Here is a 72,089-nt window from a genome sequence, read left to right on the forward strand (position 1 = left end):
TGATGAAGATGATGATGACAGAGCGTCTTCATCGGCATCGGACGACTCGGGATCATCGTTTAAATCCACTCGCAGCTCAGCGGATCGGGACACCGGCTCTGAGGATCGACACCGGTCTGACGTCTATATCCTAGGGTGAGGAATAACACACAGCTGGAGGAAAGTGCATTATTAAAACATAGTCAAACCAGACACCAGATATCATTTTTTATATTTTATTTACTAGTGTGTGCAGGACACTATAGTTAATTTATGTAAGTGAGGAGAGCAAAATAAAGTCAAATGTGACACATTATACCCAAATATTCCTCATACAGAGACTACCAGTGAAAAATTTGGGAGCAGAAATGATTGGGACACTTTGAGCTGATCATGTTTTGCTGAAGTGTGTTTTCTTTAATTGCTAATGCTCTTTTTACACACAGACTGAACACAATGAAGCATTGCTTGGTGATTGGTTGAGCTAAACTGGTATTATCTAATTGTGTAGTTAAATTTAACAGCTGACAGATATTCAACATAATTCATGTGTGAGACAGTCTAACAGAAGGATGGACAAAACCAGTCAAATATCAACTGAGTTCTGCTCATATTTTATTACCATTTTGAATAAACTGATAATGTGAGAAATGTTGAAGGTGTCTGAATAAATGTTGGTTTGACTGTAGCTCTTTATTAATTCTTTTGCCTTTATTTTGTCTAGTGATTCTCCTACTAAACTGGACAGTGAGGTTCTGCTGGCGCTGAGAGACGTGGAGATCGACCCGCTCGCGCTCCCCAACGTCACCAGATGGAGGAACCGGGTTCTGTCCTATTCTTCATCGGAAACACAGAGGTAGTGATTATCCTGGCACACGGGCTTCTCAAACTGGGGAGAAAAACTGTGTGAAAAATGTCAAAATAAATAACTTATTAGAAAGTAAGATTAAAATAAAGAAAAGAAAATAATCCATAAAAATGGATTTAAATGAAAAATAAATATTTAACTAAATTAGCAAAAATATTGGATTTAAAAATAAAAAAAACATGATTTAAGTAAATAAAATTGATTAAAATAATAGAATAATTGTAATTAAATAGTGAATAATACTAAAACAATCATAAATGATAATAAATAATACATCCAGCTGAACAGTACGATGCTGTGAAATAATGTAAATGAAACTACATAGAAATGGATTAAAATAAAAATAATTATTTTCAATAAATAATGCATATGATTAAAATAAATTAAACATGATTTAAGTAAATAAATTTGATTAGAATAAATAAATTAAAATAAATAAAATTGGATTTACATCAATTATTTCTAACAGTACAGTATGATGGCAAGTAGAAAAGAATGCAATTAATTAACCTTACAGAAACTAAATAAATAAAATGAATGAATTAATTAATTTCAATAAATAATAATAATAATAATAATAGGCTCAGATAAATTAGCAAATTTTATTAAAATAAATTGATAGGAAAAAATATAATTTGATGACACTAGATAAATGCCTAAATAAACAAAAGCATTTAATTTAAAATTAATAAATGAAACTTGATGTAAATAAATTATACATTAACAGTACAGTACAACAGAGAGGAGCAAATAATACAACAACATTGTAATAGAAACTTATTAAATAAAAACATGATATAAATAAATACATTTGAATAAAATTAAAAATGTATTAAATAAATGAAAATGTATTTCAGCAAATAAATAATAAATTAATACATTTAATAGATAAAAGAAATAGATATAAAACATAAATAGATAAAAATAAATAAAACATTATTTAAATCTGTACATGATTAAAAATAGAAGAAAAAAATAGAAAATTCAAATGAATGAATTAATCAAATTTGGTGTGAATTAACAAAAGCATATACATAAATAAATAAAACAATTAAAAATATATTTAAACGAATAAGTAGATTAAATATAAATAAAATAATTTTAAATTAATAAGCATTACAGTACTATAGTGAGTAGAAAATAATGCAATGATGTAATGTAATAGAAAATATATATTTTCCAAACAGTATTTTATACATATTTATAATATAAAATGTTCACAGTATTAACTGGCCCTTTATACTTAAAACATGTCGTGGCCTTTTAAATATGAGGATCATATTTGAGGGTCTAAAAGATTTTTCAACAACTTTAACTTTTCTCAAATATTCGTACTTTTATCCATCGTATTTTACGGACGTTAAGTCGCACCTGACTATTAGTGGCACCGGGTCAAAATTGCATTGAAACGTTTACAAAATCATAAACAGGTATTTTAGTTTAGTTCTGGAAATGATCTGCACAAATAAACTGGGCTTTCGCTCACCTCATCCGGCACGGATCTGAACGTTTGCATGTTTCGCATGCTTGATGTTTAATTGCATTACAGTTGCAGCAAGTTTCATATGATGAAAACACGACTTGTATTCTGTAAAATGCATTGAAATGAAATCTTGTGTGTGATTTCCAGCTGGCCGTCAGCTTCCCCGAGCAGAGGCGCTGAGAGTCGCAGTCCATCGGCCTTCACACTGAACCGGTCACCCGTCTCGCCGAAGCTCAGGAGCGCCGGTCACTTTCACCCGGGACAGTTCATGTTCAGTCCACCCAGCAGATCCTGCACTCGCCTTTAACCAGAGGTGCACTGAGGTCTTCTGGCACTCTACAAGCTCTTATATTCACATTTTATAACAGCTGAGGTTTACTACTTCCTAAACACTAATGCAAGTTAAAGAACATGTTTCTATGTTTGCACAGCAGTTGTGTTGCCTTTATCATGCTGGAGTTATTAATGTTTGCATCTGAAGTATGATGCATATTTAATTTATAATTATAATGTAATGAAATGTGTTTGTTTGTTACATAAAGACTTGTTAAGAAAACAGTTGGGCTGGTATGTTTTCTGAGTCCAGAATGACGAGATCGTATGCCTGTGAGTGTTGCAGGATTAATGGTGTTTATTCCTCTCCACCAGCAGGGGGCGCCACACCATACAGCTTCTGTAAACAGCTTCTATTATCAATTACTAGATCAGAGATCACTTAACATGACTTCTCAAATTAATTTGTGTTTTATAAATGTTTAAAAATGTAAAAATAAATAAAATACCAAATTTATTAAAAATAAGTGAATAAAAATGCATTTAAATTAATATATTTTATTAAAATAAATGTCTTAAAATAAATACAATTTAATGTAAATACACAATTAAATAAACAAAAACATGATTTAAATAAATACAATTTTATGTAAATACATAATTAAATAAACACACCCACTGACCCTCATGCCCCGCCCTCCACAAGCCACACCCACTGACATTATGCTCCGCCCACTCATCAACCCCTGTTCTTCCCTCTGTAAGCCACACCCACTGACCATCAAGCCCCGCCCTCTGTAAGCCACACCCACTGCTAGTATGCTCCGCCCACTCATCAACCCCTGTTCTTCCCTCTGTAGGCCACACCCACTGACCATCAAGCCCCGCCCTCTCAGCATCCCCAGTATAAATACACTGAACTGACAGGAGAAAGACACTGATGATTTAAACACTGATGCTGATGATGATGATGATGTTGGTGTGTGTCTGATGTGATGAGTGTGTGATTGTTGGGCTGATTGATGGATGTTGCAGATGAACGATGCGCAGGAGCAGCGCTTATATCCCAGTGTCCACCGCTGCCGCCCTGCTGGTCTCTTCATCCACACTCTTCTTCGTCTTCACGTAAGTCATACACACACACACACACACCCAGCACACAATAGTCATCATTTCAGCATCTAGATTAACTATAGACCCGATATAGTCCGGCTGTGAGTCACACACTTCCATCCAAAATAACCTTGAATTTGGTTACATGTCGTTTTTGCCAAAATAACTTGAGATTTATGATATTCCATCATGTCAGTCAGCAGTGATCACAGCGTGTGTGGTTTCATTTCTTTGACATGTTCTCTAACTGATGATAGTCTATTCTCAGGCGATGGTTTAGTCGTCTATTAAATCTCCACTGACAGCCCAAACGCTGCCTTGTTCTAGTCTACACGTCTGGCTGCTTTTGGACGCTATTAGACGTCTTTTAAACGCAGAACTGCATGCTGGGAATCCTCCTCCTCCATTCACGTAAACAGTTTTTATTTTTCTTTACCTTTAACTTTTACAGACACAAGGACTCCTGATATTCTTTCATGACACTCTTTTTCATTCACAGCGTTCATGTTGATTAAAGAGACTAGTTAGTTTTTATAGTTTCTGAAATCGTGTTTTATCAGGTAAGCAGCAGCACAATCACAAGCTATTTCTTAATTAGTGTATAATTTAGTATTGTGTTTATTTTAACCATTTTAACCAAAAGAGACTCAAAATACTCTGTTGACTTTGATCTTGCATACAAGTTTCATACATCATTCGATCCTGTTAAGTGTTGTTGTTTTTTTGTGAATACTCACAATAAAAACAAAGTGTTGTGAGTCTGCATCGCAAATTAATCAGCAATTGAGAAATTCAGGTTTAAATTGCTTTATCGGCATGGTAAAAAAAAGGCTTTAAATTGCCAAAGTTGAATCAGGCAGTGACTGACAGCACTCTGGTCCTATGGCATCGGTCATTGACTGATACAGTACAGAGACTGTACAGGGGTGCGTTCTCCGAAACTACCTTAACGCTACGTCGTTCTTAAGTTGTACCTTAAGAAGTACCTTATCGTTAATACGTGGTTTCCGAAACCTTCTTAGTGAAGTATACCTTCTGTAAGTCATACGTTCGTAAGGTTGGTCTGGAGCGCTCTTAGCTATACCTTATCGCTGCTGACGGTTCATACCGCTAGTGGCCACCACTACGCAAAAAGCTTTTTTACATCGCAGTTTAATTACACATAGAAAATTTTATATGAACATTTAATATAAAATCTGATTTAGTATTAAAATTACATTTTTACTTTACTTTAAAATTTTACACATAAAATACTTAAGTTATAGCACACCCAGTGTATGGAAGTGTTTTCATTAATAAAGTTTCCATACACTAATGGTTGTTAGCTTTTTTAATTACTATCCTAAGGCACATCAGCTGGCGAACCATTTGACAGAAAAGGCTTAGGAGTCTATATAAAGAAAGATGCGTTTACACAAACTTTATAGTTTTAAATCAAAGATGGCGCCGTCCGCGGAGCCAGTTAGTGTATGTCAACTACATGGCTGGTGGATAATCAGCATACGTTGTGGAGAACATTAACACACTTATGGCCGTAAGGGTTTGGGATTGCACACTTGCTTAATTATAAACACATACTCATATTTATTTCTGCATGTACATATTTCAATGAGCCCCGATAAATGCAGTTTGTACTATTTCTAAAACGCTTCTTTATAAAGAACATTGTTTTCTCAATACTTTACTTTAATACTTTACTTTACTTTACTTTAATACTTTAATAACCAATATTTACAATTATTGTATTAAAAATACAAAACAAAAAGACACACAAAAAAATAAGAACAAATACATACTCCACCAATTGTATTTGTAAAAGACGTACAGGTAAAAGTAGTCAAAAAAAGAGTGAATCTTCACCAGCTAAATGTACACGTCTCACTTGACATCACATATCGAACAGAGTAAGGGGTGGGAGGGGTGTCTGGAGCTGAGAATATTGCTGAGCTGTGGAGACAACACTATTCCGCCTTATTTAACTGTGTTAAAAGTGATCCCTATAGAGTGACAAATATTGCTAACAGTAGTCCAGTGATAATCACCTCCAGTGAAGTCTGCCAGGCAGTAGCACAGCTATCTGACAAGAAAGCAAGTGGGTTAGACCACATTACAGCAGAACACCTTAAGTTTGCTAGTCCAAGGTGGCAGTATTGCTTGCCATTTGCTTTTCTGGATTCATGACCCATGGTCTGCTACCTGAATCTATGTTGTCTGTTACCCTTGTGCCAGTGATTAAGGACAAGGCAGGCAAGGTTGGGAGTTTGGATAATTATAGGCCAATAGCCCTAGCCAGTGTGATATCCAAAGTACTGGAAAGGATTTTGCTTGATCGTTTAGGTCCCTTTATTGGTACCACTGATAATCAATTTGGCTTTAAAGCTAAGTTTGGTACTGATTTGTGTATTTATGCTCTGAAGGAGGCAACTCATAAGTACATAAGACAGAACTCATCCATGATAATTGGGTTTATTGATGCTTCTAAGGCCTTTGACAGAGTCAATCACCATAAGCTATTTGAAAAACTGAGACAAAGGGGTGCCCCTGATAGCATTATAAGAATCCTGGCTTACTGGTATGCCAACCAGAGTATGCAGGTTAAATGGGGTAATATAGAATCTGCCACTTTTGGGGTAAATAATGGGGTACGTCAGGGGGGGCTACTTTCACCAGCCCTCTTCAACTTTTACATGGATGAGTTATCCCATCAATTATCAAGTTGCAAAACAGGGTGTATGATTGGTAGCACCTTGGTTAATCATTTTATGTATGCTGATGATTTGGCCATTTTCTCTCCCAGCAGTGCTGGTTTTCAGCAGCTACTGAATATCTGCTCCGAATATGGGGTGAAATATGATGTGTTGTACAATCCCAAAAAGAGTGCTGTATTGATATGTAGGACAAAAGGGGACAGAGATCTTTGTTTTCCAGACTTTTATCTGTCAGGACAAGTGATGAGTGTCTGTAATAAAATTAAATATCTGGGTCATTACATTACAGATCAGTTATCTGATGATGAGGATTTGTACAGGCAGCGTCGCATATTATATGCCCAAGCTAACATGTTGGTAAGAAAATTCAACATGTGCACGGATGATGTCAAAATTAGCCTGTTTAAAGCATATTGCACTCCTTTGTATACTGCTCCTTTATGGACTAAGTTTAAAAAGGCAAGTATGCAGAAGCTTAAGGTTGCTTATAATGACTGTATGAGGATACTGCTCAACAAACCCAGGAGCTCCAGTGCAAGTGAACTGTTTTGTAATGCAGGGGTCAGTACCTTTCAGGCATTATTAAGGAGACTCATTTACAAATTTATTTGTCGCTTGAATGCCTCCAAGAACAGCATTGTTATGCGGTTGGTAAATCCTGGGTTTAGTACCATACGATATCAATCTTCACTGTGGAAACACTGGTATAACTGTCTTTTATAGAAATGTTTTAGTGTTGTTTCTCCTGTTTTTACCTCTGTGTATATGTTTATCTTTTTCTTTTTCATGTATGTTGTATGTCATGTCTCTGCCTTCTGAATGGACCATGAGTCTGGAATAAAAGTTGATGATGATTTACCTATACCGCTGTGAAGGAAAGAGCGCACAATCGATCATCGAGGCATCGATATCAACCTATTCAGCGCCTCCACCATGGACAGCACCTGCTAAGGTCGAACTTAAGAAGGTTTACCTTAAGCAACATCCTAAGGTATAGTTCGGAGAACACACGTAGGAAAGGTATACCTGTAGTTAAGGTGTACCTTTTGAGTATTCGTAGCGCGCTAAGAGACAACGTTATCGGAGAACGCACCCCAGGTACTTTAGCCCAATGTTGTTTGGGGTGGCTGGGGGGAAATATGATCTAATCGAAGACTGTAACCGAATGTAGATAAAGTCATGTAATGATTGGGCTAAGTTAAATCAAGACAACACTGCTGTATAATGTTATGGACTCTCACTGAGCTCTAAAATGCCACTCCACTCCACCTGAAAAAAGCCAGTACTGTATTATAAATAGTATTAGTATAGTGTTAATAAAATAAAAAAAATCGGACTTACCACGAGTAGGCTATCCAGTATCCTGATAGCAACGATGGCTAATGATAAATATCATTCGTCTGTAGGCTACTATTCCTTCTATAAGAAATCATCTCAACAATATAGTGTAGCAGCAAAAAAATACAGATATAAACTTAATATCACTAAAATGAAATAGAAAGCTGCGATTACAGACGCTCACATCCACACATAAACACACCACTGACGTCTTCACTTCCAGGTGAAGAAGCTGTCAGTCAAAACCTCAGTAGCCAATGAGAACACACTGCCACTAGCCCCGCCCCCACGAGAGAAATGTGTCAGAACAGCAAACGAAAACTTCAGAAGCGTAAATGAAAACTCTGGAAGCGCATTTGTAAGTTCAGATCAGCGAAAGAAATATGAGACATAGTTAGCAAAACATGCAGTGTATTAAAAACGAAGTCACAAAAAATTGCCTGCGATTTATTCTTTTTCAGTTTCAAAGATATTTTATTCAGTTTCAATTTATATTTTCATTAGTTTCTTGAAAAGTTACGTTCATTATTATTGGAAAAAAATTAATTCCATAAGCGAGTAGCCTGTCTTAAAGTTGAAAGTCTTCTGGGGTGCGTTCTCCGAAACTACCTTAACGCTACGTCGTTCTTAAGTTGTACCTTAAGAAGTACCTTATCGTTAATACGTGGTTTCCGAAACCTTCTTAGTGAAGTATACCTTCTGTAAGTCATACGTTCGTAAGGTTGGTCTGGAGCGCTCTTAGCTATACCTTATCGCTGCTGACGGTTCATACCGCTAGTGGCCACCACTACGCAAAAAGCTTTTTTACATCGCGGTTTAATTACACATAGAAAATTTTATATGAACATTTAATATAAAATCTGATTTAGTATTAAAATTACATTTTTACTTTACTTTAAAATTTTACACATAAAATACTTAAGTTGTTAATAGCCTACACCCAGTGTAAGTGTTTTCATTATTAAAGTTTCCATACACTAATGGTTGTTAGCTTTTTTAATTACTATCCTTAGGCACATCAGCTGGCGAACCATTTGACAGAAAAGGCTTAGGAGTCTATATAAAGAAAGATGAGTTTACACAAACTTTATAGTTTTAAATCAAAGACGGTGCCGTCCGCGGAGCCAGTTAGTGTATGTCAACTACATGGCTGGTGGATAATCAGCATACGTTGTGGAGAACATTAACACACTTATGGCCGTAAGGGTTTGGGATTGCACACTTGCTAAATTATAAACACATACTCATATTTATTTCTGCATGTACATATTTCAATGAGCCCCGATAAATGCAGTTTGTACTATTTCTTTATAAAGAACATTGTTTTCTCAATACTTTACCTATAGCCTACCGCTGTGAAGGAAAGAGCGCACAATCGATCATCGAGGCATCGATATCAACCTATTCAGCGCCTCCACCATGGACAGCACCTGCTAAGGTCGAACTTAAGAAGGTTTACCTTAAGCAACATCCTAAGGTATAGTTCGGAGAACACACGTAGGAAAGGTATACCTGTAGTTAAGGTGTACCTTTTGAGTCTTCGTAGCGCGCTAAGAGACAACGTTATCGGAGAACGCACCCCAGGTAGCGGTGGCAAGAGAAATCCAGATGTCATATGAATTCACCGAAGTATTTCCAATCCATCAAAACTTTTCAGTGGTTCATGTAGGTTATCTACAAACCGGAAGGTTGGTGGTTCAATCCCCGGTTCCACCAGACCAAGTGTCGAGGAGTCCATGAGCAAGACACCTAACCCCAGCTGATGGCGCCTTGCATGGCTGACACCGCCGTCGGTGTATGTATGAGTGAGTGAATGGGTGAATGTGAGGCTATACTTATACTTATACAATACTTATTCAAAGATTCAGAAGTCTTCAACGAGGAAGAAGGAGCAGATGTAATTTTAAGGATTTTTAAACCAGAAACAGGACTAAACTATTTGAGATGCTATCATTCTAAGCAACAGATATGAGATTATTTTATGTCTTAAACATGTAACATGCAGGAGAGCATCATGACATCACTCTAAAGCAAAACACAGATCAAATACACATGTAGATTACAAGATGAGAGTAAATACGTTAAAATATTACAATGGAAGTTTTATCAACACTTTATTTTTCCTTAGTTACTATATGTTAAATTAAAAGATTATAATTATTATTATTTTTAAAGATTATTTATGGTAATCTGATATATCATCATATGAAAGAAACACGTGAAATAAGGCCATTTAAATAAATAAAACGAAAGAAAAAACTGCGTGCAGTAGGCTGTAGGCTATGCTGCTGAGTTTTGGTTAATTTCAGTTCATTTTTGACGGAAAGGAAACCGAGACGGCAAATTGTTTGTTTTCTTTATTTTACAAAAGCACAATGTTGTGTTTTATTGCGAGTGTAAGCTACACAAATAGTAAATACTTTGCAGTTTCGAAGGATGTCCTGTATATGAACAAAATAATGGAGTAGGCCTATAGCCTATATTTTTATGATTCCATCGTGCCGGCGCCTCACACAATATTCCTTCGCAATATTGACATCGCAGCCTGTTCATTATCAAAATAAATAGTCAACTTTGTGTTAGCTGGGAGCTGTTTAAATAATCAGTAGGCTAGCAGATTCAGCGTAAGCACCGCTTTAAACAACTCTGATGTTTCCAAGCACATTTTTGCGCATGTGAAGAGGGTGATTTTATATTGGAATGTGAGTGAAGAAGCTACAGTGCCTATAATAATTAGCCTAATAGTTTAGAATCCAAATACATCGCGAATATGGACATCTTTTTTATTCGAATGGGAGTTACGTGAGGCCAACGCCGCTTACTTTTACTTTTGCTTTAAATGATTTCGTTTTGGCTTAGTGATTATTTTCATTCTTGTTCTGTTCTGAATATCATTAAATTTAAAGGATTTGTTGTGGAATATGTGTAGTGTATTTTTTAAGCATATAGGCTGTTTAAGCATCTATCCTTGCATAGCTAATCTAAAGAGTGCAGAATCAACTTTGCGTTGCGATCGCGTCACGGATCAGCCAGTGCACATTCATCATCAGAAGCGGTTAAGAAAAGTGCTGAGCTGAATTTGTGCCAGCTGTGCACCACAGTGTTTTTTAAATCAGAGTCAAATGCGCCTTTAGCCCCATTGTATTCTGTATACTTGGCTGAAGAATGGGTTAGGGTCGCGACTCGCGTCAATAAAAATAAAAAAGGGTCGCTCTTAAAAAAAATTGAAAACCACTATCCCTATGGGGTTATTATTGTTGCAATATTCCAAAAAAATAGATTAATATTCACAAATAAATGTAAAGAGATTCACAAAAATTTATCGAATTCACAAATATTTATAAATGCACAGAAAGCGGTTCACAAATAAATGCCAGGCAGAGTTGTGTTTGTAAAATAATAAAGCATTTGTAAATATTTTATTTATTTGCAAATCTCATTTTATTTGTGAATTTTATCATTTTTTGTGAAACTCTTTACATTTATTTGTGGATCTTAATCTATTTATTTGGAATATTGCAACAGTAATAACCCCATATATCCCTTATCAACACCACATATCTACACTAACCTTCTGCTGACCGCAGAGTGAATGAACCACGTTCATGGATTAGAGAGTTGAGATTGTTCTGGATATTTAAAAAATAACTCTTTAAACCATTGATTGGTTCATACTTTGAGTAAACATGATTCATTAAAGCCTTCATAACTTCTGGACCACTACAAAAATGACTAATATCTCTTGTACTACACTTGTCAATTTCACTATTTCTCAAATAACTGTATATTATTGGAATGTCGAAGCCGATTAGGATGTTTTTAATTATAAACATATCTGAATCGATCATGTAGGTCTTGTATTTCTCCAGCAAAGGATCCAGGAACCGTAAATACACATCTATTGCAGCTTCGACTTCATGAACACAGTCTGATGCAGGTTTACCAGCCTGAATATCCAGTCGAGCCTCATGGATCAGCATCTGGACGTGGAAGGCGGCTCCGTTGACCCACATCTTGAGCCCACGGCTGCTCATCTGTCCGTCATGCAGCAGGGAGTTACTGAGGATGGTGAGATGGTTACTCAGCTGCTGTTCCAGTCTCCTTATTTCCTCCCCTAATCGTTGGTTATTGTTCATGTACACTTCATGGCGTTTCAGATACTCTGACATTGTGTCTCGGACACTCGAAGCTTTCTCTTCCCCAAACACTCGTCGTAACAGGCTGCATGTGTCATCACTTGTCTGAGTGCCGGCCTTGATGGCGATCTCTATGAGCAAGGAAATCACCAAAGCTCCAAGTCCAACCGCATTCGGGACTGAATCCAGTGCACCAAAGGCAGATCCAAAACTGCTGATGTAACCCGGCACCGTGTTGAGCATCTCCTTAGAGTAAGCCTGCAGCACAGCGTTAGAGTCGGAACCAGAATATTTCAGCAGAGACTCATCTATGCCTACATCTGGTAAGAGGTGTGGCTCATGCTGTAAAATTGCATAAAGATCTAGAGCAGTCCTCTCATGGTTTTCTTGTGAGCACGTGTTGCCCATGATTAGTTCAGATGTCCCCCGACCAACAGACTGAACACCACATAATCAGAATACTGAGATAAAACCCAGCCAGCTCCCTATGAAGGTAAAAGAGTTGCACAACTCGAGAGAATGCTGTGTCACTACTCAGTGCCTACCCGGAAACACGATCTGTACTGCGCATGGGGAGGGAGGGAGAGAGAGGGAGAGAGGGAGGGAGGGATGGATGGATGGAGGGACGGAGAGAGAGGGAGGGAGGGAGAGATGGAGAAATGGAGGGAGAGATGGATGGAGGGAGAGATGGAGGGAGAGATGGAGGGAGGGAGTGAGGGAGCGAGAGATGGATGGAGGGAGAGATGGAGGGAGGGAGTGAGGGAGCGAGAGATGGATGGAGGGAGGGAGAGATGGATGGAGGGAGGGAGAGATGGATGGAGGGAGGGGGAGATGGATGGAGGGAGGGGGAGATGGATGGAGGGAGGGGGAGATGGATGGAGGGAGGGGGAGATGGATGGAGGGAGGGGGAGAGAGAGAGGGAGGGAGAAAGAGAGGGAGGGAGAGAGAGGGAGAGAGAGAGGGGGAGGGAGGGATGGATGGAGGGACGGAGAGAGGGATGAAGGGAGAGAGGGAGAGATGGATGGAGGGAGAGATGGAGGGAGGGAGGGAGGGAGTGAGAGATGGATGGAGGGGGAGAGAGAGAGGGAGGGAGGGAGAGAGGGAGGGAGGGAAAAAGAGAAAAGAGATGGTATTCATCCCTCCTGGGATGGTGCTGCTCTTCTCTCTAGAGAAGACACACATACACATATGCACACAGACACGCACACACGTGCACACACACACACACACACACACACACACACACACACACACATACACATATGCATACAGACACACACAAACACACATGCACAAATACACACATGCACATAAGCACACACACACATACATATATACACACATGCACACAGTTTTACTTTAGTTCCTCTATTGTCCACAAGTGGAAATTTGTCTTTGGCTTCACTATACACCACACACAAGAACAGCAACACAACATAACAATATACATTTTGTTACAAAAAATTACAAAAAATATAAACCAATAACATTCCCGTATGTACATATACAGTCTGTGCATACATATCCAGCCCTACTCATATCTTCTCAACATTTAACTTTCAATAAATAGATCTCCTTCTGTCATATGAATTCACCGAAGTTTTTCCAATCCATCAGAACTTTTCAGTGGTTCATGTAGGTTATCTACAAACCAGAAGGTTGGTGGTTCAATCCCCGGTTCCACCAGACCAAGTGTCGAGGAGTCCATGAGCAAGACACCTAACCCCAGCTGATGGCGCCTTGCATGGCTGACACCGCCGTCGGTGTATGAGTGAGTGAGTGAATGTGAGGCAATACTTATACTTATACAATACTTATTCAAAGATTCAGAAGTCTTTAACGAGGAAGAAGGAGCAGATGTAATTTTAAGGTTCTCTTACGAGAGATTCTCTCGTACTGCGTAGAATACGCTAGGGGAAAATCCTTTTCCACGAGAATACTGAAGCCTAAAATTATCCTTAATTTTGTATTAATGTAAAACGCGTTGCGGCAGCATACAGACATAGGCGAGGCAGCTTGCGCGCCTATTGGCTGGTCTGCTGGCAACTGCTTAAGCCTATCGAGCGAGACCTAGAGTGACGTCAGACCCAATAAGGGCGCTTCGCGCCTTCTGCGTCACGTCCCGCCGAAACGGGCGTGGCTTAGGTCTATAAATACCGCTCGCAGGCTTTATATCTCTGATTTTTCATCCTTCAGCGAAGCAACTCACATCGCTGGATCCGAGAAGAAGCCGCGCTGTTGAAGAAGCACTTCAGCGGGACGAGTCGAGAAGCTGCTGGCCGCGCCGCCTTCATCGCCTTCCTGCTGCGTTATCCGGTGTTATATCCTTTCTCTTCTACTGTGCCTTGTGTGTGCTCGCCGCCTCGACACACACTCTCATTGCACTAAAAGAGCCGGGCGTCTTTTTCAAGACGCCCCTTTCCTGAGGATCACGCAGTTCTCGCGCTCGCTGACGGCGACTGCCCTCACTGCGAGCTAGTTACTGCCTATGGTGACTCTGAGGACTCACCTGGCATCCTTCTCCGAGACTGCTCCTCCGCCCTTCCAAGCCGCAAAGCTCGCCGGTTCGCCCGCTTGCCTTGCCTGCTTGGGGGATGATACCTGCTCGCCCTCTGTTCGAGCCGCGCAACCGCGCCGTTCACAGGAGATGTCTGGAGCGGACCGTCACGGGGCTGGCTTTCTCTCTCCCTCTGTTCGAGCCGCGCAAACTGCGCTGCTCACAAGGGAGGCTGGAAGCGGATGGTCGGGGTTAGTTTTTCTTTACGTTACAAGAAAGCTACCCTGCCCCTGCGCCCCATTCAAGCGTCACTCACCGGCGAAAGGAGAAAAGTGTTTACAGTCCCGTCGAGACCGGACTGACCTCATTTCTCACACATGTCTCAGTTCCCTGATCAGGCGACTGGAAATGTTTATACTGCAGCAAACGTGCCTGTTTTTTAATACACGCACGCCTGCAAGCAAACGCCGAAGAAAACATGTTGACGCTCTTTTATATGCTCGTGCATCTGAAAGCCTTTGTGTTTCCCCCCTGTGGCTCAGTGGCGGAATCCTAGGTTTTTTCACACGGGAGACCGGTGTTCGAATCCCGGTCTAACGGCAGATAAATTATGCCGCCAATGCTTCGTTCTGTCAGATCCCTGGAAGGCGACTGCAGACGTGCATTTTGCAGCCGACGAGCGCGTTGTACAACCCGCTCGCCTGCACCCAGACACCGTTTCTATGGTTCCCGTGCGTCACTGGCGAAAGGAGAAAAGAGTGTTTTAGTCCCGCTGCGGCCGGGCTGATCTCAATTTCTCACACATTTCTCATTCCCCTCTGAAATTCAGGTGACTGGAAATGTCTTTATTGCAGTGAGCGAGCCTGTTGTTACACGCACGCCTGCAAACAAACGCCAGCATGTTGACGCTCTCTGATAATACTCGCGCTGACTGAAATCCTATGTGTCTTCCCCTGTGGGCCAGTGGCAGATTCACAGATTTTCGCACGAGAGACACGTGTTCGATCCCGGGTCTACCGGCAAATAAAATTATGCCGTCAATGTTCGCTCTGTCAGTTCCCTGAAGAGGCGACTGCAGATGTGTATTTTGCAGCCAACGAGTGCGTTGTACAACCCCCTCGCCTGCACCCAAACCTTGCCGCTCGTCCAGTTCCAGGAAATGTGACTGGTCCAGCGTATTTAGCAGCCAACAAGCCGGTTCCATTGCCCGCTTGCCTGCACAAAAAAGCCGGTTTTACGGCTACCCAGATAAATCCCTTAAAGAGTGTATTTTCTGGTGTCCCGGCCACGGCCGACGGTGTTTCATGTGTAGAAAAAATGCCCACTACTCAGTGCCCATTCCTACACACAAGCACAGCCCTTCACACAGGGCTCGCGCACATAAAATCGACTCAGATCGATTGCGCTTTAAATGTAGCAAACGTGCCCACTACCCAGTGCCCACAAACGCTACTTCCCACATGTCCCACGGTCTCTGTAAATACAGGACTAGTATGCAAACACTCTGCTCACGCGAGCAATGCTGTAAAAGTGGTGTATGTGCCCGCTGCTCTGCGCCCACGCCCACACACAGACATGAAACTAGCCCAGCCCTCCCCCTCTCAGTTAGACACTGCAGAGGAGTCGAGCGCGGGCATTCTGCCCGCTGTTATCAGCGCGCCCCCTGCCTCAGATGTCATGAGCGCGACGCTTATGTCACAGCACACAAAAGCCGCTGTATCGCGAGCCGATCAGAGCGTGCTTCGCATCCAGCCCCTAGCTACTCGCGCACTTGCGTGGGAAAAGCTTCCCGGGGTTTCGAGATGGGTGCTGAACATCATAAAAGAAGGCTATTCGCTGCAGTTTCGCCGGCGCCCTCGCCGCTTCATGGCGCGCGTCGAGACCACGGTAGAATCGAAAGTAGCTCATCTACTTCGAGCCGAGATTCTGAAACTGTTGAGCAAAGGGGCTATAGAACCCCTATCTCAAGCTCAAAGCGAAGGGGGGCTTTACAGCAGATACTTCCTGGTGCCCAAGAAAGACGGGGGTCTCAGACCCATACTAGATCTGCGGCAGCTGAACAGAGCGCTTCTGAAGCGCCAGTTCAGGATGCTCGCGACCAGAAAAATCCTTGCGCATGTCCGCCGAGGGGACTGGTTTGTGTCAATAGATCTAAAGGACGCGTATTTTCAAATACAGATAGCGTCACGTCACAGGCAATTTTTGAGATTCGCCTTCGAGGGCCAGGCATATCAGTACACATCCCTGCCTTTCGGCTTGTCCCTGGCACCCCGTACATTTACGAAGTGCATGGACGCAGCGCTCGCACCCCTCAGATTACGGGGTATACGAGTGCTGAACTATCTGGACGACTGGCTGATTCTAGCCCAATCTCACTCGGAGCTCGTAGAGCACAGGACCATTTTACTCGATCACCTCGAGAATCTCGGTCTCGCAGTGAACTGGGAAAAGAGCTCGCTATTCCCCAGACAGATTATATCTTTTCTGGGAATAGAGCTGAACTCGCTGCTAATGACAGCACGCCTGTCATCTCAGCGCACACTGGACATTCGGCACGCAGCCGGCTCGTTCCGCTGCGGCGTGATAGTCCCTCTCAAAACATTTCAAAGGATGCTCGGTCTGATGGCCTCAGCATCTTCAGTTCTCCAGTTGGGCCTTCTGCGCATGCGCCCACTGCAGTTCTGGCTCAGAAAGAGAGTACCACGCACAGCGTGGGCCTCCGGTCGGCTTCGCTTCAAGGTCAATCAAGCGTGCATTGCAGCTTTGAAACCTTGGGAGGCAAAAGACTGGTACCAATCAGGTGTAAGCCTGGGGACTTCCTCGAGAGTGATGGTGGTGTCCACGGACGCATCCACCTCGGGATGGGGAGCGCTGCTCGAGGGCAGACCGCTTTTTGGCCAATGGTCAAAGCAGGAGAAGCTCTTACATATCAACTGCCTCGAAATGTTGGCAGTGAGCAAAGCGCTCACACGCTTTTGTCCCCTGATAAAGGGACACCACGTGCTAATACGTTCAGACAACGTCTCAGTGGTGTCCTACATAAATCGCCAGGGCGGCCTCAGGTCCCTGACTCTGTACAGGCTAACCAAGCGCCTCCTGATATGGGCCCGCAGCAACCTGCTCTCGCTGAGAGCAGCGCACGTGCCAGGGCTCCTAAATATAGGACCAGACAGACTGTCCAGGAACCAGGTTCCGACAGGGGAATGGTCTTTGCACCCACAGACAGTCCAGCTGCTGTGGAAGAAATTCGGCAGAGCGGGAGTAGACCTGTTCGCGTCTCAAGAAAACGCTCACTGTCCAGAATTTTTCTCGAAGAGCAAGGACGCGCTGACCCACGAGTGGCCTCGCCGTCCTCTCTACGCTTTTCCCCCCGTCTCCCTCCTGACTCAGGTGGTAGAACGGGTCAGGGAAGAAGGATGCTCAGTGCTGCTTGTAGCCCCACTTTGGATGAGCCAACCTTGGTTCCCAATTGTGATGCAGTTAGCGAGCACCGCCCCGTGGCCAGTGCCTCTGAGGAGGGATCTCCTCTCTCAAGCCAACGGCTCGATCTGGCATCCTCACCCAGAGCTGTGGTCCCTCCATGTGTGGGCCATCAACGGGTACCCGCTGACCTCCCACAGGGAGTGTTAAACACTATCACACAGGCCAGATCTCCGTCTACGCGACGTCTCTATGCCTCCAAATGGTCAGTGTTCTCTAGCTGGTGCACAGCTCGTGGTGTGTCACCCCTGCATTGCGGTGTGACGGAGGTTCTCTCCTTCCTACAGGAGCTGTTGGATAAGGGCAGGTCCCCTTCCACGCTCAAAGTCTATGTAGCGGCCATAGCAGTGTTCTCTTCGACCACGCTTGGCCAGTCTATTGGAAGGAATGATTTAGTCATTCGCTTCCTTAGAGGAGCTAAGAGACTGAATCCTCCCAGACCTCCCACAGTCCCTATATGGGACCTTTCTACGGTACTGGAAGCCATGAAAGGTCATCCATTCGAGCCCTTGCAGAAGATTGATCTTAAACACCTGTCTTTCAAGACGGCGTTTCTTCTGGCTCTCGCTTCAGTGAAGCGCATAGGGGACTTACACCCGCTCTCAGTAAGCGCGACGTGCATGGAATTTGGGCCGAATGACTCTAGAGTTATACTCAAACCTAAGCACGGTTATGTTCCTAAATCCCTCAATACACCGTTCAGAGCACAGGTCATCTCCCTGTCTGCCCTGCCGGTCACTGAAGGAAATATGGATGAAAGCTCCCTTTGCCCAGTCAGGGCGTTAAGAGCTTATGTGTCTCGCTCGTCTGTTTTCAGACAGACGGAGCAGCTCTTTGTTTTCGTTCAGCGGGCGTTCTAAGGGACTAGCCGCTTCGAAACAGACCCTATCCAGATGGGTAGTGGACGCAATAGCGCTAGCTTACACAACCAAGGGCATGCAGTGCCCGCTGGGTGTCAAAGCGCACTCCACGAGAAGCATGGCTTCATCGTGGGCATGGTCAAGTGGGATTGCCTTGCAAGATATTTGTATGGCGGCAGGCTGGGCCTCTCCGTCTACATTTATAAGGTTTTACAACCTAGAGGTTCCCGCACTACAGGCCAGACTACTGTCGGTCTAGTACGGCCAAATCTCATAAACTGACGCTGTCAGTTATGCAGCTATTTGAGTATTGCAGTCCTTGCTCTATGCTGCCATAAAGGAAGATAGTGGCTAAACCCCTCCTCTTCCAGGATTCCCTGTGAGTCCCCTGGGTGATTATGTACTGTATGAACTCCGGGCTGTCGCCCTTGAGTCTATGGTATCAGATCCCAGCACGCACGGCGTTTTACAGTAGGTTCCCCTAGCGTATTCTACGCAGTACGAGAGCATCTCTCGTAAGAGAACGTACTCGGTTACTAACGTAACCTCGGTTCTCTCTAGAGAGAGGAACGAGTACTGCGTATCCTGCCGTGCATGCACGGGCTCTGGTTGCTTCGACTATGAAAAACCAGAGATATAAAGCCTGCGAGTGGTATTTATAGACCTAAGCCACGCCCGTTTCGGCGGGACGTGACGCAGAAGGCGCGAAGCGCCCTCATTGGGTCTGACATCACTCTAGGTCTCGCTCGATAGGCTTAAGCAGTTGCCAGCAGACCAGCCAATAGGCGCGCGAGCTGCATCGCCTATGTCTGTATGCTGCCGCAACGCGTTTTACATTAATACAAAATTAAGGATAATTTTTGGCTTCAGTATTCTCGTGGAAAAGGATTTTCCCCTAGCGTATTCTACGCAGTACTCGTTCCTCTCTCTAGAGAGAACCGAGGTTACGTTAGTAACCGAGTACGATTTTTAAACCGGAAACAGGACTAAACTATTTCAGATGCTAGACATTCTAAGCAGCAGATTATTTTATGTCTTAAACATGTAACATGCAGGAGAGCATCATGACATCACTCTACAGCAAAACACAGATCAAATACACATGTAGATTACAAGATTAAAGAGTAAATACGTTAAAATATTACAATGGAAGTTTTATCAACACCTTTTTTTACTTAAAGTTACTATATGTTAAATTAAAAGATTATAATTATTATTTTTAAAGATTATTTATGGCTATTTTTAGGTCTTTATTTACAGGACAGCTGAAGACATGAAAGGGGAGAGAGGGGGGGAATGACATGCAAAGGGCCGAAGGTCAGAGTAACCTCGATCGGTAGGCTACACCTCGAGTATATATCAGAGGTAGGGGAGCGCGGGGCACAACCTAACGCGGGGCTAGTTGTAACACGCTTGTTTTAAATACTTCTGCACATGCTTGGATGACGAAACGTTGTGTATTTACTAGTTGCCATATCAACACTATATAGAAAAAAAAAATCCGCCAAAATTATTATTTTTTTTTTTTGGAAGATATCCATAGACATTTATTAAACCATAGCAAAAGTAAATTTCTTACTTAAGTTAATTTTTCATCTCTATTTTTTTGTGTTTATTTAAAACAAGACAAATCTGATATTATTTTAATCTCCAAGATGTTATTTAACAGTTGATATAGTTATTTAATGCTTCGCTAACTAGCAGAAGACACTAGCCGGGGTTTAAATCCCAGTTGTGCAGGCGGGGCATGTTGTCACACTGCGTTACAATGTGCCCCTATTAGAAATATGCTATTATATTCTATACTTTTATTAATTTTATTGAGAAAACGTGAGAAAAAGGTGAATACAGACTGAGAGTCAATGTTTAGAAATTACTAATTATTTATTTGTTTTGAACTATGTTGTATAGCTGTGTTTTCCTGTGTTTGTAGTCAGAATTTAAAAAATGAATTTATATTTAATTATTAAAAAATGCCATTATTTTATATGAAAAAGTTAATACTTGTATTTTATTTAGAAAATATTTTAGTTTGTCGTGTATATTTTTTTTATTAGATCAGATAACATTTTAAGCTGTCATATATGGTCATGTTACAATGTGCCCCTCACATGTTACAATGTACCCCACCTATGGAGCATGTTGTCACATTTCACTTCCATTCTTTCGGGGTATATCAAGAAAAAAGTATATACTGTATTAATAAAACAAAACCACATAATTGTAGTAGACATGTGGGAAATTAATGTGGGAAAAAATAAATACTCTGAACCATAAGTAGATTTACACAAAATGAGAAAGTCAAAAAGCGTTAGGTTGTGCCCCGCTCTCCCCTATATATGGGCGCACAGCGGTTTTCAACCCAGGGGTCGCGACCCAGACTTAAAAAATGGGTCGAAAGGATGATTGAAGGAAAATAGTCAAATTAAATTAAAAACTAAATTTGTTTTCATTAAATCATATCATCATATGAAAGAAACACGTGAAATAAGGCCATTTAAATAAATAATAGATAAATAAAACGAAAGAAAAAACTGCGTGCAATAGGCCTATAGGCTATGCTGCTGAGTTTGGCTCATTTCAGTTCATTTCGCGGCGCCTCACAAACAAGTTGACGGAAAGGAAACCGAGACGGCAGTTTGTTTGTTTTCTTTATTCTACAAAAGCACAATGTTGTGTTTTATTGCGAGTGTACACAAATATTAGAGTAAATACTTTGCCGTTTCGAAGGATGTCCTGTATGATCAAAATAATGGAGTAGGCTAGCCTATATTTTTATGATTCCGTCGTGCCGGCGCCTCACAAAATATTCCTTCGCAATCTTGACATCGCAGCCTGTACATTATCAAAATAAATAGTCAACCACCTAACATATAAAAATGACATTGCTCTCCCAGCTAACACACGACGTCGCAGTTACGTAACAGTTACGTATTTGTGTTAGCTGGGAGCTGTTTAAATAATCAGTAGCAGATTCAGCGTAAGCACCGCTTTGAACAACTGTGATGTTTCCAAGCACATTTTTGCGCATGTGAAGAGGGTGATTTTTCCCCGTCGATAAGAACGTGAGTGAAGAAGCTACAGTGCCTATAATAATTAGCCTAATAGTTTAGAATCCAAATACATCGCGAATATGGACTTTTTTTTTTTTTTTCGAATGGGAGTTACGTGAGGCCGACGCCGCTTACTTTTACTTTTGCTTTAAATTATTTCGTTTTGGCTTAGTGCTTTTTTACATTCTTGTTCTGTTCTGAATATCATTAAATTTAAAGGATTTGTTGTGGAATATGTGTAGTGTATTTTTTAAGCATATAGGCTGTTTAAGCATCTATCCCTGCATAGCTAATCTAAAGAGTGCAGAATCAACTTTGCGTTGCGATCGCGTCACGGATCAGCCAGTGCACATTCATCATCAGAAGCGGTTAAGAAAAGTGCTGAGCTGAATTTGTGCCAGCTGTGCACAACAGTGTTTTAAATGAGAGTCAAATGCGCCTTTAGCCCCATTGTATTCTGTATACTTGGCTTAAGAATGGGTTAGGGTCGCGTCAATAAAAATAAAAAAGGGTCGCTCTTAAAAAAAAATTGAAAACCACTATCCCTATGGGGTTATTATTGTTGCAATATTCCAAAAAAATAGATTAATATTCACAAATAAATGTAAAGAGATTCACAAAAATGTAGCCTATCGAATTCACAAATATTTATAAATGCACAGAAAGCGGTTCACAAATAAATGCCAGGCAGAGTTGTTTGTAAAATAATACAACATTTGAAAATATTTTATTTATTTGCAAATCTCATTTTATTTATTTGTGAATTTTATCATTTTTATTGTGAAACTCTTTACATTTATTTGTGGATCTTAATCTATTTATTTGTGAATTCGATACATTTTTGTGAATCTGTGAATATTAATCTATTTATTTGGAATATTGCAATAATAACCCCATATATCCCTTATCAACACCACATAGGCCTATCTAAACTAACCTTCTGCTGACGGCAGAGTGAATGAACCACGGTCATGGATTAGAGAGTTGAGATTGTTCTTGATATTTAAAAAATAACTCTTTAAACCATTGATTGGCTCATACTTTGAGTAAACAAGATTCATTAAAGCCGTCAGAACGTTTGGACCATAAGGAAAACGACCAATTTCGATTATAGCCTACTATCCTGTTCAATTTCATTATTTCTCACATAACAGTAGCGTAGCAATAGACCGCTGTAGTAGCCGCGGGGGGCGACAAAAATTGTAAACATTTTTGAATTGAGCATGTAGGTCTTGTATTTCTCCAGCAAAGGATCCAGGAACCGTAAATACACATCTATTGCAGCTTCGACTTCATGAGCACAGTCTGATGCAGGTTTACCAGCCTGAATATCCAGTCGAGCCTCATGGATCAGCATCTGGACGTGGAAGGCGGCTCCGTTGACCCAGATCTTGAGCCCACGGCTGCTCATCTGTCCGTCATACAGCAGGGAGTTACTGAGGATGGTGAGATGGTTGCTCAGCTGCTGTTCCAGTCTCCTTATTTCCTCCCCTAATCGTTGGTTATTGTTCATGTACATTTCATGGCGTTTCAGATACTTTGACATTGTGTCTCGGACACTCGAAGCTTTCTCTTCCCCAAACACACGTTGTAACAGGCTGTATGTGTCATCACTTGTCTGAGGGCTGGCGCTCTTGACGATGATCTCTATGATCATGGAAATCACCAAAGCTCCAAGTCCAACAGCATTCGGGACTGGAGTCAGTGCACCAAAGGCAGATGCAAGACTGCTGACGTAACCCACCACCGTGATGAGCTTCTCATCAGATTTAGCCTGCACCGTGTTGAGCATCTCCTCAGAGTAAGCCTGCAGCACAGCGTTAGAGTCGGAACCAGAATATTTCAGCAGAGACTCATCTATGCCTACATTTGGTAAGAGGTGTGGGTCACGCTGTAAAATTGCTTTATAAATCTGAAGAGCATACCTATCATAGTCCTCTTGTGAGTATGAGCCGCCCATGATTCGTTCAGATGTCCCCTGACCAGCAGACTGAACACTATAATCAGAATACTGAGATAAAACCCAGCCAGCTCCCTATGAAGGTAAAAGAGTGGCACAACTCGAGAGAATGCTGTGTCACTACTCAATGCGTACCCAGAAACACGATCTGTACTGCGCATGTGCAAGAACGCATTGCAATAACAATAACAATAGGGGGATAAGAGATATACAAAACACTTGAGTCTATACAAATTCACAACTCTGCATCTTGTATCAGAAAATCAATCATACATCTAATACATCAATTATCCTTTTCAGCAACTGAGATGTCTTAGCGTTACAATTGTTCTGTATTGAAGTCAGAGAATCATAAAACACCTTTAACTCAGTGGAAAATAGTCTACCATTTGGTACAATTAACATATATTTTGCTTTATGTGTATGATATTTACCAAATAAAATTACATTTTTGTTATATTATCCATAAACCAGTATCACAATCCATAAACAAGACCATTACATCAGTTATCGTGACAAATTTGTAAATCACTTCAAAAATAAACAGAGAAACTTTGGACCAAAATATTGTGCACTATAAAATAAATGTACAATTGTTTCTGTTTCTTCTTTACAAAAACAACATAATGGAGAAACCCCTTTTTTAAACTTACTAATAAAATCATTACATGGATAATATCTATTTATTATTTTAAATTGAGTTTCTTTGACTTTATTAGCATACATAACTGAAAATTTAATTACATATTATGTATTTTGTGTTTTCTTTGGAATGCCAGACACATTGCAGATTTACCCGGGATCCTGGCAATATACTACAAATTATTTAATATGAGCTCAGGTTATTATTAACACTATGTTTCTTTGTACCTCTGGCATATAATTTCTTTGCACATCTTTTTAAAATGTAATATGTTTGTACATTGCTTTAACTCATTATTTAGTTTATTCCACAATTTGACGCCACTGACAGATAAACAGAAACTTTTCCTAGTAGTTCGAAAACTGGGAACTGAGAAAAATTGAGATACTTCTAGACAGTTTTGTTTGGATATACTTTATGTGAGATTTCCAACAAATCTTGGCATCTATAATCACTCCAAGTAATTCCATTTCATATAGGCTACTCTTTCTATGTTAACATTTTCTTTAACTGAAATTGCTTGATTGAACAATTGCCAAATATCATAAATTTAGTTTTCCTCAAGTTTAATGATAACTTGTTTATATCAAACCACTGTTTTATTTTTTCTGAATTCTAAAGTTATTAAGTCCAAGAGTTCCTCCAAATTCTGACCAGAACCAAAGATATTTGTGTCGTCTGCAAATAACACAAATTTCAGTAGTTCAGATACCTTACATGTATCATTTATGTAGAGAATACATCATTTTAGTCCCAATACTGACCTCTGGGGGACACCACACGCAAGATCCAAACAATCAGACGTATAATCTCCCAAGTTTCCTGTCTTTTAAACAATTCAGCACTTCCCCCTGATCCCGAGCCTTTCCAGTTTACTGATTAATATTTCATGATTAATTGTATCAAACGCTTTTTTCAAATCAATGAATACCCCAACTCCATATTTATTTTTGTCTGTAGAATTTGTAATTTCTTCAGTGAGTTCAGTTAAAGCTAGTGATGTTGACCTACTTTTTCTGAATCCATATTGACTGTCAGTAAGTAATTTCTATTTATCAATGAATTTGTCCAATCTGTCATTGAAGAGTTTTTCTAGAATTTTAGAGAATTGTGGCAGTAGAGAGACAGCAGGGGGCGCCAGTGAAGGACTCCTGCAAACAGCTTTTATTATTGTGAAATGCTTCTCAGATTATCACACAAAACCATACAAATCAGTTACCAAATCAGAGATCATTTAACATGACTTCTCAAATTAATTTGTGTTTTATAAATGTTTAAAAATATTAAATAAAAAATGTATTAAAAATAAGTGAATAAAAATGTATTTAAATGAATATATTTGATTACAATAAATTTCTTAAAATAAATTTAATTTAATGTTAATACACAATTAAATAAACAAAAACATATGATTTAAATAAATACAATTTTATGTAATTAAATAAACACACCCACTGACCCTCATGCCCTGCCCTCCACAAGCCACACCCACTGACATTATGCTCCGCCCACTCATCAACCCCTGTTCTTCCCTCTGTAAGCCACACCCACTGCTACTATGCCCCGCCCACTCATCAACCCCTGTTCTTCCCTCTGTAGGCCACACCCACTGACCATCAAGCTCCGCCCTCTCAGCATCCCCAGTATAAATACACTGAACTGACAGGAGAAAGACACTGAGGATTTAAACACTGATGATGCTGATGCTGATGCTGATGATGATGATGATGATGATGGTGTGTGTCTGATGTGATGAGTGTGTGATTGTTGGGCTGATTGATGGATGTTGCAGATGAACGATGCGCAGGAGCAGCGCTTATATCCCAGTGTCCACCGCTGCCGCTCTGCTGGTCTCTTCATCCACACTCTTCTTCGTCTTCACGTAAGTCACACACACACACACACACACACACACACACACACACACACACACACACACACCCAGCACACAATAGTCATCATTTCACCATCTAGATTAACTATAGACCCGATATAGTCCGGCTGTGAGTCACACACTTCCATCCAAAATAACCTTGAATTTGGTTACATGTCATTTTTTCCAAAATAACTTTATTTAGATTTATGATATTCCATCATGTAAGTCACCAGTGATCACAAGGTGTGTGGTTTCATTTCTTTGACATGTTTTCTAACTAATGATAGTTTCTGAAATTGTGTTTTATCAGGTAAGCAGCAGCACAATCACAAGCTATTTCTTAATTAGTGTATAATTTAGTATTGCGTTTAATGTTAAACAGGACAGCACAGTATATGAACTCCACACTGAGATGTGGTTTTAATCCAGCACTGAAAGTAGGGCAGTGAGCCACTGCAAACAACTGCTTATGCCCTGATGTACACCAGTATAACATTCAATTCAATTATTAGTGTAGCGTTTTTCACAATACACATCATTCAAAGCAGCTTTACAGAAAGTGCATGAGTCCACATTACAGCTTACAGTGATCTGATATCAGAACTAGTTATGTATGTCAGAAATATACATATACAAAATCACAGTTAGCGAAAAATATACTAATGTAAACAATGTAATAATTAAAGGCAGAAACAATGAGCTCATTGAAGTGATGAATACTTGTTTGTTAACAGATGATGATGACATTGAGAAACGTGTAGCATTGGTGCGTGTTGATTCAGATATCTAGTCTTGTGATTCTTACTTTGCATTGCTGCACTTTTTATAAGCATGTTCAGAACGAGCACTTTATGCATTGAAATGAAAGGCTGATCTGATTTGATCAGGTGTTGTGGATGAGCTGGATTGTTATGGAATGACCTTTGAAACCGTGTCTGTCCCAGATTTCATGCGGTTTCGTGCGTTTAGCTCTGATGGCTCCAGCAGATGGGAAGTTCGGGATTAGGATTTGCTCCCAGTGCTGTTTTATTCCCCGTTCAGGACACATCGAGGTGTTCATCCGGCGTGTGACCTCCGTTGCACCAGTTTAAGCTCACAGAAACCACATCTGTCATCTGCACAGAACGGGCTTCACACCAAACGTTCAGATGTTGGAATATATAAGAGTTTGTAATAATATTTCACTATTTTTCCTTGCATTCCTCATCAAATAAATGCAGCCTTGGTGAGCAGAAGCGGCTCATATCAAAGATATTACAAAGTAAAATATATGTTTTCTATGTGAATATATAGTATCAGATCAAAGCTGAATTTATTTAATTAAAAATACAGTACAAATCACAAAATATTATTAGAATGTAAATCAGCTGTTTTCTATATGAATATTTAGTAAAATGTAATTTATTCCTGTGATCAAAGCTGAATTTTCAGCATCATTACTCCAGTCTTCAGTGTCACATGATCCTTCACAAATCACTCTAATATGATGATTTGATGATCAAGATACATTTATGATTATTATCAGTGTTGAAAACAATAATAGTATCTAGTATCTTCTTGACAAAGAAGAAGCTCAAATATAAGCAAGTTTTCATTTGACACGTTTTCATCACAACATTTGTATTATTTGTGCTTTCTTATAACATGAATAATGAAGATATGCATCCAAACCTTGATTTGAGATTGATTTGTTGTGCAAATCAGTCTTACTCTGAATGATTTATATCACTTTTGAGGGAATCATTTTGATTCATTTGAAAATTTGATTAATTTTCAGCTTTTATTTGATACCGAGTTTATATTATAAATGTTCCTCTGGAGTCTCTAGGAATGCATGCAGATTTCCCAGCATGCACTGTGCTTGTGTAAAGCATGATTTTCCCCAGGTTATTTATGACTGTAATCTTCGGCTGCTGTTGTAGAGATAGACTGGCCTTTATTAACCGGAGTAATGAAAGCGTGCCGCTCCATCTGTTCTGTGTAAACCACAGAAGTTACTGGGTGTGAACTAAACCAGGCTTATTCTTTAGAATCCAGTTTGTCTGTACCTGTAATAAGCGATTATGAGTTATTATGGATAAAAATGTCTGCTTATTGTTAGAACAGATCAGTGTGTTCTGATCAAAAACAGTGAACTTTAGTTTATGACACAACTAGATCTACTAGTGGAAGAATCACACAGATCAATCGGATCATAATATTTGTGTTATATAGTGTTTTATATTATATTATTATTATATAGTATTTATAAAGTGTTTTTTAAAGCAATATAACACACAAGGTAAATAGAGGTATCATTGAGATACTAATATTATAAGTTTTTAATATTTTGAATTAGTTTTTATTTTCACATTTTGTTTTTATTTTAGTTTTTATTCATGCACAGGGATGATCCAGGTAACATGAGTCACACATAACATCTGTGTTTGTTGTGTATTTGCTGCTGTTAGCTTTACTATGGCTCTGTTTCTCATCAGGGATTGATTGACACATTTATGATTATTATCAACGTTGAAAACAATAATGGTATTTGAATGAAACTAACATAACACTGGACTTTAGGCAAAGAAGAAGCTTAAATATAAGCAAATTTTCAGTTGTTTCACGTTTTCATCACTTTCCAGACTTCTATTTGTGTTATTTGAGCTTTTATCACGGCACTATTCTTATTGTTGTTGGATTTCACGTTACTGCTACACTGCATTTATTATTAGAATGAAAACGATATGCATACAAACCTTGATTTGAGATTGATTTGTTGTGTGAATCAGTCTTTCTTTAAATGATTTTTATCACTTTTGAGTGAATCGTTTTGTGTTTGTATATTTGTATATTCTAATGACGGTCATATCTGTGTGTATTTGCTGCTGTTAGCTTTACTATGGCTCTGTTTCTCATCAGGGATTGGAGTGTGTGCAGATGGTCAGAAATCACAGAGACATCGGCAGTAATCCGTTGATAAGAAATCAGGATCTTAAAGAGAAAAGCCTTTGTCCTCACACAGAAATCATTTGTTCATGACCTATATTCAGTGATTAACTCACTTTCCCAGAGCTTATGCGTTATGTATTGTCATGCGTCTGAGGGGTGCTTGATGGTGCTGACTGTGTAGGAAACAGTTCTGAAAGTGATATTCTGATTATGAGATTGAACAGAATAAAGTTAATTTAATAATAATATCAGTCTGATTTGAGACCAGCTTCATTCGGATCATACATGAACACGTGCACATTAACTTCCTTAACAGTGTTCACTGCTTCATAGAATAATTACAGGTTAAACACTTTGAAGTTTGAAACTTTGCGTTCCCCTGAGAAACTTTGCGTTCCCCTGAGAAACTTTGCGTTCCCCTGAGAAACTTTGAGTTCCCCTGAGAAACTTTGCGTTCCCCTGAGAAACTTTGCGTTCCCCTGAAACTTTGAGTTCCCCTGAGAAACTTTGCGTTCCCCTGAGAAACTTTGAGTTCCCCCGAGAAACTTTGAGTACCCCCGAGAAACTTTGCGTTCCCCTGAGAAACTTTGCGTTCCCCTGAGAAACTTTGAGTTCCCCCGAGAAACTTTGCGTTCCCCTGAGAAACTTTGAGTTCCCCCGAGAAACTTTGCGTTCCCCCGAGAAACTTTGAGTTCCCCCGAGAAACTTTGCGTTCCCCCGAGAAACTTTGCGTTTCCCCGAGAAACTTTGAGTTCCCCCGAGAAACTTTGCGTTCCCCCGAGAAACTTTGAGTTCCCCCGAGAAACTTTGCGTTCCCCCGAGAAACTTTGAGTTCCCCCGAGAAACTTTGCGTTCCCCCGAGAAACTTTGAGTTCCCCCGAGAAACTTTGCGTTCCCCCGAGAAACTTTGCGTTCCCCCGAGAAACTTTGAGTTCCCCCGAGAAACTTTGCGTTCCCCCGAGAAACTTTGCGTTCCCCCGAGAAACTTTGCGTTCCCCCGAGAAACTTTGAGTTCCCCCGAGAAACTTTGCGTTCCCCCGAGAAACTTTGAGTTCCCCTGAGAAACTTTGCGTTCCCCCGAGAAACTTTGAGTTCCCCCGAGAAACTTTGCGTTCCCCCGAGAAACTTTGAGTTCCCCCGAGAAACTTTGAGTTCCCCCGAGAAACTTTGCGTTCCCCCGAGAAACTTTGAGTTCCCCCGAGAAACTTTGCGTTCCCCCGAGAAACTTTGAGTTCCCCCGAGAAACTTTGCGTTCCCCCGAGAAACTTTGCGTTCCCCCGAGAAACTTTGCGTTCCCCCGAGAAACTTTGCGTTCCCCCGAGAAACTTTGCGTTCCCCCGAGAAACTTTGAGTTCCCCCGAGAAACTTTGCGTTCCCCCGAGAAACTTTGCGTTCCCCTGAGAAACTTTGCGTTCCCCCGAGAAACTTTGAGTTCCCCCGAGAAACTTTGCGTTCCCCCGAGAAACTTTGAGTTCCCCCGAGAAACTTTGCGTTCCCCTGAGAAACTTTGAATTCCCCCGAGAAACTTTGAGTTCCCCCGAGAAACTTTGCGTTCCCCCGAGAAACTTTGCGTTCCCCTGAGAAACTTTGAGTTCCCCCGAGAAACTTTGCGTTCCCCTGAGAAACTTTGCGTTCCCCCGAGAAACTTTGCGTTCCCCTGAGAAACTTTGAGTTCCCCCGAGAAACTTTGCGTTCCCCCGAGAAACTTTGAGTTCCCCCGAGAAACTTTGCGTTCCCCCGAGAAACTTTGCGTTCCCCCGAGAAACTTTGCGTTCCCCCGAGAAACTTTGAGTTCCCCCGAGAAACTTTGCGTTCCCCCGAGAAACTTTGAGTTCCCCCGAGAAACTTTGCGTTCCCCCGAGAAACTTTGAGTTCCCCCGAGAAACTTTGCGTTCCCCTGAGAAACTTTGAGTTCCCCCGAGAAACTTTGCGTTCCCCTGAGAAACTTTGAGTTCCCCTGAGAAACTTTGCGTTCCCCCGAGAAACTTTGCGTTCCCCTGAGAAACTTTGAGTTCCCCCGAGAAACTTTGAGTTCCCCCGAGAAACTTTGCGTTCCCCTGAGAAACTTTGAGTTCCCCCGAGAAACTTTGCGTTCCCCCGAGAAACTTTGAGTTCCCCCGAGAAACTTTGCGTTCCCCCGAGAAACTTTGAGTTCCCCTGAGAAACTTTGCGTTCCCCCGAGAAACTTTGAGTTCCCCTGAGAAACTTTGAGTTCCCCTGAGAAACTTTGCGTTCCCCCGAGAAACTTTGCGTTCCCCTGAGAAACTTTGAGTTCCCCCGAGAAACTTTGAGTTCCCCCGAGAAACTTTGCGTTCCCCTGAGAAACTTTGCGTTCCCCCGAGAAACTTTGAGTTCCCCCGAGAAACTTTGAGTTCCCCTGAGAAACTTTGAGTTCCCCCGAGAAACTTTGAGTTCCCCCGAGAAACTTTGCAAAAGTGGTCAAAACACTCCAAATTTTACTTTTTTTTTGCAATATGTTTTGCTCAATAATACATTTTATTTAATATTTTGTATTTTGAGGAATGTCATGGTACTAAGTAATATTTATGCAATAATTATGATCCATTTGTCTCCACAATACAATCAATTAATTCATAAAAAATGTTAAATAATTTTTCAGTGAGCCCCTTCATTGCTTTGTGCTTTTTTCCATCTTGGCTGATTTATAGATTGAAACAGCTTTTGGTTTTCATTTCCCATTCATTTGTAATGCCGTTCACGAGGAGTACAAGTGTGATGATTTTTTTAGGATCTTTTAACCTTTTTGAATCATGTCCAACTTTACAATGAAGTAAAATAAATCAAAACTTAAATATTTTCTGTCAAAAGTTACTATAGAACAGAGGGTTTTAAGCACATTTCAATAAGAAATTAGGGGGCAAATGTGCTTAATCGTGCTGAAAATAAAGCAAAACAAAATCGTAAAAGTCCTAAAATAGGCTTACTTTTTCACGTCATACTAAATATCTCATTGCTTACTTCTTGATTGTCTAATCTTCTGATTGTTGGTTTCTTTCTCTGCGCTCACTATAGTGTGTTCTCATATGGATCCAGCCGTTTTTCTGGCAGACGGATGTTTGATCCGCAGTCAGTAATCTGGGATTAGTGGCGTACGATTGGGACAGCCCCTCCATCCCCCGTTACTACAGGACCACCACTGACACACATAAACCAGACAGAAATGTGTCACGGGCACCAGAGAATATGAGGAAATATGTGACAGAAACAAATCTGCATGCATTTCAGTTGGAACCAAATCATGTTGTAGTTTCCTGTCTTTAATTCGATCTCACGACTATAGAAACACATTTCTGCCACATAAGGAAAAAAAAAAATCATGCTTTGGTTAATCATAATTATTAGATGAAAAGTCGAAATTTACTTAAAAAGTCATTATTATATAAAAAGGCAATATTATAACATTAAATTGAAATTACAATACGATACAATATTTATTTATAAAGCACATTTAAAAACAAACAAGGCTGACCAAAGTGAAAAGAATAAAACTAAGAAAATGGAAAAATAAAACTACCAAAATTAAAAAGCACACAACAATAGTAAAACAATAATTAAACCTGTGGTCAAGGAGTATTGAAAGTTATGGCATAAAAGGTCACTCAGTAATTAATAAAAAAGTAAAAATTTTGACATACTGGGCCCTATCATACACCCGCTAGCCGCGCCGCAAGTGTTGTTTGCTAGTTTCAGCCTGACGCAGTTTTCATTTTCACGTCCTGCGCCACGTTGTTTAAATAGCAAATGCATTTACGCTCGTTTGTTCGTTCATGGGCTGCTGGTCTGAGAACGAGGTGTGTGTTCAGGAGCATTGTTGGAGCGTTGCTATTTTGAGGAACTGAAATAGACTGAGCCGTCGACCAACAAAAATATACGCCTGTATGAGGGTCCACAACGCGCATACACTCGGCTTATTACACACACAGGGACGCGCAGCAGAACACACACATGCCAAATATTAAAAATAAAAGGATAACAATGTAAAAGATTATTATTGTGTACATAAAGATATGGTGAATCCGGCTTGTCCCGTAGATGGTCTGCTCGCGTGCTTTAACCTCACACACACACACTCACTCACATTTACACACACACAGAGCTTTAGCCGCGCGTACGAGCAGATCCGTTGGCGCTCTGGAGACGCGTTCGGTCTTTCCACTATCAAATTCCTCCATGTAAAATAGCGAATCCACAGCGGCGCGAGCGCAACTGGCTTTTAAAGGGAATGGGAGACAAGACTCTGATTGGTTTATTGCACGTTACGCCCAAAACACACCCATTACTCATTAAGAGAATAGAGACAAAACACACTCATTACTCATTAAGAGAATAGGGACGACCCTTTAGGACCAGCGCCGGGAGCGCCGACCATTTTTCCCGTCGTTAAACTGGCAAAAGTGGATTTGGACGCCCTAACTGATCTTGCGCCCTGCGCTTTAGACCATGCACTTAGATTCTTAAAATAGGGCCCACAAAATTAAAATGATGACGAGTCAAAATTATGATATAATAAGTCATAATTATGATATAAAAAGTCAAAATTATTTCATACCAAGTCGAAATTATGACTTAAAAAGTCAGAATTATGACATAAAAAGTCAAATTGATTACATTCTGGATTTGAGTTGTAGTTGTAGCATAAATCGAAATTATGACAAAAAGTCAAAATTATTGTGTTATATTTTCGACTTTGTCATTTGTCATAATTTTGACTTTTTATGTCATCGTAATGATTTACCAGAGCATGACTGTTTTTCTTATGTGGCAGAAATATCCTTCCATACATGACATTCATTCAATGAAAATCAGTTTAATCTGCGTCCCAGTGGCCATGGTTTACCTCTCCGTTTAATCTCACGCTCCAGATGTAATCATCCCCTGCTGGGTTTTTCTTTTTTCTGGAATGATCCACACTTTCATTTTTGTCTTCGTGCTGGTCCTCAGGGGCCGACGAGCCTCTCAGATGTGTTCGAGACGGAGCTTCAAACACCACAGACAGGCAAAAGACACTTAATTCAACTTCTGCTTGTGAATTATTCAGCCAACGCTACATTTGATCTAAAAGATGGAACAATGAAGGCAGATCTCAGATGATTATTGGTGCATTGACATGAAGTTGATGTATTTAATTTGATTGTTCTTTAATATAGAGGTGGATTCTTAAAGTCAACATGAAACGGCATTTACAGCCCATTTTACCTGATGCGTTTTTGAGACAAAAAGAGTTTCATTGCTGTAAAATATAGATGGTACTTGATGTTATTGATCAGGAATTGACTGAATAATAGTCAGAAAATAATGTATTTTTTTTAAATGGAACAGTTTATTGAACCTTTAGACAAAATAGTTATTAAAAATGTATAGTTTGTGTGTGTTTTTTGCGCATCATATTAGATGCATCAGGCTTTTATGGCTCATATAATGAGAATATAGAGGGAAAAACAGCTCAGTTTTATTCAGAGACTCAAACTGAGCAAAGATATGCTGTTTGCTGCAGATGCTGATGTGTATATGGACAAAAAGTGATGAAATTCTGATGCTTGTAATGTAAACCATTGAAATCTTTATAACAGTATCGCAGATACTGACATAAAATGCATTTAAATATCAATATCTGCCAATAATATGTCTTAGTAAGATGATATTTAAATGCTTAGTTATATGATCTGTAGTTTTGAAACATACAATGCAATGCAATATAAGAGAGAGATGAACAAATAAACCTTCCTCAAAAGCTTGATGATCATATTTGATAATCATGATTTTTATAATAAATGATGTCTGGATAATCAAGTAAACCTGCTTCAGTCCAGCTGAAATACTAACAATATAAAAGTTATTCTCACGTCTACTTGATAATATCAGAAGAGATTTGACAGCAGAAAGACTCGTGAAGCTCGAGCTGAAGGAGGACGTTTGTACAATTATATTTATACTAAAGGACTTTTACTATCAATCAGACACAGAAGGACTGGAGGAGATGGTGTGCGACAGGTTTATCAGATCATGTTCATCATTTAGAGGAAATGTGTGTATTAAAAATGCTGCAGTAGCTTTACAGGGTTAATGAAGTATATGTTGTGTCTCTGTTCCTCGCAGGTGTCCTTGGCTCGCTGAAAACGTGTCTCTCATTTTCCCACCATGTGTCGGAATCGTGTTCCTCTTTGTTGTGGCAAACTTCACCATGGCAACGTTCATGGATGCCGGCGTGTTCCCGAGGGGTGAGTCGAGTCTAACGCATTATCACAGATGAGTCTGAACGCTGACTATTCTGTAAACTAGTTTGCAATCACACATTAGTTTAGTGTTAATTGAGACACATGAGAACACTTAAAGTGCCCCGATTCTGCTGTTTTAAAGGTTCCTAATGTTATTTCAGAGTCTCCTACAACAGATTTACATTCATCCAAGCTCAGAGTCACTGTAATGTCCTCATGATCTCCACTGCAGAATCAGCTCTTCTCTCAGTGTCTGAAACGCTTCCATGAAAGATTCAGTCTCTCTAAGCCCCGCCTCTCTGAGAGCTACTCTGCTCTGATTGGTCAGAAAGCAAACGCTCATCATCATATCTGAATCTCAGCTCTTGATCTCAGTGATACGAACAGTAACGATGGCGTGGGTTTTACCGTATCAATCTCAGAAAACAGCGTCTTCTCCACACGAACAACACGAGCCAAACTCTCCCAGTCTCAGACACACTACAGAACCAGAAAATATGAACATATCACACCAGTCCTCATGTCTTTACACTGGCTCCCAGTTAAATTTAGGATTGATTTTAAAGTATTATTACTGGTATATAAATCATTCAATGGCCTAGGACCTCAATACATTGCAGATATGCTCACTGAATATAAACCCAACAGATCACTCAGATCATTAGGATCATATCAGCTAGAAATACCAAGGGTTCACTCTAAGCATGGCGAGTCTGCTTTTAGCTATTATGCCAGCCACAGCTGGAACCAGCTTCCAGAGGAGATCAGACGTGCTCCTACAGTAGTCACATTCAAATCCAGACTCAAAACACATCTGTTTAACTATGCATTTACTGAATGAGCACTGTGCCAATGTTCGTCCGACTGTTTGTACTGTATTTTATTTTGTATTCTTCTAAACTGTTTTAATTATTCTTATTTCTTTTTATTATTTTAATTTCTTCTATGTAAAGCACTTTGAATTGCCATTGTGTATGAAATGTGCTATATAAATAAACTTGCCTTGCCTTGCCTTGCCTTGCCTACAGTGTTTGAGGGCGGAGCTAAGAGACACTGTTCAGCCAATCAAGACCAGAGGCGGGCATTATGCAAATTAGTACCAAACCTACGTTGGAAGTGAGAATGGAATTACTGACGACTCGTTTCTTTCTTTTAGAAGTCAACAACTCCAAACTTTTCAGACCTTTTACATTCACAAACAGCTTTATTACACACTGCATGAAAGGGAATATCTGAACAGGCATAATAGGGGCACTATATATATATATAAATAGATAATGTTTTCACGCTGTGTTCCAGCGGATGATGACGAGGACAAGGACGAGGACTTGCGCGCTCCGCTCTACAGGACCGTGGAGGTGAGAGGAGTACAGGTGCGCATGAAGTGGTGCTCCTCCTGTCACTTCTACAGGCCACCCAGATGTTCTCACTGCAGCGTGTGTGATCACTGTGTGGAGGTGAGACAGCTGTCTATCTATGTGTCTATGTGCGTCTGTCTGTCTGTGCGTCTGTCTGTCTGTCTATATGTGCGTCTGTCTGTCTGTCTATATGTGCGTCTGTCTGTCTGTCTGTCTGTCTGTCTATATGTGCGTCTGTCTGTCTGTCTGTCTGTCTATATGTGCGTCTATCTCTCTGTCTGTCTGTCTATATGTGCGTCTGTCTGTCTGTCTGTCTGTCTATATGTGCATCTGTCTGTCTGTCTGTCTATATGTGCGTCTGTCTGTCTGTCTATGTGCGTCTATCTGTCTGTCTGTCTGTCTGTCTGTCTATATGTGCGTCTGTCTGTCTGTCTATGTGCGTCTATCTGTCTGTCTGTCTGTCTGTCTGTCTATATGTGCGTCTGTCTGTCTGTCTGTCTGTCTGTCTGTCTATATGTGCGTCTGTCTGTCTGTCTATATGTGCGTCTATCTGTCTGTCTCTCTGTCTGTCTGTCTATATGTGCGTCTATCTGTCTGTCTGTCTGTCTGTCTATATGTGCGTCTGTCTGTCTGTCTGTCTATATGTGCGTCTGTCTGTCTGTCTATATGTGCGTCTATCTCTCTGTCTGTCTGTCTGTCTGTCTGTCTATATGTGCGTCTGTCTGTCTGTCTGTCTGTCTATATGTGCGTCTGTCTGTCTGTCTGTCTGTCTGTCTGTCTGTCTATATGTGCGTCTATCTGTCTGTCTGTCTATATGTGCGTCTATCTGTCTGTCTGTCTGTCTATATGTGCGTCTATCTGTCTGTCTGTCTGTCTGTCTATATGTGCATCTGTCTGTCTGTCTATATGTGCGTCTGTCTGTCTGTCTGTCTGTCTGTCTGTCTATATGTGCGTCTATCTGTCTGTCTGTCTGTCTGTCTGTCTGTCTGTCTATATGTGCATCTGTCTGTCTGTCTGTCTGTCTATATGTGCGTCTATCTGTCTGTCTGTCTGTCTGTCTGTCTGTCTATATGTGCGTCTATCTGTCTATCTGTCTGTCTGTCTGTCTATATGTGCGTCTATCTGTCTGTCTGTCTGTCTATATGTGCGTCTATCTGTCTGTCTGTCTGTCTATATGTGCGTCTATCTGTCTATCTGTCTGTCTGTCTGTCTATATGTGCGTCTATCTGTCTGTCTGTCTGTCTATATGTGCATCTGTCTGTCTGTCTGTCTGTCTATATGTGCGTCTATCTGTCTGTCTGTCTGTCTATATGTGCGTCTGTCTGTCTGTCTGTCTGTCTATATGTGTGTCTGTCTGTAGATCTGTCTGTCTGTACAGTAATGTACAGGGTTGCCAGATTTTGGTCATCTGGCTGGAATGAGATTTTTATGGCATTATGTCTTAATCAATCATAAGTATCTATTTGAGGTCATGAGAACTTCTTCATGTTATTCACCCTCTTTTGAAAATGTCTGTTCAAACTCGCTTTCTGCGAAATAAGCATGACTTTGAATTCATAATGTTTTGTTTTTTGTAACTTTGTTTCTATTTAATAGGTTTAAAGAACTAGATGTACCGCATCGCGGTACAAAATATGACCGCCGCTCAGGCCTGCACTGGCTTTCCACAAAAATAAATGGCGTGGAGTAATTTGGCTGTATTGCGTGTTTATGTATATACCTAAAAAAAGTAATAGTATGTGCATGTCTGTCTGTCTGTGTGTGTGTGTGTGTGTGTATATGTGTGTGTTTGTGTATGTGTGTGTCTGTGTGTGTGTGTGTGTGTGTGTGTCTGTGCGTGTATGTATGTGTGCGTACATGTGTGCGCGTGTGTGTTTGTGTGTGTGTCTCTGTGCATGTGGATTTGTATGTGTGTGTATGGGTGTGTGTCTGTGCGTGTGGATGTCAGTGTGTGTGCATGCTTGCGTTTGTTTGTATTCCTGCATGTGTGTGTGTGACAGTTTCATCCTAAACCAGCAACCCTTCGCTCAACAGCACCATCTACAGGCCGATGAGTGTACAGTCACTAAATGTGCACATAAATGAATTTATTTTATACCCCCCCATGGATGAAATTCTACAAAACTTAGCAGAGGATACCCCCAGAGGATGTCAAGTTAATCATACACATGAAATATGGTGCAGTTCTGAACATCTCCACTGAAGATAGGGGCGATTAAAGCAGAATAATATTGCATTTTCATTTTTTATGGGAGGGGCGCAAATCACAAATGAGTGATTATGGGCTAGGTTGATGTGGGCCCTTAAGAGCAACATACCATAAAAATTTCTTCATCCTCGGTGCCACGGTTGAGGTAGTTATTTAGGAAAAACTGCATTTTTTTGGGTTTGGGAGGGCCCAGCGCGGGGGGGGAGTGGCCCCCGGGGACCAAACGAAATTTTTCCTTAGAAGTCTAGTGGGGCTACATGCCCACCAAATTTCATGTTCCCCGGTGTTTCGGTGTCCCTGGTATCGTTGACGAAAAATTTAAAGTTTCAAGATGAAGAAATTCGGAACTTCAAATTCAGTCTCTAAAATTCAAGTTCAAAAATTCAAGTTCAAAAATTCAGATCTTACAGAAAGTAGGTCACAGGTCATCCACAGGGAAGAGTAAAGGATCTCAGATAAGTCGAACAGAGCATTTTGGCTGCACTGCAGTAGTTTTCTGCCGCAAACGCGGTGGTGGTTCAAGAGAATCCGTGTATCTTTCGTTCAGTCGTTTTTTTATTTAATATTAAGAGTAGAAAAATGAGAAAACAGCTTGAGTATTAGATTTCTAATATTCTAGTAGCCTAATAATAGTCCGCTGCAGCAGTTGCACGGAGCTTACAAAACGCGTGTATTGCAACTGTAGGCTACATTTAATTTTCTCATCAAACATCTAGACTAACGAATAGCTCGGTACAACAGAAGAGCCTAAGGGCTTTTTCTCTGTGTAGACCAGCAGTTGGTCTGAATTTGCTATAACCTTTTTTCCGGACTGTATAGGCTAAGTCACGTTTTATCATGAAACACGCTGTGATTTATTCCAAAGTGACTCGGGCATATATAATGCATTTAACGTTAAATAATCTAAATGTTGACTTTCAAAAGTAGGCGCGCCAAGAAGGCTATTCGCTGTATTTTGGTTCATTTTTGGTGAGCGCCAGAAAGATCTAAAGAGACAGACACAGAGACGCGCTAAAAATAATACATTTTACTGTTTCGGATGATGTCATATTATCTGTATGACTATAAATAACAGAGTATTAAGTTATTTCCCAGCAGTGGAACAAATCCAAGTGATGGCCCTGGCGCATCGCGCTCTCACACAACATATTAGGCTATCAGTTCTGGCGTTGCTTCATATCGCAGACTGCTCATTATGACCGCCGCTAGCGTAGCTAGCGAAAGCGGTCATATAGGGATTGTCAAAGTTTTTTTTTTTTTGTTTTTTTTTCACCTTACTGAATTTTTCGTCAACGATACCAGGGACACCGAAGCACCGGGGAACATAAAATTTGGTGGGCATGTAGCCCCACTAGACTTCTAAGGAAAAAATTCGTTTGGTCCCCGGGGGCCACTCCCCCCCCGCGCTGGGCCCCCCCAAACCCCAAAAAATGCAGTTTTTCCTAAATAACTACCTGAACCGTGGCACCGAGGATGAAGAAATTTTTATGGTATGTTGGTCTACTAGACTTTTACGGAAAAATTTCGTTTGGTCCCCGGGGGCCACTTCCCCCCCCGCGCTGGGGCCCCCTTAAATTTTTCGTCAACGATACCAGGGACACCGAAACACCGGGGAACATGAAATTTGGTGGGCATGTAGCCCCACTAGACTTCTAAGGAAAAATTTCGTTTGGTCCCCGGGGGCCACTCCCCCCCCCGCGCTGGGCCCCCCCAAACCCAAAAAAATGCAGTTTTTCCTAAATAACTACCTGAACCGTGGCACCGAGGATGAAGACATTTTTATGGTATGTTGGTCTACTAGACTTTTACGGAAAAATTTCGTTTGGTCCGCGGGGGCCACTTCCCCCCCCGCGCTGGGGCCCCCGTAAATTTTTCGTCAACGATACCAGGGACACCGAAACACCGGGGAACATGAAATTTGGTGGGCATGTAGCCCCACTAGACTTCTAAGGAAAATTTTGTTTGGTCCCCGGGGGCCAATCCCCCCCCCGCGCTGGGCCCCCCCAAACCCAAAAAAATGCAGTTTTTCCTAAATAACTACCTGAACCGTGGCACCGAGGATGAAGACATTTTTATGGTATGTTGGTCTACTAGACTTTTACGGAAAAATTTCATTTGGTCCCCGGGGGCCACTTCCCCCCCGCGCTGGGGCCCCCTTAAATTTTTCGTCAACCATACCAGGGACACCGAAACACCGGGGAACATGAAATTTGGTGGGCATGTAGTGTGTCACATTTAGTGACTGTACACTCATCGGCCTGTAGATGGTGCTGTTGAGCGAAGGGTTGCTGGTTTAGGATGATACTGTCACACACACACATGCAGGAATACAAACAAACGCAAGCATGCACACACACTGACATCCACACGCACAGACACACACCCATACACACACATACAAATCCACATGCACAGACACACACACACAAACACACACGCGCACACATGTACGCACACATACATACACGCACAGACACACACACACACACACACACACAGACACACACATACACAAACACACACACATACACACACACACACACACACACAGACAGACATGCACATACTATTACTTTTTTTAGGTGTATACATAAACACGCAATACAGCCAAATTACTCCACGTCATTTATTTTTGTGGAAAGCCAGTGCAGGCCTGAGCGGCGGTCATATTTTGTACCGCGATGCGGTACATCTAGTTATCAAAATGAAACACAGTCAACCAAACATATAAAAAGTTATTCTGCCTAATTTAATTGGTCTGTTGTACAATATAAAGGGCAAGCTGTGCCGCACACAGTCCTACGTGTTATTCCAAACATTTCCCTTGCTGCGAAGACGCTGATTTAGCCTATACGTGTATTTTGGGACTCGGCTGAAGTATGAAGCCTTCTTTATATTAATAGTTAGCATCCACATGTTACATTGCAAATATGAAAACTTTTGACTGAATGAGAGATGCGCGACCGTTTCAGACCAAGTGGTCTACACAGAGAAAAAGCCCTTAGGCTCTTCTGTTGTACCGAGCTATTCGTTAATCTAGTTGTTTGATGAGAAAATTAAATGTAGCCTATAGTTGCAATACACGCGTTTTGTAAGCTCCGTGCAACTGCTGCAGCGGACTATTATTAGGCTACTAGAATATTAGAAATCTAATAGGCTACTCAAGCTGTTTTCTCATTTTTCTACTCTTAATATTAAATAAAAAAACGACTGAACGAAAGATACATGGATTCTCTTGAACCACCACCGCGTTTGCGGCAGAAAACTACTGCAGTGCAGCCAAAATGCTCTGTTCGACTTATCTGAGATCCTTTACTCTTCCCTGTGGATGACCTGTGACCTACTTTCTGTAAGATCTGAATTTTTGAACTTGAATTTTTGAACTTGAATTTTAGAAAACTGAATTTGAAGTTCTGAATTTCTTCATCTTGAAAACTTGAATCTGTATTTTTTTAAACTGAATATTTGCAGTATACGAATTCAGAACAAAAAAACTAGCTGTTTGAAAATACATGTCTATAAAATTCAGCCATAAAAACATTTCAATTTGTTAAATTTCAAATGTTCAATATTCGTTTAAAAAAATCAAATTCAGAACTATTTAAACTACCACCTAAAATTCAATTTTGTTAGATTTCACTTGTAAATAATTCAAATTTACACAATTCAAATTCAAATCATATTGTCATATTTTAAGCTCCATAGTGTATGCGCTGAGGAAAGGTCCTATTCTCTCACTCTCTTCAGGACTTTGACCATCACTGTCCCTGGGTGAACAACTGCATCGGGCGACGCAACTATCGCTTCTTCTTCCTCTTCCTCCTGTCTCTGAGTCTTCACATGGTTGGGGTATTTTCCGGAGGTCTCCTGTATGTCCTGGATCACCTGGAGGATTTGTGGGAACTGCACGCCGCTGTCACGTATCCTTAAGCTGCATGATTCTGTCATGGAAAGCTAGAATAATTGGTCAGTCAGACTTGATAGCCCCGCCTCCAAACTCATGTGATTGGCTAAGTCAGAAGTTGACGTGTCGGGTCCAAGCGACAACCTTCTAGTCTCTCTCTTGAATCCAGCACTGAAGTGACTTAAACAGCAGTTCATCCACTGGCCACTAGAGACAGGCTCCGAAAGAGAGTCAATCCCATAAACCCCCATGTTAATATACCCAACTTTACAGCAGAAAAAAACTTTTACAGTCTGGTTTTGGTCTATAAAGCTAATTTTGCTCTTCATGACGACTGTGATGGAGGTGACATTTTTTATAACTCATCCGTTTAAATTATATTAAGCCATTAAGTTCTGCACAATTAAGGGCGTGGCCACTTGAGTGACAGGTGGATTGCTGCTGATGTCACTACTAGCTGTTTGTCTGCTGTCTGTTAGCGTCACGTCACCTCAGCTAATCCGCCTCGCTGCACATTGTCGTTTACATAGACAGTAAAAGAAATGGACACAGCGACCCCATTGGATTCAACGGAGACAAAGTGAAGTCAATTAGAAACTCTTACTTCCTGGGGGTCGAGCGTACTGCGCAGACTCAAACTGAGCTCGACGACGTAGATGTGACGTGAGCAACCCGTCTGTCTTCTAGTAGCTGTGCCGAGAGAAATCTGAATCATTCCCTTCCGAAACTTGCAGAGACGGAGAGTGTGAGTAGGAGGTGTCCATGAGCTAGGAGCAAGAGAAACGTTTGCTATGTATTCTGATTAATTATTTTGTCATTTTGCCTCCACGTCTCCCCGATTGCGCGCGAGCTTCTCCTCCTGTCCATACGGTAATCTCTCTACTGTGCGACAGAGAGTCGCGTGGTTATGACGCAATCGTTAGCCTACTTTTACAAAAACTGCTTCTATGGGGCCATAACGTAAGATACAAGGTAATGGAGCCTTTTATACATTTTCGTGTTTCTTTAGAAATAAATAATGGACAAATGGAGTCTTTAAACGCCTCAGATGTGAAGTTATTCGCTGTCAAAGTGACGCCAAAATGAATGGGAGTCAATGGGATGCTAACAGCAGGTGGGGGTCCGCTAGCCAATGGCGGCGCCCGGGGGTACCTTCAAAATAATAGAAAACCCTGCCCCCCTGGTCGTTTATCCGGGAGTGACGCGCGGCCAAGATGGCGACGGCCGGCTCCGCCCACTTTGGGCTTCAAAAACACTCTTCAGAAACACTACGGGTGACGTCACACACACTACGAACATATTTATTTATATTCTATGGTCGGGTCGCTCAAACAAACATCAGTGTTCAGAAAGCATCATAGTGTTTCACTTTATTATTTCATCATCACACTCGACTCATAAACTGAGTGCCTTGACAGTGTGTGTTCAGGCTGGCGGTCATGAGCGTGTCCGGTTTGTTCTTCATCCCGGTCTTGGGTCTGGCCTGCTTTCATCTGGTGCTGGTGGCACGAGGACGCACGACAAACGAACAGGTAAGATCCAGCGTCAATATCTTTTATCGTATCTTCGTCATTATTTTCGTCATCAACATTTTTTCACAGATGAAAATGCGACGATAACTAAATAAAAAGTAGTTTTGAATGACAAAAACTATGACGAAAATCTATTGACATTTTCGTCAATGAATAAAAACTAAACGAAAATGTTAGATAGGGACGATTTGGGAGGAGATCCAGTCAGAACTGATGTCCTGCGTTTGTGGTCGATGCAAACATATGAATTGTAACGTGCGGATCATGAGTTGGCATGCGCTTGATGTGTTTCTCATAAAACATAAACGTCCGGGAGAAAGAGAAGAGCTGACATATGGATAGATCTAAATAAGAGTGACGACGCAATAGAGCGCTCTATTCAGTCTAAACACAGTCTTTACAGAACGTAAACAGTTGTGAGATTATCAGATGTGCATCAGTGCATTGGATTCTTGCATTCAGTCTTAAAGTGACAGTGCGTAATAAACCGAATGTTGCCTGTGCCCGTGATTAATTAATATTAATCAAACAACAAAAGAAAAAGAGAAAAGCATTCACTGCTCTTGAATAGCTTTAATAAGGTTTAATTATATTTAATTTATACAAATAAATATGTCTGCTTGAAAGAATAAAGAATGATGCAAGTTGTTTTAAAGAATGCATATATCATTCATTGAAAAGAGGGTTTATTATGACTAAAACCAGAGAATGTGTAATAAGGGGAGAACTTCCACTCTCAGTAAACGTCCGGCTTCTGAACTGGTTGCAGTTCCACTCTGGCTCCACATGAGGGCGCTCACAGGACGAGTGCAGTTCCACTCTGGCTCCACATGAGGGCGCTCACAGGACGAGTGCAGTTCCACTCTGGCTCCACATGAGGGCGCTCACAGGACGAGTGCAGAATGAATGGAGGTCTATGGCGCTATGCCCCTCAAAATCCACTTTTCTCAGGATATCATTTTTTGTCTAGTAATTTGAATGTTGTATTCGAAAGGATATGCAAAGAAATTACACATTGCTGGGTGTTAGATTTTTTAGAGTCACTTCAAGTCTTTTAAAATGTCAATGACGTCATACACATCGTACGACCAGAGATACTGCTTTACGGCAATCCTTCAGTCACTTTGGTGCTTTCACGCTCTGCACTTTCTTTTCTCTCGAGGCATCGACAACACAGCCGACACAGGTAAACACACACAGCTGACACAGGTAAACACACACAGCTGACACAGGTAAACACACACAGCTGACACAGGTAAACACACACAGCTGACACAGGTAAACACACACAGCACAGCTGACACAGGTAAACACACACAGCTGACACAGGTAAACACACACAGCTGACACAGGTAAACACACACAGCTGACACAGGTAAACACACACAGCTGACACAGGTAAACACACACAGCTGACACAGGTAAACACGCACAGCTGACACAGGTAAACACGCACAGCTGACACAGGTAAACACACACAGCTGACACAGGTAAACACGCACAGCTGACACAGGTAAACACACACAGCTGACACAGGTAAACACACACAGCTGACACAGGTAAACACACACAGCTGACACAGGTAAACACGCACAGCTGACACAGGTAAACACACACAGCTGACACAGGTAAACACACACAGCTGACACAGGTAAACACGCACAGCTGACACAGGTAAACACACACAGCTGACACAGGTAAACACACACAGCTGACACAGGTAAACACGCACAGCTGACACAGGTAAACACACACAGCTAACACAGGGAAACACACACAGCTGACACAGGTAAACACACACAGCTGACACAGGTAAACACACAACACAGCTGACACAGGTAAACACACAACACAGCTGACACAGGTAAACACACACAGCTGACACAGGTAAACACACAACACACCTGACACAGGTAAACACACACAGCTGACACAGGTAAACACACAACACAGCTGACACAGGCAAACACACACAGCTGACACAGGCAAACACACACAGCTGACACAGGTAAACACACAACACAGCTGACACAGGGAAACACACACAGCTGACACAGGTAAACACACACAGCTGACACAGGTAAACACACAACACAGCTGACACAGGTAAACACACACAGCTGACACAGGTAAACACACAACACAGCTGACACAGGTAAACACACACAGCTGACACAGGTAAACACACAACACAGCTGACACAGGGAAACACACACAGCTGACACAGGTAAACACACACAGCTGACACAGGCAAACACACACAGCTGACACAGGCAAACACACACAGCTGACACAGGTAAACACACAACACAGCTGACACAGGGAAACACACACAGCTGACACAGGTAAACACACAACACAGCTGACACAGGCAAACACACACAGCTGACACAGGCAAACACACAACACAGCTGACACAGGCAAACACACACAGCCGACACAGGTAAACACACACAGCTGACACAGGTAAACACACAACATAGCCGACACAGGGAAACACACAACACAGCCGACACAGGGAAACACACAACACAGCTGACACAGGTAAACACACAACACAGCCGACACAGGGAACACACAACACAGCCGACACAGGCAAACACACACAGCCGACACAGGCAAACACACACAGCCGACACAGGTAAACACACACAGCTGACACAGGTAAACACACAACATAGCCGACACAGGGAAACACACAACACAGCCGACACAGGGAAACACAACACAGCCGACACAGGGAAACACACGTGCTAGAAGAGTTTTTGTTTTGTTTGTTTCTGGTCCCGCTTCGGATGACACGATGCAATCAAGCGGTATCTCTGGTCGTAATCAGTCCTTCACTGACCAATCAGTGTTCATTAGCAGAATGCTAGCGTGTTATAGGCAACAACAACTCAACCTGTAAGAAATCTAAAGGCATAAGTACTCGTTCATTCAACTTTCGACCTATAACCCATGTTGAACTTGCAAAACCTACAATCAAATCTGAGATTTCTCAACGGCAATCGGGTGAAAGAGACACATTTAGCTTCTAGCCCCATAGACTCCCATTCAATCTGCACTCATGGGCGATCGCCCCCAGTGGAGCTCTGGTGGAACTACAACCAACATTCGGTACAATAGGACTTAATAGGGAGTGGCCAGGCTCTCCGTAGACGCGCTCTGCTAAAACCAAATCAATTTGCTGTCAAACACAGGTGAGATCATGACCGACACGAACCACGAGCTTGCTCTCACTAACACTACTTCACAGGTTACAGGGAAGTTTCAGGGAGGAGTGAATCCGTTCACACGCGGATGCTGTCTCAACCTGCAGTCCGTGCTCTTCAGTCCCATCATGCCGAGGTGAGCGGATCAGCTGATCACAGCACTGGTCCTTCATTAATGAAGACCTACACGCACTATTAACACTCTAATAACTACTATTAACTAACAAGATCCAAGATCTTACAAAAACCTCAAAAGCTCACAATGACTTCAGTCAATATTATGTAGTTATCATGTTTTTCACTTTAGAATACTAGGATGCAGTAACACTTGAGGCATTACTAATGGGTTACCATTACCTTTTATTATAAATGATGCATTATTAATATTAATTATGAACCTGTATATAGTCTTCAGTGAGGGATGAAAAATAGTAGTTATAGTACCACATTCAACTGAGCGCTATTACGTACTAAGTTAAAGCTAGTAAGTAAAGTACTAAAGTTTTATTAGTATATTGTATTTAAGCCTTTATTTATTTTCATATTTGTACGGTATTTTCTTTGTATTAATTGTGTTTTGTGATGTGTGTGATTGTATTGTGTATCTGTGAGCCTTTTAACCAAAGACAAATTTCTATCACTGGTTGATAGATAATAAAGTTTTTTTTTTTAATTGAATTGAATTGAATTGAATTAATCAGAGTTTCTTGTTAGTAAATAGTAGAACATTAATCAATTAATTAATTTCATTAATGAAGGAACAGTATTATAAAGTGTTGTCGATAACAGCATGCATATTTAGGACAGAATGTTTTTTGCACTCATGCTGTTTTTATTATATATTGTATTAAATTATAACTTTATTGACATTTTATCGTTGTTATGATTATTTCTGCTCTTCCAATCGTAGGTACACTGGGAAACTCAGAGACAGATTACCGGTCTGCGTTCATCCTCCGTTCCATCATCCCGAGTCTCAGAAGCTGACCCCAGTGAAGAGCTCCGACAACTGCGTCCCCAGCCAAACTCTTCCTGTGAAGGTACATGTGTTTCACAGATACTGCACTTATGGTACATGGTGTGGATATGTATGCATAGAATGTATAAGCACACTTACATTTAATCATTTAGCAGACGCTTTTACCCAAAGCCACTTACAAATGAGGAGAGCAATAGAAGCAATCAGACCAGCAAGTCTGTGAACTCTAGCACAGGACACATAGCAACGGTTCTTTACATTTATTTATTTTTTCATTATGTACATTTGGGAAAGTTATTGTTTTAATTGTTTTATATTTTTTATTTATAGTGAAGCCAAAGACAAATTTCCACTTGTGGACAATAAAGGAACTAAACTAAACTAAACTTAACATGAAAACTGTGAATAAATGAGTAAGATCATCAAAGTTAACCTTCAGCTTGTGGCTCATAAACTTAGTTTTAGAGAGTTTTATAGATATAAAGATACTGTCAGTTTAGATCGTATGTTTAGAAATGTACCATTTTAGCATATAAATGTTGTTATGTATTTAGTTAAATGAGATTTGACTTTATAACACATCAGGTTTTGCTGAAAAAAAGCTGTCAATATATCTTTAATAATAGTTTTTTATTCAGAGCAGGATTTACTCTGAATAAAAAACTATTATTAAAGATATATTGACAGCTTAGATACAAAGCTTGACTATATTTGAATTATGACTTGACTGTGCAACAGTGTTATTTTACTATAATATAGTTTTTACTAAAATTTTGAATGTTTTTTATTTTTTATATTTTCAGATTTTATTTTAGTTTTAATTTTATTTATTTATTTATTAGTTATTGTATTTCTAAATATATCTTTATAGTTTTATTAATATTTTGCATTTGTTTTTATATTTTCTGTTTTCATTTAAAGTTTTAGTAATTGTATTGTGTTTTTTATTTTTATTAGCTATTGTTTTTTAAATATATCTGTATAGTTTTTATTTATATAAATATAAATATATATATATATATACAGTATATATATATATTTTTTTTTATATATATATATATATACACTCACCTAAAGGATTATTAGGAACACCTGTTCAATTTCTCATTAATGCAATTATCTAATCAACCAATCACATGGCAGTTGCTTCAATGCATTTAGGGGTGTGGTCCTGGTCAAGACAATCTCCTGAACTCCAAACTGAATGTCAGAATGGGAAAGAAAGGTGATTTAAGCAATTTTGAGCATGGCATGGTTGTTGGTGCCAGACGGGCCGGTCTGAGTATTTCACAATCTGCTCAGTTACTGGGATTTTCACGCACAACCATTTCTAGGGTTTACAAAGAATGGTGTGAAAAGGGAAAAACATCCAGTATGCGGCAGTCCTGTGGGCGAAAATGCCTTGTTAATGCTAGAGGTCAGAGGAGAATGGGCCGACTGATTCAAGCTGATAGAAGAGCAACTTTGACTGAAATAACCACTCGTTACAACCGAGGTATGCAGCAAAGCATTTGTGAAGCCACAACACGCACAACCTTGAGGCGGATGGGCTACAACAGCAGAAGACCCCACCGGGTACCACTCATCTCCACTACAAATAGGAAAAAGAGGCTACAATTTGCACGAGCTCACCAAAATTGGACAGTTGAAGACTGGAAAAATGTTGCCTGGTCTGATGAGTCTCGATTTCTGTTGAGACATTCAGATGGTAGAGTCAGAATTTGGCGTAAACAGAATGAGAACATGGATCCATCATGCCTTGTTACCACTGTGCAGGCTGGTGGTGGTGGTGTAATGGTGTGGGGGATGTTTTCTTGGCACACTTTAGGCCCCTTAGTGCCAATTGGGCATCGTTTAAATGCCACGGCCTACCTGAGCATTGTTTCTGACCATGTCCATCCCTTTATGACCACCATATACCCATCCTCTGATGGCTACTTCCAGCAGGATAATGCACCATGTCACAAAGCTCGAATCATTTCAAATTGGTTTCTTGAGCATGACAATGAGTTCACTGTACTAAAATGGCCCCCACAGTCACCAGATCTCAACCCAATAGAGCATCTTTGGGATGTGGTGGAACGGGAGCTTCGTGCCCTGGATGTGCATCCCACAAATCTCCATCAACTGCAAGATGCTATCCTATCAATATGGGCCAACATTTCTAAAGAATGTTTTCTGCACCTTGTTGAATCAATGTCACGTAGAATTAAGGCAGTTCTGAAGGCGAAAGGGGGTCAAACACAGTATTAGTATGGTGTTCCTAATAATCCTTTAGGTGAGTGTATATATCTGTTTTTAATTTTAACTTCTGTTTTATTTTTATGAAGTAGTTAAACTAGAAAGTAAAGTTTGTCTGGATTTTATGATGGCTTATATATCGTTATCTGAACGTTTGAAAGTTACAAACATGTTTCTTATGGTATTAGTTCTAGTTTAACAACCCTGGTTTGAAAGGTTTCAAAGTAGCTTTCCCTACAATCAAATCAATGATATTATTAATAGTGCTTTCACAATACACATCGTTTCAAAGCAGCTTTACAGAAAGTGCATGAGTCCACACATTACAGCTTACAGTGATCTGATATCAGAGCTAGTTATGTATTTCAGAAATGTACATATACAAAATCACAGTTAGCAAAAAATATACTAATTTAAACAATGTAATAATTTAAGGCAGAGCTCATTAAAGTGATGAACACTTGTTTGTTAACAAATGATTATGACATTTAGACAGTGAGAGTGTGATTTTTTCGTCACTGCTGGTACAGTATCTGTATAATGTATTTTGATGTGTTTGTTTCAGTCTCTGGAAGAAGTAGATGATCCAGACAGTAAAAGTTTGAGCAGTCCACCTCCACTGCCCCCTAAACCAGACCCCGTCCTGCTCAAGAACCATCTGGCAGCTCTGGAAGGTGTGTGGACGTGTGGAAGCGTTGAGCACAATCATGTTTCTGCACTAAATGTGTTCATGTCCTCTCATTGTGCTTTATAACAGAGAGTTTGCTCCAGTCCAGAGCCGTAATGCCTTCAGGACACAAAATAATCCCACTTCAGACTTCAGAGTCGCCCACCAAAGTGCTCTACCAAGTTCCCAGAGATCAGGTGAGACTGTTCAAACTGCTCATCAAAAAGTCAGTTTCAACCACAGTAAGGAATGCTATATCAATATAGCAATTCTGCTTGAAATCAGAGATGCTACTAATTAAAATGAAAGCCGTTGCCTATATTTCTCAGTATCTTCGCTTAGATGGCTGCTAGTTTAATTTAGAAAATGTTATACTCACATCAGTCTCTTTGACATCTGGCTATTTAAATATTTATATCTTCATTGATGCTTTTTGAGTATTGTTCACTCTCGCTTATATCACAACGACCATTATCTAAATGCCTTAATTACTTTTAGAGTGTGTCCGAGCAAGCATCAGACCTTTGCTGACTTTTCATCTGTGACAACCGATCAGCTTACTCTCACCTAGAACAAAACCAACATTTACATTTAGTCATTTAGCAGACGCCTTTGTCCAAAGCGACTTACAAAGGACTAAAAGCAAGCGATTCAATCTTGAAGAGGCAAAAACAATGCGATAAGTGCTCAAAATACAAAGTTCAGGCATTGCTCAATGGCATAAGCCAGACAACGGAGGATTAAAGGAAAAGGGAATTTGCAGTAGTATTGCAAGAGCATTGCAATAGTCAAGCCTAGAGATGACCAGGGCCTGGACGAGGAGTTGTGTTGCATGCTCAGTTAGTAAAGGCGTGATCTTCCTGATGTTGTGCAATGCAAACCTGCATGATCGAGCTGTCTTTGAAATGTGGTCTGTGAAGGTCAGCTGGTCATCAAATATCACTCCAAGATTTCTGACCTTGATGCTGAGTCTAGCTGGATAGTGAAGTCGTGCTGTAGAGATGGATTGGCAGGGAGGACGAGAAGCTCTTTTTTAAATTTAAATCTCTTTATATATCAAAACCGGTCGACATTAAAAATTCTTAATAGAACCGACTGACATTTAAATCTCTTAACGGAAACAAAACCGACCGATTATTTAAATCTCTTGACGAAACAAAATCATCCTATATTTAAATCTCTTAACGGAACAAAACCGACCAATATTTAAATCTCTTAACGGAACAAAATCATCCGATATTTAAATCTCTTAACGGAACAAAAACGACCGATATTTAAATCTCTTAACGGAACAAAATCATCCGATATTTAAATCTCTTAACAGAACCAAACCGACCGACATTTAAATCTCTTAAATGAACAAAACCGACCGATATTTAAATCTCTTAAATGAACAAAACCGACCGATATTTAAATCTCTTAACGGAACAAAACAGACCGACATTTAAATCTCTTAACGAAACAAAATCATCCGATATTTAAATCTCTTAACGGAACAAAAACGACCGATATTTAAATCTCTTAACGGAACAAAACAGACCGACATTTAAATCTCTTAACGAAACAAAATCATCCGATATTTAAATCTCTTAACGGAACAAAACCGACCGACATTTAAATCTCTTAAATGAACAAAACCGACCGATATTTAAATCTCTTAACGGAACAAAAACGACCGATATTTAAATCTCTTAAATGAACAAAACCGACCGATATTTAAATCTCTTAACGGAACAAAAACGACCGATATTTAAATCTCTTAACGGAACAAAAACGACCGATATTTAAATCTCTTGACGAAACAAAAACGACCGATATTTAAATCTCTTAACGGAACAAAACAGACCGACATTTAAATCTCTTAACGAAACAAAATCATCCGATATTTAAATCTCTTAACGGAACAAAACCGACCGACATTTAAATCTCTTAAATGAACAAAACCGACCGATATTTAAATCTCTTAACGGAACAAAAACGACCGATATTTAAATCTCTTAAATGAACAAAACCGACCGATATTTAAATCTCTTAACGGAACAAAAACGACCGATATTTAAATCTCTTAACGGAACAAAAACGACCGATATTTAAATCTCTTGACGAAACAAAATCATCCTATATTTAAATCTCTTAACGGAACAAAACCGACCGATATTTAAATCTCTTAAATGAACAAAACCGACCGATTATTTAAATCTCTTAATGGAACAAAAACGACCGATATTTAAATCTCTTGACGAAACAAAACCTACCGATATTTAAATCTCTTAACAGAACAAAAAAGACCGATATTTAAATCTCTTAACAGAACAAAACCGACCGATTATTTAAATCTCTTAATGAAACAAAACCAACCGACATTTAAATCTCTTAACGGAACAAAAACGACCGATATTTAAATCTCTTAACAGAACAAAAACGACCGATATTTAAATCTCTTAACAGAACAAAACCGACCGATATTTAAATCTCTTGACGAAACAAAATCATCCTATATTTAAATCTCTTAACGGAACAAAAACGACCGATATTTAAATCTCTAAACGGAACAAAACCGACCGATATTTAAATCTCTTAACGAAACAAAATTTAAATCTCTTAACGAAACAAAATCATCCGATATTTAAATCTCTTAACAGAACAAAACCGACCGATATTTAAATATCTTAAAGGGGTGGTATAATGCCCTTTTCACAAAATGTAAAATAAATCTCTGATGAAGTGTGTATGTGAAGTTTTAGCTCAAAATACCCCACAGATATTTTTATCTAGCATGTTAAATTTGTCACTTTTTGAGGGTGAGCAAAAACGCACCGTTTTCTGTGTGTCCCTTTAAATGCAAATGAGCTGCTGCTCCCGACACAGAGGGCGGGGTTTCAAGAGCTTGTGTGTTAGCTGCTTTGATTACCTCACACAGACACACACTAAAATGACAGAAACTGTTCTGTCTTTTATGTTTAAATGGAGTCAGACAATGATGGACAGACTCAAGAAGAAGTGACAACATGTAGAAGCAACAGGACGTTCCTGAATGGTTAGTTGATAAATTTATGTTGCTGATGTAGAGTTAACTATCTTCAATTAGCATATTCTGTCATGATAATCTATAAATCGCTCGTATAGGAACTGTTGTGAGATGCACACAGAGTGACTTTCTATTGCATGTGAAAAGACGGATGCTACAGTTTGAGCTGACTCACAAATGTACTCGACTACAACAACTCTAACTCTACTCAACATGGACTGCATGTTCCCGGGGGCGGGGTTTATGTAAATTCTAGGGTTGGTGATGTCACTAACCTGGGAGGAATGTGGTGTAGTCTCTACCAGCCGTTTGTTGTAGTCCTTAAAAAGCCATTTCTGTAAAAGCAAATATCTCCCTTTGCTTTGAACTTTGAGCGTTGTAACTTTGCAGATGTTGTTTATGCTCAAACAGCAACATTACACACTAACTAAAGTTAGAAAAGTCAAATCATAATCAACCAGCCCTTTAAATGAACAAAACCGACCGATATTTAAATCTCTTAAATCAACGAAACTAATCAAAGTTTAAATCTCTTAACTGTGTTGCTCGCTCAGGCTAGCGTTAGAGTCACAGCGGCACTGATGTATGTGCTAGACAACACCATAGACACATTATAGATACATATAAATCGTAAATCGTTATATATCATCATATCCCCCAGCCCTAAAACTTCCATTATAGACATAACAGGACGACTTTCTGGAAATAAATTTGCCTTCTAAGATACCTTGTCTAGAATAAATATCTGAAAACATTTTTTACTATATACATATTAATACAACAACAGTTGACCACAGTGCTGTACATGGGACAAAGCAAAATAATCATAAAATCACATTCAAATTCTATATCATTACAACCGTCACAGATAAAACCAGAATACAATGAGGCATTAATAGAAACCCGTAACACCACTAACACAACACTCATGTATGATCAAACGGCAGAATAAAAAAAAAAGATTTTAAATGATGTTCCTTTGTCTGTCCCTGTAGATCGGGACGAGGATTTCCCCGCTGGTCCCGCAGGAGCATGCGTCCGATCCCAGTCTCCTTCAGTCGGAGAATCCCGGAAACTCTCTGACTCTGAATTCCCGGTCGCTGAGTCTGAAACACTCCCACCGTCGCGTAGCCGAAACTCCAGGTCCACATCCGAGCGCTAGCGTCCTCATTAGCCGATCCGGGAGTCTGTCCTACGACAGTCTTCTGCGTCCCGTCGAGCGCCTCGGATCCCAGACGCCATTCCTTCCCATGGATTCGAGTCTCCCCCGAGGTCCCGGATGCAACTGCAGCCCGGTGTTCATGAATATTAGCCGGCATTCGCCTCAACACCGCGAGCCGTCGCCCGTCTGCTACGACAGCCTCGCTAAACCGCTAATGAGCTCCATTCAGGAGCGCCGGGAACCTGACGAGAAGGACAAACCTCTCGCTCTCGCTCCGAACTCCGGGATCTATGACATTCCCAGCAGACGAAGCCTTCCGCATGATTTCCGAGGCCCGTCGTCTCGCGGACCGACTCCTCCGGCGTACGGCTCGCGCGAGTTTCTCCTTAGCAGCGCGGCGTACGGATACGGGAGCCGGTCGCATCTGTCTTCCTCCTCCTCGTCTTCGCTCACCCGTACTCCTCGGACCGCCAGCTCCCCGCTGCACTTTAACCGATCCCTCTCTCCCTCCTTCTATCACTCTCTGGACCGACATTCCCAACAGCTCCCATCGGCTCTTCCCAGCTCCTCCTACGGCCATCAGAAAGCACTGGCGTTCATCAGAGGAGAAGAAAGACCCGAACCTGAACTATGAGTCCGTCACGGAAATCATCAAAATATCAGGGAATTTTAATAGGGATTATGCAGACCTGGAAAATTTCACTTCCTTGCTCAAAAGGTGTTGGGAGATGCTGATACGCCATCAATTATACTTCTAATGTATGATGATTTGCTGCACAAGAAACATTTATGATTATTATCAGTGTTGAAAACAGTTCATATTTGTGTGGAAACTGTGATACATTTTATTTTTCAGGATTCTTTGATGAATAGAAAGTTCAAAAGAACAGCTTTTATTTGAAACAGAATCTTTTGTAACATCATAAATGTATTTACTGTCACTTTTGATCAATTTGATGTAAGCTTGATGAATAAAAGTTATTCTTATTTACGCCAATTACAGTTTCCACAAAAATATGAACTTTTCAACATTGATAATAATCATAAATGTTTCTTGATCATCAAATCATCATATTAGAGTGATTTGTGAAGGATCATGTGACACTGAAGACTGGAGTAATGATGCTGAAAACTCAGCTTTGATCACAGGAATAAATTACACTTTACTATATATTCACATAGAAAACAGTTGATTTACATTAGAATAATACAGTTTTTACTGTATTTTTATCAAATAAATGCAACCTCGGTGAGCAGAGACTCTTTCAGATTACAATTTTTTTTAATTATTACCAACTTTTGACCAGCAGTGTATGTATTTTTAAAATGTATTTACAGGAATATATTGCATAATAAAATTCTATTCTATGAGCAATTATTATTTAGTTTCTTTTTAAAATTTTAACAATTCATGTATGGTGCTTTAAAATTATTTAAAACAGTTATTTGTTAATTGTATAATTAAAATATATTTGTTTTTTGTTATTTCTTTTTTCTGTATCAATATTGTGTTTTATAATTTATTTCTTGGCTAATAAAGTTTGATTTGTTGACTTCATAGTTTTGCTTTGATATTCTCAATGAATGTTGTATTTTATTCTCTTAAAGTCCTTGTGAAACTGAAGTTGCGCTGGTCTTCTCTCCTCTATTGTGTCGTATATTGAGTGACACACTTCAGGAACAAGAACAAATGTGGGCGGGGCTTGATTGTGTCTGTGAGAATTGATTGGATGGTTGTGGTTTGCTATTGGCTGATCTCATGTGAGTGACAGGTTGCCCCGCCCTCATCATCAGAGAAGAGATGCTGCAAGAGGAAGTTATTCTGATTCAAGATAATTAGGAACATGAATTTAATACAATAATGATAATTAATTTAGAATAAACACTGCAATATTCAAGAGTTGTCAATATTAGATACAGATGTGCCTTCAGTCAAAGGAACCCGGTTACAAACAGTACACACACTAAAGATGAGGCTACAGTAGATTTCCTTGATTTCTTTAGTGAGCTCAGGAAGAGGATGGGAAAACTGTCAGGATATCACACACTTTACAGAAGCAGAAGTTCCCTCTGGTGTTCACTGAGAAATATTACATGTTGTTCCACTGATGTAAATAAGCCTTTGTGTCCTTCCTTGCACATACTTTACACATCTTCTTTGAAAGTGAAATAACTTGTTAAATGTGGTTCGTCACTTCAGATATTAAAGGTGGCGTGAGTGTAGTTTAACTAACTTTACCAGCAGAATGTGAATATAACAGGTCTGATGGACTGCAGTGGCTGGAGAAGCTTTTCTTTGCTTTATTGGTCAGTTAGTATGGAAGCCTGTTTCTGCCACAGAATAAAAAAGAAAAAAGGTTATTGCAATCTTTTATCTCACAATTGCTTGATGTAAAGTCAGAATTGTGTGTTATAAAGTCAGAATTGCGAGATATAAAGTCTGAATTGCGAGATATAAAATCAGAATTGTGTTATAAAGTCAGAATTGCGTGTTATAAAGTCTGAATTGTGATATAAAGTCAGAGTTGCGTGTTAAAAGTCTGAATTGTGATATAAAGTTAGAGTTGCGTGTTATAAAGTCATAATTGCGATATAAAGTCTGAATTGCGATATAAAGTCTGAATTGCGCGATATAAAGTCACAATTGTGTGACTCAGGACTCGGACTCAGGACTCGGACTCAAGACTCGGACTCAAGACTCGGGCTCAAGATTCAGACTCAGGACTCGGACTCAGGACTCAGGGCTCGGACTCAGACTCGGACTCAGACTCAGGACTCGGACTCAGGACTCAGGGCTCGGACTCAGACTCGGACTCGGACTCGGACTCGGACTCAAGACTCGGACTCAGGACTCAGGACTCAGGACTCAGACTCGGACTCAGACTCAGACTCGGACTCGGACTCGGACTCGGACTCAAGACTCGGACTCAGGACTCAGGACTCAGGACTCGGACTCAGGACTCGGACTCAGACTCGGACTCGGACTCGGACTCGGACTCGGACTCGGACTCAAGACTCGGACTCAGGACTCAGGACTCAGGACTCGGACTCGGATTCGGATTCGGATTCGGATTCGGACTCGGACTCGGACTCAAGACTCAGACAGACTCAGACTCAGGACTCGGACTCAAGACTCAGACTCACACTCAGACTCACACTCAGACTCACACTCAGGACTCTAGACTCAGACTCAGACTCAGACTCAGACTCAGACTCAGACTCAGACTCGGACTCAGGACTCGGACTCGGACTCGGACTCAAGACTCAAGACTCAAGACTCAAGACTCAAGACTCGGACTCTAGACTCAGACGTTGTGTTATAAAGTCAAAATTGCGTGATATAAAGTCAGAGTTGCGTGTTATAAAGTCATAATTGCGATATAAAGTCATAATTACGATATAAAGTCATAATTGCGTGTTATAAAGTCATAATTGTGTGTTATAAAGTCATAATTGCGATATAAAGTCTGAATTGCGTGATATAAAGTCACAATTGTGTGACTCAGGACTCAGGACTCAGACTCGGACCCAAGACTCGGACTCAAGACTCGGGCTCAAGATTCGGACTCAGGACTTGGACTCAGGGCTCGGGCTCGGACTCAGACTCAGACTCAGACTCAGACTCAGACTCAGACTCAAGACTCGGACTCAGACTCAGACTCAGACTCAGACTCAGACTCAAGACTCAAGACTCGGACTCAGACTCAGACTCAGACTCAGACTCAGACTCAGATTCAGACTCAGACTCAGACTCAGACTCAGGACTCGGACTCAGGACTCAGGACTCAAGACTCAAGACTCGGACTCAAGACTCAAGACTCAGACTCAGACTCAGACTCAGACTCAGACTCAGACTCAGGACTCGGACTCAGGACTCAGGACTCAGGACTCAGGACTCAAGACTCAAGACTCGGACTCAAGACTCAAGACTCAAGACTCAGGACTCGGACTCGGACTCAGGACTCGGACTCGGACTCGGACTCGGACTCAGGACTCAGGACTCGGACTCAAGACTCGGGCTCAAGATTCAGACTCAGGACTCGGACTCAGGGCTCGGACTCAGACTCGGACTCGGACTCAGGACTCAGGGCTCGGACTCAGACTCGGACTCGGACTCGGACTCGGACTCGGACTCAGGACTCAGGACTCAGGACTCGGACTCGGACTCGGACTCGGACTCAAGACTCGGACTCAGGACTCAGGACTCAGGACTCGGACTCGGATTCGGATTCGGATTCGGATTCGGACTCAGACAGACTCAGACTCAGGACTCGGACTCGGACTCAAGACTCAGACTCAGACTCACACTCAGACTCACACTCAGACTCAGGACTCTAGACTCAGACTCAGACTCAGACTCGGACTCGGACTCGGACTCGGACTCAGGACTCAGGACTCAGGACTCAGGACTCGGACTCGGACTCAAGACTCAAGACTCAAGACTCAGGACTCGGACTCTAGACTCAGACGTTGTGTTATAAAGTCAAAATTGCGTGATATAAAGTCAGAGTTGCGTGTTATAAAGTCATAATTGCGATATAAAGTCATAATTACGATATAAAGTCATAATTGCGTGTTATAAAGTCATAATTGTGTGTTATAAAGTCATAATTGCGATATAAAGTCTGAATTGCGTGATATAAAGTCACAATTGTGTGACTCAGGACTCAGGACTCGGACTCAGGACTCAGACTCGGACCCAAGACTCGGACTCAAGACTCGGGCTCAAGATTCGGACTCAGGACTTGGACTCAGGGCTCGGGCTCGGACTCAGACTCAGACTCAGACTCAGACTCAGACTCAAGACTCGGACTCAGACTCAGACTCAGACTCAGGACTCGGACTCAGGACTCAGGACTCAGGACTCAAGACTCAAGACTCAAGACTCAAGACTCAAGACTCAAGACTCGGACTCAAGACTCAAGACTCAAGACTCAAGACTCAAGACTCAAGACTCGGACTCAGACTCAAGACTCGGACTCAGACTCAGACTCAGACTCAGATTCAGACTCAGACTCAGACTCAGGACTCGGACTCAGGACTCAGGACTCAAGACTCGGACTCAAGACTCGGACTCAAGACTCGGACTCAGGACTCAGGACTCGGACTCAGGACTCAGGACTCAGGACTCGGACTCGGACTCGGACTCAGGACTCAGGACTCGGACTCGGACTCAGGACTCAGGACTCAGGACTCGGACTCGGACTCAGGACTCAGGACTCAGGACTCGGACTCGGACTCAGGACTCAGGACTCAGGACTCGGACTCGGACTCGGGACTCGGGACTCGAACTCAGGACTCAGGACTCAGGACTCGGACTCGGACTCGGACTCGGACTCGGACTCAGGACTCAGGACTCAGGACTCAGGACTCGGACTCAGGACTCAGGACTCGGACTCGGACTCAGGACTCAGGACTCAGGACTCGGACTCGGACTCGGACTCAGGACTCAGGACTCAGGACTCGGACTCGGACTCGGACTCAGGACTCAGGACTCAGGACTCAGGACTCGGACTCGGGACTCGGGACTCGAACTCAGGACTCAGGACTCAGGACTCGGACTCGGACTCGGACTCGGACTCGGACTCGGACTCAGACTCAGACTCAGACTCAGGACTCGGACTCAAGACTCAGACTCAGGACTCAGGACTCAGGACTCTAGACTCTAGACTCTAGACTCTAGACTCGGACTCAACACTCAAGTCTCAGGACTCGGACTCTAGACTCTAGACTCAGACTCAGACTCAGACTCAGACTCAGACTCAGGACTCGGACTGAAAAAGTCTGAATTGCGATATAAAGTCTGAATTGCGTGATATAAAGTCACAATTGTGTGACTCAGGACTCAGGACTCAGGACTCGGACTCAGGACTCGGACTCAGGACTCGGACTCAAGACTCGGACTCGGACTCAAGACTCGGGCTCAAGATTCGGACTCAGAATCCGACTCAGACTCAGACTCAGACTCAGACTCAGGACTCAGGACTCAGGACTCAGGACTCGGACTCAAGACTCAGACTCAGACTCGGACTCGGACTCGGACTCTAGACTCAGACTCAGACTCAGGACTCGGACTGAAAAAGTCTGAATTGCGATATAAAGTCTGAATTGCGATATAAAGTCTGAATTGCGTGATATAAAGTCACAATTGTGTGACTCAGGACTCAGGACTCGGACTCAAGACTCGGACTCAAGATTCGGACTCAGGACTCGGACTCAGGGCTCGGGCTCGGGCTCGGGCTCGGGCTCGGACTCAGACTCAAGACTCGGACTCAGGACTCAGGACTCAGGACTCGGACTCAGGACTCAGGACTCAGGACTCGGACTCCGACTCCGACTCAGACTCAGACTCAGACTCAGGACTCGGACTGAAAAAGTCTGAATTGCGATATAAAGTCTGAATTGCGATATAAAGTCTGAATTGCGTGATATAAAGTCACAATTGTGTGACTCAGGACTCAGGACTCGGACTCAAGACTCGGACTCAAGATTCGGACTCAGGACTCGGACTCAGGGCTCGGGCTCGGACTCAGACTCAAGACTCGGACTCAAGATTCGGACTCAGGACTCAGGACTCGGACTCAGGACTCAGGACTCAGACTCAGACTCAGACTCAGACTCAGACTCAGACTCAGACTCAGACTCAGACTCAGACTCAGACTCGGGACTCGGGACTTGGGAACAGAACAACCAACATACAACATCAAGAACTCACAAAGACTGAACTAGACACAGGGTGTTAAATACACAGGCAGACAAGATACCAAGGGGGCGTGGCTAATCAGAAACACCTGGGAAGACCAATAAACAAGAGAAACTACAAAGGATTACAAAACATGGCACAGGACAGGAAATGACAAAAAGTCCACACAAGACAAGGGAAACACAAGACAGGAATTATGACAGTTGTAAAGTCAGAATTGCGAGACTCACAATAGTTGCAATGCACTTTGAGTTTGATCACAAATCCTCTCTGTATCTCCCCAGTTACCCAGATCAGTTTGAATCTTACAAATGAGCATACAGCTTATAATATTGATGATATATAATGTTCAGATTCTCGCTCATGCGCAGTGAGTCCGAGGAGCGCGCGACCCGTCCGTGTCGAGTGATCACGTGATCACAGGTCTTTTCCCGCGAGCACACGGTGTGATGGAATCACTTCTCCGGGCTTTGATCAAATATTAACAGAGCTGTGCGAGTCTGAAAGTGTGTTTGATGTGGTTCAGTCGAGCTGGACTGATAACCAGCAGAACCGGAATATATATTGACTGAGTCGTGATGATTCTGCGCCAGTACAGAAGAACCTCGACACACTGAGGTTATGATGAGCTGCTTCTGCATGATTATGTGTCTCGCATATCAAAGTTCAGACCAGATGAGTTGCTCACAATCCTTCCGCCGGCTATTAAGTTTTAATTATGATTCAAAAAATTTGAAATTGACAGTCATAATTTTGACTTATGAGATAAAATACTGAATCATAAATAATTCTACTTTTTGGTCATAATCCTGGCATGAAGAAAAGGTTTCCCGAACAGAGATTAAGCCTATAGTCCTAAAGTTAAATGGCCATATAATCAGACTAACAAAAAACAGCTTTCTCTGTCATGGTTTTTAACAGTCTAGACTTATTCTAGTAAACTGATTTCCTGGAGGAAGACGAGAGATAATCAGGACTAAACTAGGCTTAAACTAAAGCAGGAGGCAGATTAAAAATGTTGTGTTTCAGAGAACACACACACACACACACATTCCCTCAGGCTTCTATATGATGGGAATGAGCCTGGAGCGGTTTATGATGAATAATAAATAGGGAACAAGTCTTTATTATTGTGATTAATAATGAATATAAGAGAACTTACCCTGGAGAGCAGGATGATTTACTCGGATCTTTCAGCATTTCATCATCGAATCCAGACGAAAGTCAGCCATAAACTTCATCAGAGAATCCATTAATGCTGAATTTAATCTGAGAACACAGTAAAACATGCATTTCTGCAGGAAAAAACAATGTAATCCATAGACTCTATGCAACCTTAACACAGATATTTATGAAGATAATACTAAAAAATACAAAAAAATATAGAAAAATTTAAATACATGAATATTTTTCAAATATAAGAATGACCATATCAGTGAACGTTGATATTTAGCAAGAATATTCATGCATTTTTACATTAAATGTTTGTGGAAATTTTATGTAAAAAGTAGAACTCACCTTAAATTTGAGTCATGAAAATGACATTCCCAGAAGCCTCTGCATTTAATTTTAGCAGGATTTTCAAAAGGCTGCATTATCTGCATCAGCCTGATTAAAGAGCTTCTGCTCATTCACAAAAAGACCTGAACATGTTTTGAATAAATAAATGCAGAATAAGAACATAAATAGTCCATTTTCATTTTCATGTTCACCGTTTTGTGGTTCAGTGCACGCTTTCTGCAGGAGAACAGCAATCACAGTACGAGACAAGTGATGAGAAAGCTGAAATGACATACTGAGTCATTATTACAAGAAATTATTTTTTTCTTCACGAAAAAAGTTGAAACTATACACAAAAAGTTTAAATTATGGTTTAAAAAGTAATTATTATGATATTAAAAAGCCAACATGAAAAAACTCAGTCAAGTCAAGTCACCTTCTTTTATACAGCGCTTTAACAGTATAGATTGTTTCAAGCAGCTTTACAGTGATAACAGGAGATTACAGTAACAGAGATTGTTTAGGCTTTACAGCAGCTCTAGAATAAAGTTATTGTCCAGATAAAGTTAGTTTTGATTGATTCACTTGTCGTCGGGTTCAGGCGCAGGTCCTTCATCAGATCTGGATACGGCCTGGATCCGGCAGACTGCGGTAAACCTCAGGATAAACAGAGAGACTAATATTAGCGTAGACGCCATTCTTCTTATGATGTAACGAGTACATCAGGATTTATGGGAAGTGTTCCCGGCTCCGGCTGACCTAATCTATGCAGCCTAACATTGAATTATAGAAGTCTATAATGTGTTATGTGAATGCTAGGTCAAAGAGATGTGTCTTTAATCTGGCTTTGAACTGACAGAGTGTGTCTGCTTCCCGGACAATGTTAGGAAGACTGTTCCAGAGTTTTGGTGCTAAATAGGAGAAGGATCTACCGCCAGCAGTCGATTTTGATATTCTAGGTATTATCAACTGGCCGGAGTTTTGAGATCGCAATAGACGTGAAGGACTATAATGCGTTAAGAGCTCGCTCAAGCACTGCGGAGCTAAACCATTTAGTGCTTTGTAAGTAATCAGCAATATTTTAAAATGTATACGATGTTTAATAGGGAGCCAGTGCAGTGTTGACAGAACCGGGCTAATATGGTCATACTTCCTGGTTCTGGTAAGAACTCGAGCTGCTGCGTTTTGGACCAGCTGTAGTTTGTTTATTAAGCATGCAGGGCAACCACCCAGTAGAGCATTACAATAATCTAGCCTTGAGGTCATGAACGCATGGACTAATTGTTCAACATTTTTAATTGAAAGCATATGTCGTAATTTATATATATTTTTAAGATGGAAGAATGTGGTTTTACAGATACTAGACACGTGACTTTCAAATGAAAGATTGGTATCAAAGAGCACACACACACACACACACGCACTCACACTCACACACACACACACACACACACACACACACACACACACACACACACACGCACTCACACTCACACACACACACACACACACACACACACACACACACACACACACACACACACCCAGGTTCCTAACCGATGACGAAGACTTGACAGAGCAGCCATCAAGTGTTAGACAGTATTCTAGGTTATTCCGTTAATTTTGTGAATTGGTAAGTGTTGTCGGGGTGTGAAGAAATATAGAGCTGAGTATCATCGGCATAACAGTGAAAACTAATGTCATGCTTCCTAATGATATCTCCCAAGGGTAGCATGTACAGAGTCAACAGCAGCGGTCCTAGTACTGAGCCTTGTGGTACACCATACTGAACTTGTGATCGATAAGACATCTCTTCATTTACTGCTACAAACTGATAACAGAGAGACATGAGTCTTAATTATAAGAGGAAAAATCTAAATTATGACATAAAAAAATCATAATTGACCCTTCGCTAAGCCCCGCCCTCCTTAGTTACTGTTGCTATGCCTGACAAGCTTTCGTGCCTGGCACGTCTATTACAGTATGAATGCACCGGTGTCAGACATTCCCAAGGAGATAATTAGTCATTTTTGGCGAACAGGTGAAATATCTGTGAGAGCAAGACAAAAGGGACTGCAGTATGCATTCGAGGGATATATCCACGACATAATATGCAACCGATTAGAGAATAATTTCATCAAAATCGAAGCTGAAGCCTATAGGTCCCAGCGCAAGCAGCAGCCGCCTCGTACGCTGACCATTCAAATGGGAAACACACAAATTGAGGAACAGCTATGTTCAGGGTAAGTGAAATTTGAAAATAATCTAATTATTATAAATCAAACAGCTTATCCATAAATCTTGTGGAATAAACACACGACATTAGCTTGACCACTTTGCAATGATAACATTCTCCCACTTATATTTTTAGCGCGCCAGGCTAAAGCAACACGTTGTGGAGCAAACGTAGGTGTTTTTGTTAATCCTGTCGACATTTAGTTGTGAATGGGGTCTCCCACACTGCTTGATCCACGGCCCGCATTTGTCCCCTTGGGTTTTAGGTTTCGGGAAGGGAAGAAATTCCACCCCCCCTCCAAACTTTTAGGATACCGGGTATCAAATTTGCACAATTCATACGCACAACGCTTCGGCATGTTTCCCTCGCTCGAAAGCTTGCCAGACCTCCCATGCCTAGTTACGGTTGCTAAGCCACGATTGGCTTGTGGCGGTTTTCGGGCGTGGCTTAGCGAAGGGTCAATTATGAGATGTATGACAAAAAGTTGAAATTCTGATATCAAGTGTGTGTGTGTGTGTGTGTTGTGTGTGAGTGTGTGTGTGTGTGTTGTGTGTGAGTGTGTGTGTGTGTGTGTTAGAGAGAGAGAGAGAGAGCGAGAGAGAGAGAGAGAGAGAGAGATTGTGTGAGTGAGCGAAAGAGTGTACCTGTTTTTCTATCCTGGTGGGGACTTCAACCTGAATGCACACAGACTCATGGGGACTTGTGTCACAGTGGGGACCTAAACTGAGGTCCTCATGGGTACACAAGCTTATAAATCATACAGAATGATTTTTTTTGGAAATGTAAAAATGCAGAAAGTTTTCTGTGATGGGTAGGTTTAGGGGTAGGGTTAGTGTAAGGAGATAGAATATACCGTTTGTACAGTATAAAAACCATTAAGTCTATGGAGAGTCCCCTCGAAGATAGTGAACCAGACATGTGTGTGTGTGTGTGTGTGTGTGTGTGTGTGTGCATCATCAGTCGCATTCGGACCTCCTCGTTCACTCGCATCTCTCTTGTTTAATGAGCGTTAATGATCTCATTTAATGAATGACAAACACGGGCTGCATGACGCGCTCCTCGCTGCGCTCTGAAGAGTGTGTGTGTGTGTGTGTGTGTGTGTGAGTGTGTGTGCAAACCGTGCTGTTGATTCAGCAGCTCTTCCACTGCGCTGAGGTGCGCGCGCTCGCGTGCGTGAGAGCATGATCGAGTGCATGTGGACGCGTGAGGCAGGAGGAAGGATGCTTGCTCGTGTGTGAGAGAGAGACAGCAGTATTTACTCCGGAGAAACGCCAGACTCGTCGCTCGCGCCGCCAGCATGCAGGAGGTGAAGGAGGTGAGTGTCTCCGTGCGTTATGTGTGTGTGTGTGTGTGTGTGTGTGTGTGTGTGTGTGGTGGACATCGCGCGCTCTGGATCTTTCCATGCACGGACTGCGGACTGCGTCTGTGTGCATTACATGCTTCACACAAGTGGCTGAATCACATGTGATTATGATGCACGCGTGCTTTAGTGCGCGTTTGGCAGTGAGATTTAAACTCTGGTTGCCGTGGGAATGACGCGTTGCGTCGCGTTGCGTTGGATGCGGCGTAACTCGACTGGCATACCAAAACACGCACTGCAGGCGCGCGCATCACATGCAGATCCAGATGAAGTTTGTCGTCGCTCCGTGATTCATGTGTCCTACTTGTGTGTGTTCGGATCCGTGCTGCCCTTGAGCGAGTCACTGACACTGTGTGTGATGATCCAGCATGTGCACGAGCGGCCGAAGGAGGGATAGATGATGGATGGATGGATGGCCAATTTACATGACGTATTTTGTAAGACGGGTTAGAAACCATGTAAAATCATCTGGCGTTTAGTGAGGTGGGAATTTAGGGCTGATAAACACAAAATGACTTCTTAATGATTCATCATCTGTGCATGCATATTTATCTTTCATCATACTGTAATAACTCGCTCCACCTCTGAAACGACTTTCCTTTAAGCATATTTACATTTTTTATTTTATATTTATTTAGAATATTGGTTAATCATATTCGCAGTGTCTAGATCTCATTAAAAGAACTTAAATAAAACATTTCACATTTAGTATTTTTACTCTCTTCTTACTTAAGTAAAACTATACTATGTTTTTTTGGGGGGGTATTTTGATAATTATTATTATCCATGGTTTCGTATCCATTTACTATAAATATGAAACAATTAGTGTAGAAACAATTTCACAAATAATTGCAAAGAAAAAGTAAAACATTGAATTAAATGTGAAATTTTGAAGTAGAAAGTATCTGAAATAGTATTTTCTTGTCAAATGTTCTCCAATAATCTTTGTTTTGGTTAATTATTATTATTTATTTTTTACCATGTGGTTCAAATAGTGATGACCAGTGCAAATTTTCTCCATTTTTAGTCAAGTCATCACTATTACTATCACTCATTTGAACCTGCATAGCAACACCCTAACAACCACCCAAACAATATCCTACATAGCAACACTATCTACACCGTTCGACACTCTTATATTGTTTATGTCAGTGGTTCTCAATTCCAGTCCTCATGACCCACTGCTCTGCACATTTTGTATGTCTCCCTTATTTAACACACCTGAACCAGATCATCAGCTCATCAGGAGAGACTCCATGAACTGAACTGAGTGTGTCAGATAAGAGAGACATACAAAATGTGCAGAGCAAGGGGTCCTGAGGACTGGAATTGAGAACCACTGGTTTATGTACAGTACTTTATTATCTCAAACGATTGCATAATACTTTTTTATGCTTGCAAAGCTATTTATTTTTTCTAGTGATAATGTATGTTTATGTGCTGCATGATTCATAAAATGTAAAAATGAATTAAAATAAATGAAAACTAAATCCATAAAGTGATGGAACCCCTAAAAGGTTCTATATATGAAGCTCCTGATGGAAGCCTTTAAGTTTCCATACAGAACCTTCTAAGTGCGTGCAGAAAATAAACTAGTTATGAAAAAAAGTTTTAAAAAAAGAAAGAAAATAAACAGAAAATACACAGAAAAAGAAAATAAACACAGAAAATAAAAAGTGATGTTAATAAACACAAACAGGAAGTCAGGAGAGATGCAGGCAGAACAAAAGCACATTCAGAGCGTCATGATTCCTGAATCCACAGCGATCGGTTGGAGACTGATGCTGGTTTCCGTACGGCTACATCTATCCTGAAGCGTTTCATCACGCGCTGTCCTTTAAAGAGATTGCTTTAGCAGATGTGATTATTCTGAGAGGTTCAGAGCGATGGAAACTCATGATCAAGAGAATGCAGCGTAAGAATTAAATCACTTCGGCTTCAAAGAGGAAATTATAATTATGCAGCGCAATCCAGATTCTTTTAGATTGAGCGATACCTGTTGAGTTACAGTGACCCAAAAATACCTGCCGTGCCAAGTCAAGTCACGTTCATACAGTACAGATTGTTTCAAAGCAGCTTCACAGTAATAAACAGGTAAAAAACAGAATCAATGATGCAATTTTCAAATACAAAACGTCCAAATTCTGCTGTAAAGCAGCTCTACAGAATAAGAGTGGTTATTCAGATCACTTCTGTTCATGGGTGAATGTCATTACACTAGAAAACAAACTCACTTTCCTGGCTTTTTCACAGTACAAACTTTTTTCACAGTTACTTTAAATTAAATCAGGGTTTAATTTAAAGTAAAAAAAAACTTGGTTGCCTTTTGAGTTCATTGAAGCTAAAAAAAAAGTGATTTAATACAAATAAATGAGTTTAATCAACAGAAACTCAACATATTATGCTGAACAACCAGTGTTGGGGAAAGTTACCTTTAAAAGTAACAGTGTTACTTAGTTACTTTTTATGGAATGTAATGTTACGTTAATTTTGCGTTACTCCCTAAAAAGTTACTTAAAGGGATAGTTCACTTTGAAATTAATTTTTGATATGTTTTAGCTTACCTCAAGGGCATCCAAGATGTAGGTGTCTTTGTTTCCGCAGTAGTTTCAATTTTGATATTTTTAGGTCAAACCGTTCTTGTCTGTCAGTCATATAATGCAGGTCTATGGTCACTGGCTCAAAACACAAGCACAGAGTCCAAATTAAAACAATTCCCCATCGTCCAAATGAAACAATTCCCCATCATAAGTACACATCGATGGCCTAAGACACGAAACGAGCGGTTTGTGTGAGAAAACGAACAGTATTTATATCGTTGTTATCGCTTGAAAACAGCACACGTCCAAATGATCTGACGGCGCGGGCGGGTATAGATATATACATAGATGTCGCCTTGGCTACCGCAGTTCATTGGAAAGAAACCGTAGCCAAGCGACATCTAGTGTATATATCTATACCCGCCCGCTGGCGGGTATAGATGTATACACTAGATGTCGCCTTCGCTACTGCAGTTCATTGGAACGAAACCGTAGCCAAGGCGACATCTATGTATATATCTATACCCGCCCGCGCCGTCAGATCATTTGGACGTGTGCTGTTTTCAAGAGACAACAACGATATAAATACTGTTCGTTTTCTCACACAAACCGCTCGTTTCGTGTCTTAGGCCATCGATGTGTACTTATGATGGGGAATTGTTTCATTTGGACGATGGGGAATTGTTTTAATTTGGACTCTGTGCTTGTGTTTTGAGCCAGTGACCATAGACCTGCATTATATGACTGACAGACAAGAACGGTTTGACCTAAAAATATCAAAATTGAAACTACTGCGGAAACAAAGACACCTACATCTTGGATGCCCTTGAGGTAAGCTAAAACATATCAAAAATTAATTTCAAAGTGAACTATCCCTTTAAACGTTACTTAGTTCCTGTTTATGGAAAGTAATAATGTGTAATGTTACTTTTGCGTTACTCCCTAAAAAGTAACTAATTGTGTTACTTTGTTACTTTTTATGGAAAGTAATGTTATGTTACATTTGTGTTACTCCCTAAAAAGTAACTAATTGTGTTACTTTGTTACTGTTTATGGGAAGTAATGTGTTACGTTACATTTGCTTTACTCCCTAAAAAGTAACTAATTGTGTTACTTTGTTACTGTTTATGGCAAGTAATGTGTTACGTTACTTTTGCGTTACTTCCTAAAAAGTAACTACAGTAATTGTGTTACGTAGTTACTTTTTATAGAAAGTAATGTTACATGTTTGCATTAAGGGTGCTTCTGCATTTACTCCTGATTTTTCTCAACATGAAGACAGGAGAACTGTCAGTCAATAAATGGGAGAACAAAGTAACTTGCATTACTTATTTGAAAAAATTACAGATATTTTGTTTTAAATTTAAAAGTAATGCGTTATTAAAAAAAAAATTTGGATTACGTAACTCACACTACTTGTAATGAATTACCACCAAGACTGTGAACAACATTAGTGAATCTAAGTTGATTATGACAAGACAAAATGGTGATAACAAATCATTAAAATAATTTTTACAGTGTAGTGTTAAGAACGAAGACAAAAAGTGTCATTTCTCTGTGTTGTTGGAGAGCATAATGATACAGAGTCTTTGAGTAATTTTCCTACTCTTGTTAGCAGTTTCAGTGCAAATGTTTGTGTAAGTTGCCTCTTAAAACCACGTCTTGTGTTTACGAGGCTGTTTAGAGGCTGCGCTCATGTATAATTCACTGACGCTCTGGGATGAAGTTCTGCTGATTTTTCTGAAGAGTGTTTGTTCTGATGCTGGGTTGAGAATAATTTAGTGAAATCGCCCAGAGGTGATTTTCACGCCTGTATTTTTTGCGGTTTCATCAAAGGGCTTTTTGTGATCTCATGATGCTCTTTTATGTGGAGAAGTTCATCAGGACGATTTGATGAACTCTGTCATGAATATGTGTGCTTGTTAAAACAAACGCTCTATAAACACAAGCATCCGCTCAGATTTCAGGCTAATGTTGATTCCAATGTTGATTAAATTTGGTCCAAAAGAAGCCGGACCCAGAGG

At 40.9% G+C, this 72,089-nt stretch overlaps 3 protein-coding genes across 5 annotated transcripts in view; all 3 read left to right on the forward strand.

Moving 5' to 3' along the window:
* LOC311284599 (ankyrin repeat and LEM domain-containing protein 2) overlaps positions 1 to 2,883 on the forward strand; it is a 15,757-nt gene extending 12,874 nt beyond the window's left edge. Inside the window, exons 10-12 of the mRNA XM_084399726.1 lie at positions 1 to 135; positions 704 to 835; positions 2,478 to 2,883. The exon at positions 1 to 135 is cut by the window's left edge and continues 396 nt beyond it. Coding sequence (XP_084255852.1) covers positions 1 to 135; positions 704 to 835; positions 2,478 to 2,637 — 427 coding nt within the window. The 3' untranslated portion in view covers positions 2,638 to 2,883. The remainder of the gene's footprint in view (positions 136 to 703; positions 836 to 2,477) is intronic.
* Positions 2,884 to 26,095: 23,212 nt separating this feature from the next.
* zdhhc8a (zDHHC palmitoyltransferase 8a) lies at positions 26,096 to 57,080 on the forward strand. The gene is made up of 10 exons (XM_084400038.1): positions 26,096 to 26,273; positions 35,316 to 35,437; positions 36,734 to 36,891; positions 42,749 to 42,921; positions 44,335 to 44,437; positions 47,694 to 47,785; positions 48,560 to 48,689; positions 51,435 to 51,543; positions 51,627 to 51,733; positions 55,560 to 57,080. Exons 1-10 carry the CDS (start codon positions 26,191 to 26,193, stop codon positions 56,358 to 56,360), a joined length of 1,878 nt encoding a protein of 625 aa, XP_084256164.1. The 5' UTR covers positions 26,096 to 26,190; the 3' UTR covers positions 56,361 to 57,080.
* A 10,273-nt stretch (positions 57,081 to 67,353) lies between these two features.
* Positions 67,354 to 72,089, forward strand: part of arvcfa (ARVCF delta catenin family member a) — a 31,866-nt gene continuing 27,130 nt past the window's right edge. For all 3 annotated transcript variants that reach the window (XM_084401137.1, XM_084401139.1, XM_084401138.1), the window contains exons 1-2: positions 67,354 to 67,480; positions 72,074 to 72,089. The exon at positions 72,074 to 72,089 is cut by the window's right edge and continues 101 nt beyond it. In XM_084401137.1, the coding sequence (XP_084257263.1) occupies positions 67,463 to 67,480; positions 72,074 to 72,089 (34 nt within the window). In that variant the 5' untranslated portion in view covers positions 67,354 to 67,462. The remainder of the gene's footprint in view (positions 67,481 to 72,073) is intronic.

Source organism: Rutilus rutilus, assembly GCF_951802725.1.
Source record: "Rutilus rutilus genome assembly, chromosome: 25".
NCBI lineage: Eukaryota > Metazoa > Chordata > Actinopteri > Cypriniformes > Leuciscidae > Rutilus > Rutilus rutilus.

What these genes read in the sequence shown, in the direction of transcription:
- zdhhc8a (XM_084400038.1), top strand. Translation starts at nt 26,191, where the DNA reads ATGCGCAGGAGCAGCGCTTATATCCCAGTGTCCACCGCTGCCGCTCTG. An exon ending in TGTGTGATCACTGTGTGGAG is followed by an intron (nt 36,892 to 42,748) that starts GTGAGACAGCTG and finishes CACTCTCTTCAG; the next exon opens with GACTTTGACCATCACTGTCC. An exon ending in GCCAAACTCTTCCTGTGAAG is followed by an intron (nt 48,690 to 51,434) that starts GTACATGTGTTT and finishes TGTTTGTTTCAG; the next exon opens with TCTCTGGAAGAAGTAGATGA.